Genomic DNA, 72,089 nt, shown 5'->3' on the forward strand with positions numbered 1-72,089 from the left:
AATGACAGAAAATAGCAAAAAAGAAAAAAAAACAACAAACACATGCGGGAGCTGTAGCACATGAAAATTTTCATTCTCCGCTGTGCTACCGCTCCCAATTTTTTGCTACCGCTACGCCAGAGCATAGCGCAGAATTTAATTTTTTGCTCCCGCTCCAGCTATAGTTTTTTACCTAACAAAACTCGGAGCAGAGTAGAGCACATACTTTACATTGTTATGCTAAGGCTATGCTATGGCTCCCAACAAAGTGAGAGCGGTAGCAAGAGTAAAATGAAATGCTACGAGAGTAGCGTAGTTTTTCAAACGCTGGTTTAGAATGTTGGAAATGGCCTTCGATGACAATTGTTTGTAGCTAGCAATTGTTTTTGTTTGACAGTTAGAGATTTTACTGGCATCTTTGAAATATCGGAAGGATTAGTGAAAATCATTTTCTAAGTTCATTTGTGCCCAAAAAAAGTAAAAACACGATTGGTTCCAAAATTACTAAATTTTTTCCTAAAACATCTTCGCGTTAACTTATGTGAAACAATGCTTTGCGACTAGCAGAAAGCCATGAAACGTATGTATTATTACTGGCGATGAATCTTGGATCTATGCTTACGACCCGGAGACGATCAATCGGCCGAATATCGTAACAAAGGTGAGCCGAAGACGAAAAATCCAGGTCAAAGCAGGTTTAGCAAGATTATTTTGACAGTTTTCTTCGATTATCGGATGGTACACTCCGAATTGATTTCGACAGGCCAAACTGTCAACAAGTAATACTATTTGAGTGTTATGTGTCGTTTGGGCAAAGCTATTCGTAACAAGTAAGGAAGGGCTAAGTTCGGGTGTCACCGAACATTTTATACTCTCGCATGGTAAAGTGATAATCGAGATTTCATTATCCGTCATTTACATATTTTTCAAATACCGTATTTGTGTAAAGTTTTATTCCGCTATCATCATTGGTTCCTAATGTTTATACTCGTATTATACAAAGAAGGCATCAGATGGAATTCAAAATAGCTTTATATTGGAAGAAGGCGTGGTTGTGAACCGATTTCAGCCATATTTCGTACATGTCATCAGGGTGTTAAGAAAACATTATATACCGAATTTCATTGAAATCGGTCTAGTAGCTCCTGAGATATGCTTCTTGGTCCATAAGTGGGCGGCGCCACGCCCATTTTCAATTTTTAAAAAAAGCCTGGGGCCAGCTTCCTTCTGCCACTTCTTCCGTAAAATTTAGTGTTTCTGACGTTTTTTGTTAGTCGGTTAACGCACTTTCAGTGATTTTGAACATAACCTTTGTATGGGAGGTGGGCGTGGTTATTATCCGATTTCTTCCATTTTTGAACTGTATATGGAAATACCTGAAGAAAACGACTCTGTAGAGTTTGGTTGACATAGCTATAATAGTTTCCGAGATATGTACAAAAAACTTAGTAGAGGGCGGGGCCACGCCCACTTTTCCAAAAAAATTACTTCCAAATATGTCCCTCCCTAATGCGATCCTTTGTGCCAAATTTCACTTTAATATCTTTATTTATGGCTTAGTTATGACACTTTATAGGTTTTCGGTTTCCGCCATTTTGTGGGCGTGGCAGTGGGCCGATTTTGCTCATCTTGGAACTTAACCTTCTTATGGAGCCAAGGAATACGTGTACCAAGTTTCATCATGATATCTCAATTTTTACTCAAGTTACAGCTTGCACGGACAGACGGACGGACAGACGGACGGACAGACAGACATCCGGATTTCGACTCTACTCGTCGCCCTGATCACTTTGGTATATATAACCCTATATTTGCCCCTTTATTTTTAGGACTTACAAACAACCGTTATGTGAACAAAACTATAATACTCTCGTTAGCAACATTGTTGCGAGAGTATAAAAAGAGGCCTGAATTATGGCCGACAAGTTTCAACGAATATCTGTAGTGCCGCAATCATCATATTCGCCTGATTTAACTCCGTGCAGCTGAAACGACCAACAACTGACGGAAATTAGGTTTAACAACTGTTTCGAGGATTGGAAAACGTTGGCATAAGCGTACTGAGACCAAAGGGGATTACTATGAAGGGGACGATATAAATATTGAAGAATAAAATAGAACTTTAAAAATATTATTTTTACTAAAGTTTGCCACAGAAGTAAGAGTTTTGAGTACAACATCACCAATACATATGCAAAATCATCAAAACATACAGTGTTAAATTGAGTCTCTTCAAATATAGTGGAAGGTAGGTAGGTAGGAGTGCAGCGCTATCGGGCTCAATTAGCGCTTGATGCGGCATTTTGATACACTGTTCGTAGAATCTCCTGTATTTGCTATTACGTTTCACTTCCTCTCTCAAACCATTTTGAGGTCTCGATGAAACTACTTATGTCCGATATGCTTTTAGTGGAAATCCATCCAAGGTTTGGTGTCGGATCTGTGCTAGAGCTGGGCATTCGCAGAGAAAGTGGAAAATTGTTTCCTTGTTCCCTGCTACTCCGCAGCCACGGCAGATGTCGTTGTAGGGCATAACCATTTTGGATGCGTGTTCTCTGTAATATACTGTTACTCTGTAAATACTTTTTCTTGACCTATTTAGTAAATCGTTGGTTCTTTTCCTGTCATACAAGTATGTTGGCCATAATTGTTTAGTTATGACGCATTTTGTAATGTTTTTCCATCTGTTATTTGCAACTTGTTGAAATTGTCTATTGATCTCTCCTTTGATTGATCCTAGCGGGCTTGGTATTAGCTCCGCCTCGGATTCGTTGAGGAATGCTCGTGCTTTTGCCAACTCGTCTGCTTTTTCGTTACCGAAAATGTTCCTGTGGCCGGGAACCCAGATCAAGTTTAGTTGGAGCCTGTCTTTTATTGAGCTTAGTGCTCTCTTGCAGTTGCTAACTACGCTGGAATTTGTCATGGGTGAAGACAAGGCCAGGAGCGCCGCCTGGCTATCCGTAAATATAGTTACTTTTATTTATTTTTATAGCTGTGGGGAATAGAGTGAGTGTTGTACCGTTTAGTACCGGAAGTTGAAACTGAGGTACCTTGGTTCTGCTTGTGAATAGCAACACTTCTGTTTTGTTCGGGTTAACTCCTAGTCCATTTTTATGGCTTTTAGCCCATAGGTTTAACCTTCGAAATATAGTGGACTCTTTCCAACTTTTTAGTGACGACATAATTATTTTACTAAAAATATTTTTCAATTTTAATTTTTTGTATTAATGCTTAATTATACATTTGCAACCTGATGATACAGAGTATAATAATTTTGTTCTCTTAACGGTTGTACGTATCATCTAAAACCATGCGAGATAGATTTAGAGTTATGACTTGAGGAAAACTTGAGATAACTTTATTTAACTTGGTACGCTAGTTTCTTAGTACAAAAAAATTACGAGTTCGTCGATCGCCATTAAACGAAAGCCTACGAAGTGTCATATCTGAGGACTAAATTATGCAAGAGGCACCTAGGGGCAAACATTTTTGAAAAAGTAGACGTGGCCCCACCCTCTAGTAAGTTTAATATACATGTCTTCTAAACCACTAAAACTGCAACATCCAGCTGAAATACTATAAGAACACCTACCGATGCACAGTGATCGATTTGAAATGTTTAGGCGGCCAAAAGTCAAAATCTTAAATACATAGTAGGCACAAAATATTGACGTCTACGTATAGTAAACACTTCCGCGAATTACCCCCTACCTTTTTTTTAAACAACCATACGTCACCGCTTCCGTGCAGTTAGACGCAATTTGATCGTTGACTTGATACGTATTTCTATTTGGGTGCCCAAATTATATCAAATTTCGCAATACGCATGTATGTTTATTTTAAGTTGTGTAGTGAAGTGAAAGTGAAAGTGATTCCCATAGCTCAGGTAAGCTTCTATTAAATAAAGAATAGTTTTAACTTTTATTTTTAACTTTCGTTATATTTTTCGGTAGTTGAACATACCCCCTTTTTCACATAAAAAATGTAATTTTTTTAATTTCAAAAGCAATTTTGTTATGGATCAGGGTTCGTCCGGATCATATTTTTGTGTTTATTGAATACAGTAAACATTCAGCTTTTCTATAAAAAAAACAAGAGCCGCAGAATCCCGCTTACTCTTTAAAGACAGCAGTTCAAATATTTTGTTAAAAAAATTTAAAAAACCATTTTTTTTAATTTTATGTTTTTTTTTCAGTTATGGAGATACCTAGTTCGTCGGGGGTGAAAATAGTGACCCGTAAATGTATGTTTGAGCAAATGCAACTACAAAATTTGCTAAGTATGGATGAGAAATTGGAGTTTTTAGAAAACCACTTGCTATTGTCTTGCGGAGACACTGTGGAAAGAAAAAAAGCCTTAAGCATACATTTTCCTACATCAAACACGAATTTAAACAGAAATGGCTAAAAGCTCATAAAGTTGAAGAAGTTTTTATGAAAAACAACCAGAAGTGGCTGGAAGGCACTTTTGAAATACCAGTGCATTCGCTTAATCAACCAGGTCGTCCGAGCAAATCATTTTCGGATTCCAGTGAACGAAGCAAGAGAAGAAAAACTGAGGGAATTCGATCAAATGTTGATGATGAAATGATTATACATGCCGCACAAGTCATATTGAAAACGAAGGGAAAAAGAATGCCTCAAAGATATACGAAATTCACCAACAACGGCTAGTAAATATAGAAATGCCTATTCCAAGACCAATGAAACAATTGCTCCTTTGATCCCGTTCCAAGCACTCAAAATGTTCGTAGAAGCTGACCGAACAAGACGACAATATGAATTAATAAGGGCAACTAACCCAAAGCATTACCCTTGTTACGACCTTTTGTTGAAAGCAAAATAAGAATGCTACCCACCAAAGACGGCATTGCGAGTAACGGCTACCTGCGCAGAAATTAGTTTACAATGCCTAATGGATCATACTATTCAACGATTATCAATCTACCTGGCAGAAGTGTTATCAACGCTTGACGAAATTGGAAGAAATTCATTAACGGTCATTTATAAATGGGGGTGTGACGGGTCACAACAACACGATACAAACAAAAATTCTCGGAAGACGCCGAATCCGATGCTAGTATATTTTTGAGTTCTTTTGTCCCACTTCAAATTATTTGTGGTGAAGAAAACAATAAAGTGTTTTGGCAAAACCCAACACCATCATCACCACGATTTTGCCGCCCCATCAGATTTCGGTATGTGAAAGAAACTACAGTTGTAACAAAAGAGGAAATAAGTTATGTGCAAAATGAAATTAAGAACCTCACTCCTACAAAAGTAAATATTGATGGAAAAGAATTTTCTTATAATCACATTTTAAAAATGACCATGATTGATGGCAATGTTTGCAATGCTACCAACACGACCTCAACTAGCCGATGCTATATATGTGGCGCCACTTCCAAAGATTTCAATAATTTAAGCAAAAAGAACGAGATAAGTCCCTATGCTCTTGAGTTTGGCATTTCGGTATTGCACGCAAAAATACGTATTTTTGAAAGCATTCTGCATTTGGCATATAAATTGCCAGTGAAGAAATATGGAAAGAAAAGGACTGAGAAAGAGAAAACATTAGAAGAAGAAAGGAAAAAAGAAATCCAAGAAAGATTCCGCTTAGAAACTGGGCTGTTGGTAGACATGCCTAAAGCCAATTTTGGTAATACCAATGATGGCAATACGAGTAGGAGATTTTTTGAAAACACAGAATTAGCGGCGGACATAACAGGCATTAACCACGAATTAATACACAAATTTAAAATCTTATTAGAGGCGATTTCAAGTGGACACAAAATAAATACAACAAAATTCAAAGAATACACCTTCAACACCGCGCAAAATGTATGTGGAATTATACGGATGGCATCCCATGACTCCAACAATGCATAAATTACTATTACATAGGGCGACCATCATAGATAATGCACTGTTGCCAATCGGCCAATTGTCGGAGGAGGCTGCAGAAGCGCGAAATAAACATTTTCGGTCATACAGACAGAATTTTTCAAGAAAATTTTCAAGGGAAGAATGCAACCGTGATATTTATCAAAGATTGCTTCTTACTTCAGATGCACTCGTAAGTAGTGAAAGATCGTTAAAGTGAAGTTATAGAACTATTAGAACCTGCCGAGCCCCACAGACAATCAAGTATTGAGCACGAAGAAGTCGAGATAAAAACATCTTTTAATAAGACAATTGAATGCATTTTTATTTATTTATGATTTATGAGAATAAAATGTGTTTTTATTATAAAATATATGTTTTTCTTATTTATTTTTTAAAATAAATAGACAGTTTTTTTAAAATACAGTGTTTCGAAGCCATTAACGTCCAAAAAGAGTTTTGGAAGCCTAAATATTTCAAATCGACCACTGTGCGATGTGAAAATGGATAAAATCTGATGATTACCACACTCAATCCCCATATGACGGTACGGTTGAAACATCCTCAAGTTCGATAAATCTATAGTTAAATACGCCATATACGTTGAAATCTTACTCCGATATGGTACGAGAAGGAATTATGGGAGCCGAGGTAAAAATTGGACAATAGGCGTGGTACCACCCGTACTTTGTACGTGACATTCTTCTCATACTCCAATGAGAAATAGGCGAAATCGGACTACAACCAATCCTACTTCTCATATAATATAATTTAAAATTCCATTTGATTCTTTCACTTTCCAGTATACAAATCAAGAAATAGTTATCAAATAACCGCTTTGAAGTTGGTCGCCTTGTCGTGGCGAAAGGGCTTAAGTAAGAGTAAAGTGTGCATCCCAAAGGAAACGCACTCTGATCTTACGATCTAAGAGGGACACCCCATATTTCCCACAATAGTAAAATGGATGAATAAACCCTAGGTTTTACGCTCATCCCTATTGCGGAAGTATGAGAATACCCGCACCAAAACCACCCTGAGCCAAGGTGTCGAGGTACCCGTGCCGAGGGCTGAACGGTCAGCGGGGGTAATAAATAGCTGATCGCGAACGGTCCCCTCCGATGCCCGGGCGAGGTCGGAGGTATAAAAGCCTTCTCTCCACATACCGGCACTGCGGACGAGTGACCAACCCTTTCCGGCTAACTCGTGGGACCAACAATTGAACGGAAACAACAACAACTACAACAACCAATTTGACGACAACAGCGACGACTAAGGACATGAATTACAGGATTCCCATTACGGAATCCGAGCAAGAAGAATTACTCGCCTCCAGCCAGGAGACGAGTAAAAGTACTGCCGGACATACCAACCTAAGTATACAGGCAGATACAGCAGTGATAACAGCGAACGTAAAGGAGGAAGCGTCCAACTCCAAAGCTGCCATGAGCACCAACCAAAGTGCACTGACGGCCAAAGGGGATATCAAAAAGAAGCGCAAAAAATCCCAGAATCAGCTGAGGAAAACCCGGTACCAGAGGGAAGTCCTCATTCTAGGGAAGATAGCCATAGACCAGGCAGCCGGCACCCCAGTTGGTGAGGCAGAAACAAAGCGCCTCAAAGCAATAGTGGAGGAATATGAAAGCTACCTGAAAAAGAAGCACTCAGAACCTCTAGTAGAGAACAAACAGGAGAGCACTTCGCAAAAAAGGAATCGCTCTACGACAGAAACACCAGAAACTCTGCCCAAAAAACCGAGGCGGAGTGATGGCGAACAGAGCAGCGCAACAGCGGCAAGGCATTTCTGCGATGCAGCCAGAGATAACCTGCAAGCGGCCATGATAGACGGGAATTCCTCCTCACCGAGCACGGTACAGGAAAGATGGGTGGAGATCGACTTCAGGTTGTTGAGTCTGGTGCTAAGCTTTGTACTCGACAATCCAGCGGGTCCTCAGAGTTTGACTCCTCTGAGACCCTCAGGGGCTACAGGGTCATCAAGTGCGCGGACCAGGCCTCGCTAGATTTCTTGACGGGTAGTGTTGCTAAAATCAGCAACGCCTTTGTAGGCCTCCTATTGAGGCTTATACCCGCCAGGGACATTCCGAAGAGACCTCGTGCTCGCATTTGGCTACCCCCACTAGAGGAGCCAGGCGAAAAACCCCTGAGGTGTATTAAGCTGCAGAACAAATCTATACCTGGTATAGATGAGTGGCAGTTATAAAGAAGGAAAAACCAAATAAAGCAAGCAGACCAATACTAGTGGCCATTTTCGATGAGTCCATTGAGGCTCTCAAGAAGACTGACTACAAAATCAGCTTCAGAATTCGCAAGGCCAGGTTGAAAATCTTCCAAGGTGACAAAGCGGCTGACGAAGATGACACGGAACAGATCGACGACGCCAGCCAGTTGCTAAGGAATGTGGGCATCGAAGAAACCCGAGATGCCCAATAACTTAAGATGTGTACAGATAAACCTGCAGCACTCGAAGACATACCACCAACCCCGCTCACCAGACTAGTAGAGGAGAACAGGAAAGAAGATGTCCTAATAGGGTGTGATGCAAACGCAAGGCACACCGTATGGGGTAGCTCCAGCATAAACACCAGAGGTGAGTCACTCTTGCAGTATATTCAAAATAGTAATCTAAGTACATGCAACAAGGGCGTTAAGCCAACTTTTATTTTTCCAAGCTCTGATAGGTTTCCGGGGTAGGAGGAAGTGCTTGACCTCACGCTATCAATAGACACAGACAGTCTCGTTGTGGATAACTGGAGGGTATCCGATGAGCCTTCCATGTCGGATCACTCTTGGGTACTCTTCAGCATCCGCGAGAAATACAGTGCTCCTCTCACATATCGGAATCCTAGAAGAACAGCGTGGGAAAAATTTACCAGTAAAGCAAAAAAATGCCTTGAAAAGGGAGGCAATAATAGTATTAGAAATCATCAAGAACTAGGTACAGAAGCAGAGAAGTTGGAAAAAATCTTAACCACAACTTTCAAAAAATCCAAGAGAATGTCTCTTCCTTGGTGGAACAGTGAACTCAAGAATTTGAGAACTCAACTAAGGAAAGCTTTCAATGAGAGTTTTAGAACCAAAATCTGGCAGCCATATAAAGATATTATGAAAAGATACAAAAAAGCAGTCAGGAAAGCTAAAAACGACTCATGACGATCTTTCTGTACATCGATAGAAAGTTGCAGAGAAACCGCTAGGCTGAGCAAAATGCTATCCAAAGATCATATTAATATTAGGGCACAATAGTCTCTGGAGGTACTAATCACAACGCACTTCCCCGGGAGTCAGCAAACACCTTCAACGAGGGTTCAACCAGAACCACCGTTGAACACAGCTGATTATCAAAGCCAAATAGTAGACAAAAGCAAAATCAAGTATGCCATAAATAGTTTTGCACCATTTAAAGCGGCAGGTCCTGACGGGATTATGCCCATAATGTTGCGAAAACTGGTAGAACCAATGGTTCAAAGACTTGAAAATATATACAAAGCTAGCATTCTATTATCCTACATCCCAAGAAGTTGGAAAAGAAGTAAAGTTGTGTTCCTTCCAAAACCTGGCAGAAGAACACACGAAAATGCCAAGGACTTTAGACCTATAAGCCTTACCTCCTTTATACTGAAGGTACTGGAAAGACTAATAGTACACGTAAGAACAATTATGGCGGAGAAGTTATCGAAGTCTCAACATGCGTATATAAAGGGCCGATCAACCGAAACTGCCCTTCACGAGGTGATAAGTGTAATTGAAAAATCACTACACCACAAACAATACACCATGGCTGCTTTTCTAGACATAGAGGGCGCCTTCTATAACATAGAAGTAAATGCGATAATTAACTCTCTGGCACATGGTGGCATAGATGATTACTGTGTGCAGATGGATACTATCGATGCTTGAGAATAGGAAGATTATAGCTTCAAACGGCGCTGCAATACAAACAAGCTATGTGAGTAGAGGGACGCCTCAAGGAGGGGTCCTCTCTCCGCTCCTATGGGTTGTAGCGCTGAACGAAATACTCCTCCAACTAAACGGTGGAGGAGTGAAAGCAGTGGCGTATGCAGACGATATAGTGTTGCTGGTATCAGGCATGTTTCCTTCAACAGTCAGCGAGATTATGGAAAGAGCACTTCCTTCAAAGGTTAAGCCTATGGCCTAAAAACAATGGACTAGGGGTTAACCCGAACAAAACAGAACTGATGCTATTCACAAGCAGAACCAAAATACCTCAGTTTCAACTTCCGGTACTAAACGGTACAACACTCACCCTATCCCCCACAGCTAAATACTTGGGGGTGGAGGTTGACACCAAACTGTCTTGGAAAATAAATATAGAGAAAAGAATAAATAACGCATATATGGCCTACTATACTTGTAAGAGAATCGTCAACAAGAATTGGTGCCTCAAACCAAGTATAATCATGTGGATGTATACGGCCTATACTTACGTATGGAACTCTGGTATGGTGGCCAGCACTAAATAAACAATACAACATTAAAAAATTAAATGGTATACAAAGAGCAGCATGTGAGGGTGTTACTGGTGCAATCAGGTCATGTCCGACTGATGCGCTCAACGTGATCCTGCATCAACTACCAATGGATATTTTTATTCAAAAAACAGCAGCTATTGCGGCGACAAGAATAAAAGAATTGGGAGGTTGGAACCAGCAAAACTTCAGACATAGTGTAATCCTAAACAAGCTCACCATTAATAAATCAGACTAAATTCTCCCAAAGCTGGACTTCAATAGGCACTTCCAGGTGAGGATACCATCTAGACGAGAATGGAGAAGAGGTTCAATAGAAGAGGAGGATACCATCTCAGTCTATACCGACGGGTCCAAAATGTACTGCGGAGTAGGCACGGGGATATTCTCCGCTGATCTTGGCATATCTCTCTCTATACGTCTACCGAACTCGGCTAGCATCTTCCAAGCAGAAGTACTAAGCATAGAAAAAGTCTGCGAAGCTCTATTAGAAAACCGCCGGAATATAAATAAAGTAACTATATTTACGGATAGCCAGGCGGCGCTCCTGGCCTTGTCTTCACCCATGACAAATTCCAGCGTAGTTAGCAACTGCAAGAGAGCACTAAGCTCAATAAAAGACAGGCTCCAACTAAACTTGATCTGGGTTCCCGGCCACAGGAACATTTTCGGTAACGAAAAAGCAGACGAGTTGGCAAAAGCACGAGCTTTCCTCAACGAATCCGAGGCGGAGATAATACCAAGTCCGCTAGGATCAATCAAAGGAGAGATCAATAGACAATTTCAACAAGTTGCAAATAACATGTGGAAAAGCATTACAAAATGCGTCATAACAAAACAATTATGGCCAACATACTTGTATGACAGGAAAAGAAGCAACGACTTATTAAATACGTCAAGGAAAAGTATTTACAGAGTAACATCATCCACAACAGGGCACTAGCCATTTGGGGAACACGCATCCAAAATGGGTATGCCCTACAACGACATCTGCCGTGGCTGCGGAGTGGCAGGGAACAAGTAAACAATTTTCCACTTTCTCTGCGAATGCCCAGCTCTAGCACAGATCCGACACAAAACACTTGGAATCCATCTAGCACCAAACCTTGAATGGATTTCCACTAAAAGCATATCGGACATAAGTAGTTTCATCGAAACCTCAAAATGGTTTGAAAGAGAAGGTGAAACGTAATAGCAGATACAGGAGGTTCTACGAAGCCCGATAGGGCTGCACTCCTACCTACCTACCTACCTAACTAATATAACGGGATAAAAATTTGCACTAATAATTCTTTTAAAGTATGCCAAGTTATGACTAAAAATTACCCAAATTCAATCAAAGCTGTTCAAGTCCCGAAATACCAGAAATGCTTGGAAAATATCAGTCAATTTAATGGATACAACCCAGAGAGGATCTTTTCCTGATAATAATATGTCCGTGTACCAAAATAGGCTAATAGGATCAATAATTCCCTAATATAAAGATTTTTGAAGTTCCGCTTGGATTCCGGTTGACGTTTTAAGACGTTTGTATGAAAAAATCTTTTCATATCTCTATTAATTTATTGTGCCACATCTAATGTTTCTGACACATTTAGCTCTGTTTGGGATGGATTCGCATAAGATACTTAAATATTCGGTGATTACTTTTTTAAATCACATCTCTTCTATTGTTTGCCTCAATCCAAACATGGTCACGAGAAGTTTTCTTCCTAACATTCACATCTCGCTAAGCCGATTTTGAACTGGGGAATCGGGGCAATACCCAGTACCGTTTACAATGAATTTGTAAAAAAAACGTGCTGGAGCAGTTTCTTTGAGGTAACTCACATATTTGCCGGTATATCCGGTTTAAAGTTACTCGGAAGTTCTAAAACTTTTATATTGGGTATATGAGAGAAGTTTTAAGCCGATTCAACCAATTTTCAAAACTGGTTCCACATATTGCCCAAGATCTTGAACTGTTTTGTTTCGATTTGGAAAGCTTTTGGACACTCACTGCTCCTGCAAAGTTTTATTCCGGTTGATTAATTCGTGCTCTATTTATATGATGTAATGGGAAGATGTGGGTGATATGGGATTTTAAATTGGCTTATTTGTGAAGTAGGCGTGGTTGTATTTCGATCCCATTTTCAATTCTTCATTTCTGGCTTGGTTTTAATTCTTTATACGAATTCGATTAATGGCGTTTTCTAAGCTTGGCGATGGTACGATTGAGACTATCTACGAACTTCTATTTTGCCAAGAAACAGTTATACCAGGGTTCATCAAGATATCTTAATTTTTACTCAACTGAATGCATGCAAAGACGAACAGACAGTCACCCGGATTTGAAATTGTCTCGTCATCCTAATAATTTATAAATACTGATTCAAATAACTGTTAGGTGAACAAAACTATTATTTTCAATAGCAACAAGTTGCAAAAGTGTACACATTTTGTATCATGCCAATTAAATAAAATCGTGTAAAAATTAAAGATTTTTTATTTTCATACATACTACTTTAAATTAAACTCGTGGTAAAAAATAAATTGTAACGAAAGAAGGGCTAAGTTCGGGTGTAACCGAATTCTTGCAACTTGCAAGGATTAAAGACAGGGTAATACCTATGTGTACATAAGGTTTGTTTGGATCTAGGGCAAGTTTTCACTCGATTTCATTCATTCTAATCACAAAGATGCACCGCACGATGCATTAAAAAAACACGCTCAGTTAATTTTTATTAAAATATTTAACTCACATATTGGCCGATATATGCTTTATAGTCGGTTAATAGGGGCTCAGGAAAATAATGAGATACGAATTTAGCTTTGAAAAAGTGGAGATAGAGTCTAATAGTTATCAGTTTATGACAAAAAAAGTTAAAAAAATTAACAATTTAAATAATTTTAAAAAAAATGGATGCCTTTTCCATTTCAATAAAATATTTACAGGATAGAAACAGAGCTAACGTTAGGTGTGCTAAAGGTTTTGAGTAGGTTAACAATTTGAGTATTTTAACGTTGCTCACTTCTGCTTAATATGAAACTTAATTGGCTCTACCAGCAAGAAGTAAGAATTAAATTGAGATATCTTGAACTATGTCTGTATGCTTTCCGCATGTCAAAATGTTCTTTTCGACTAAGGCAAACGTCTACATTAAATATGGGTATTGGGGCAGCTTAGATTGTCTTTTACTAAAGCCGACTTAACGGTGATGTACTGGTTTTATTGCACGTTAACACACATTACATTTAGACGATTACGTGACTTCACGTAAACGAGTCAGATGTTTAACAAACTATGGAGAAAACAACTCCCACACAAATGCATAAAGCTAAACTTACCACAACTGTGGGAAACGTACATAATACATATTTGTGAACGTTTACGACGATAGGTATGCTCATGTAACTTAAATAGAGATACATTTGTACACAAAACTTAAGTATCTTCTGCATGCCAATTTTCCATACAAATTATATATACTGTTAAACCTATGAGAAAAATAAACACAGGAAACCTTAACCCTAGTGTACAATTAAGTCACCGCATTCATAAAATATGGCATATATGTACATATATACATACATATGAATGTAGGTTCATATATATTACATATATTGGGTTATACCGAGAGAAAATTGTTGAGGAAAAGTTGTTTATCTTTGAATATTGTCAAACCAGTAAAGTGTTTTATTTATTAGTGCATTTTGTTCTTTATATGGTTTCAGATTTATTGAAAAAAATTTTTTTTCTTTTCAAGGCCCACAAATTTATTTAATGATATATCAAAAATCGACCATTTCTTTCCAAGCATCATATACATACATATGTAAATATCGCAAAACATTTTCAAAGGTTAACAAGTTCGCGACAAGTCGTGGAAATATTTACAGGGTTAGTAAAACTGATCTCAATATTCCTTATTAACAAAAATTTCGTATTGATTGCAAACGCATTTGGTATCTTACAAACTTAAATTATACCATACTCTACAATCAGCTGACTTCTATATTTCTTAATATCCGAAAAACCTAACAGAAAAACGCAATATTGCATAATACTTATTAAATTATTATTCTCTCCTTTTATTGGGTAGTCGAAAAAGTCTTTTCGTTTTTTGTCAATAGATGTCGTATATATCCAGTCCTACCAACTGCATTGTGTCATACCATATAGTGTTGGAAATGTGAGATAAGCTTCATTTAGCTAAAAAAAAATAATATCGGATTTATTTTTATAATTATAAAAAAATTAATTGAAGGTTGATTAAAAAAAACGAAAAGAATTTTTCGACTATCCAATATAGGGGATAGGAGAACAGTTTTCATCAGGAAGATGAATAAACCATTTTCGGTTTGTATAAAAAAAAAATAATATAAAGGAGCTCGGGACCAGTAATGTGTAAGTTTTATTATTCTCTCGACAAGATCTGGATCATCTAGAAATCAAGTGACCTCGTCATCCTCATTGTTTTGATTCATATATGTACGTATACATATAATGATATAAAGTCTTACACCGGTAGAATATTAAAATCTCGATAGTTATTGTAAAAGTCGGGTAATGTTATTAAAACTGATTTTTACAAATTCCATTTACATCATCATATTTTCAACTGTACAGTGTGCATTAATATAAAGAATATATTTAGTAAAGGTAGCCACAATTCAAATACCATTTTACACTTCAATTCATCGAACTTAATAGAATATACAAACAAACATTCTTTATATTCATATACTATAAGTATGCTCAAATAACCACAATATTATTGTATATTTTAAATATACTTACACAGCAATTTATACACACATCTGCAAATATAGTTATTACTATAAGCATACGAATATCTGTTCGACAGTTAAGTGTTTTCGAGAGAGGTACATTTATACATAAGTGTAAGTGACATAACTTGTGGCTCGCCGGTGTTCAGTGCTGGGTGTAAATATTTGCTTATGAAATGCCTGTGTGGCAAGTGCCGCTGATCTCCACTAAGCGCATAATTCCGCCAATGGCTTTTATGACTTCCGTCACATCCTCAGTCGGTTAACAAATATTCTCACGTGTATGCATAGACCGTCACATTACAGAAATACCTGAAGGAAAGGATCGATGAGAGCGGCTTGAAAGTACACACAAATGTTTAATTTGTTTGATAAGTGTATATTCATACAATTGAGAATCTTACTCTACGTACACACCAATGCATAAAATAAAACTTTTGCATATACCTCTAGATATCTAAATATATACATAAGTATATATAATGCTTATATGTATGTATCTGCATATAGACTAGGTATACAATATAATATATATATATTGAACCTAATTATCTAGTATATTGCTGCACATGAACCCAATTGAGGCTACCGCATTTGCATTAATACAGTTATTTAAACAAATCTTGGTAGACCAATATTCATATATACATACTACTCTCCAAAAATGTTACTATAGAATATAATAGTTTTATTCACCTAACGCTGGTTAGAAGCACCTCAAATTAATCAAGATATGTACAGAGTTGTACTTATATATGTATATACATACATATATCGGGTGATTTTTTAAGAGCTTGATAACTTTTTAAAAAAAAAACGCATAAAATTTGCAAAATCTCATCGGTTCTTTATTTGAAACGTTAGATTGGTTCATGACATTTACTTTTTGAAGATAATTTCATTTAAATGTTGACCGCGGCTGCGTCTTAGATGGTCCATTCGGAAAGTCCAATTTTGGGCAACTTTTTCGAGCATTTCGGCCGGAATAGCCCGAATTTCTTCGGAAATGTTGTCTTCCAAAGCTGGAATAGTTGCTGGCTTATTTCTGTAGACTTTAGACTTGACGTAGCCCCACAAAAAATAGTCTAAAGGCGTTAAATCGCATGATCTTGGTGGCCAACTGCCCATGCATCCCGAAAAATGCACTGTTTGGTGTGGTTTGTACGCTGGTGGAATCATTGGACCATATTTTTCAAAGATGCTGTTGGACGCAACGTTACGGTGAATGGCGATCGCTATCGTTCGATGCTAACAAACTTTTTGTTGCCAAAAATGGAAGAACTGAACTTGGTTGACATGTGGTTTCAACAAGATGGCGCTACATGCCACACAGCTCGCGATTCTATGGCCATTTTGAGGGAAAACTTCGGAGAACAATTCATCTCAAGAAATGGACCCGTAAGTTGGCCACCAAGATCATGCGATTTAACGCCTTTAGACTATTTTTTGTGGGGCTACGTCAAGTCTAAAGTCTACAGAAATAAGCCAGCAACTATTCCAGCTTTGGAAGACAACATTTCCGAAGAAATTCGGGCTATTCCGGCCGAAATGCTCGAAAAAGTTGCCCAAAATTGGACTTTCCGAATGGACCATCTAAGACGCAGCCGCGGTCAACATTTAAATGAAATTATCTTCAAAAAGTAAATGTCATGAACCAATCTAACGTTTCAAATAAAGAACCGATGAGATTTTGCAAATTTTATGCGTTTTTTTTTTAAAAAAAGTTATCAAGCTCTTAAAAAATCACCCGATATATACTATATATACATATATACATACATATACATATGTATATACTATATATACATATATACATAAATGATCAGGACGACGAGTCGAATTGAATTTCGGGCGGCTGTCTGTCAGTCCATACGTGTAAGCGATTACTTGAGTTGAGATATCGTTATGAAACTTAATACTAGTCTTTCTTGGCACCCAAATAACGTTGGTTTAGAGCACGAAACTGTAATTTGGTGGAGAGCATCGTAGACGGGAGGGACATCTGTGGGTTGAAAATTTTCATAAATTGGGCCTACGACTACTTTTTATCTCATACTTATCTCATTTGAGGATGATTTTACAGTAATCATCGCTGTTAAATATTGTAATAAAACCACATAAGTCTGTGACATTCATTTTAAAAACAATTACATTTTATACTCTTGTAACTTGCAAGAATCGAAGCTGGTTAAATACCTTAAGAAATAATCCGTCAACCACAGGATCGGAATTTAGCAATTTTATATATGTACATATATGTACATATACTCTATATAACTCATACACTGACCGACAAATTCGGCATTAGATTTGCTAGAAAAACGAAAATTATTATAAATGGTATTATAATTATGGAAGTTGGGAGAGAAAATTCCTATAATACTTGTAGATATATGGGGGCTACGTCAAGTTTCGCCCAGATATATTTATTTTAGGTACAAAGATACACCAGAGAACGTATATACGTATTTATAGAGAAGGTTCACGATGACGAGAATTTAGGGATATTTCAATTTTGGGATATTTACTGTTTTGGATGAGCGTGTTTCACCACTTAACATGAGGGGACACGAAAATAGCAGAATTGAGCATTTTCGGTGGTAAATGAGAAAATTATGCTATTCCCCATGTTAAGGAATGCACGCTTACAGATTCGCATATCCACAATGCGCAAACGACTCTACATATAATTTATATACGGACATATGTATATATATGTGTGTATATTTTCTATATACATATGTATGTATTTTATATCAAAGTACACAATCATGTACATACGTAGAAATTGAACTACTTATTTCATGATAAATTCCTTAAAATCTTTCGAAATATACATATGTATGTATAATAGAAATGCTTATGTTGTTATCTAAATTTTAATTAATGTACATAGGTTTGATAACATATATGTACATACATTTATGTACATATTTATTTGTAGGCCATTAAAAGTTTAAAGGCCAAGCGGTCGCACATATTCACGTATGTACATTAGGGTGGCCCTTAGTTGTATGGAGGAAAAAAAAAGTTTCTGGATTCTCGATCGCACCCCCTAGAAATATGCGAAAAATATCAAAAAAGGTTTAGAGGTTGCGCAAGGAGCTTGAAATCCTGAAAAATTACGAATTTTTGCCATTTTTATGTCTCAGACTTCCACATTTCAAAGCCACACTATCCCTTACTGGTTTTCCATACCGTAATAAGATCTGCATTTTATTACCTTTCTTAAATTACCACAATCTTAAAAATCGGTCGATTGAGGCAATTAACACAGAAGGTATGTATTTGAATGAAACTGTAATTTGAATGGGGTGACATTTATGTATTTGTAGCAGGAGAATTGTCTTCAGACAGTGATGATGTGCATACAAGTTTGAAAAGTGGGATGGAAGAAGATTCTCATCCATCATACTCCACTTCCATCAAAAATCGAGGAACGAAGTACGTCTTCACTGAAAGAGTCGTATCTGCCCTAGATAAATGCAAAATTAGTGATCGTTCAGCAATGCATATTGTCACTGCCGTTGCTGAAGCACTAGGACATAATACAAATGAACTCATAATAAACCGTACGTCATTGCAGCGCCAAAGGCATTTAAATCGGTTAAAAAAATCAGAAAACAACAAAGAAAACCTCAAGGTAAGTCGTGTACGGATTAGATCATTGAATCGCGGTATTCGGGTAATAAAACTCTCAAACAAATTTTCTTACACATGTATATCCCTTGAATTTTTTTATTTAAAACAAGTAAGGAAGGGCTAAGTTCGGGTGCCACCGAACATTTTATACTCTCGCATGGTAAAGTGATAATCGAGATTTCATTATACGTCATTTACATATTTTTCAAATACCGTATTTTTGTAAAGTTTTATTCCGCTATCATCATTGGTTCCTAATGTATATATTATACAGAGAAGGCATCAGATGGAATTCAAAATAGCTTTATATTGGAAGAAGGCGTGGTTGTGAACCGATTTCACCCATATTTCGTACATGTCATCAGGGTGTTAAGAAAATATTATATACTGAATTTCATTGAAATCGGTCTAGTAGCTCCTGAGATATGGTTCTTGGTCCATAAGTGGGCGGCGCCACGCCCATTTTCAATTTTTAAAAAAAGGCTGGGTGCAGCTTCCTTCTGCCACTTCTTCCGTAAAATTTAGTATTTCTGACGTTTTTTGTTAGTCGGTTAACGCACTTTTAGTGATTTTGAACATAACCTTTGTATGGGAGGTAGGCGTGGTTATTATCCGATTTCTTCCATATTATCCGATCTCATCCATAAGCCAACTGTATATAGAAATACCTGAAGAAAACGACTCTGTAGACTTTGGTTGACATAGATATAGTAGTTTCCGAGATATGTACAAAAAACTTAGTAGGGGGCGGGGCCACGCCCACTTTTCCAAAACAATTGCGTCCAAATATGCCCCTCCCTAATGCGATCCTTTGTGCCAAATTTCACTTTAATATCTTTATTTATGGCTTAGTTATGACAGTTTATATGTTTTCGGTTTCCGCCATTTTGTGGGCGTGGCAGTGAGCCGATTTTGCCCATCTTCGAACTTAACCTTCTTATGGAGCCAAGGAATACGTGTACCAAGTTTCATCATGGTATCTCAATTTTTACTCAAGTTACAGCTTGCACGGACGGACGGACAGACGGACGGACAGACGGACAGACAGACATCCGGATTTCGACTCTACTCGTCGCCCTGATCACTTTGGTATATATAACCCTATATCTGACTCTTTTAGTTTTAGGACTTACAAACAACCGTTATGTGAACAAAACTATAATACTCTCGTTAGCAACTTTGTTGCGAGAGTATAAAAATATACATTACATCTATATTGCACTTGAATGAACAAATTTTGAATGGTACATTTTTTTAAATAGATACACTGTGGCACTTTGCATTGGGATGGAAAACTCCTTCCGAAAATAACAGGTCGAGAAAAGGTGGAACGACTTCCAGTTGTTGTTACTGACAGGAATTGCGAACATTTAATAGGGGCTCCAAAACTATATGCTGCAACGGGCTCAGAAAAAGCTGATACGCTGTACGAACTGATATTTGATTGGGACTTGAAGGATCATATTGTGGCCTGTTGTTTTGATACGACATCGAATAACACGGGCGTAATAAAAGGAGCTGCAACGTTGTTAGAAAAAAAACTTGAGCGAAAGCTTTGTATCTACCTTGTCGGCATCATATATGTATGTATATGAAATATTGCTGAGAAGAGTTTTCGAGTGTTATTTTCCCGTAAATACAAGTAAAGACGTCCAATTGTTTCAACGGTTTCAAGAGAATTGGGAAAATATTGATAAAAACAATTTTAAAGACTTGCTACAAAACAATTAATTAAAATTACGTTTACGTTACGTTACGAATGATAACGTAGATACTTTTTTAAATTTTTGTAAGCAAGAGATGAAAAAGAAAATTGTTAGAGATGACTATAGGGAATCATTGGAATTGACGTCTATATGTCAAGGAGCAAATAACGGCATAAAATTTCGTGTACCAGGTCCCACTCATCATGCGCGGTGGATGTCTAAGGCATTATATTGCTTAAAGATCTATTTATTTCGGAAACAGTTCAAACTAACGGACTATGAAGAGAATTCGTTAGCAAGTATATGCGCATTTATTATAAGATTCTACGTTAAGCTTTGGTTTAACTGCACCAATCCGTCTAAAGCACCTCTTCAAGATTTATCTTTTATTAAAGAAATTCACGAGTATAGAAATGTTAATAAAAAAATCTCTGAAATTGCAATAAAAAAATTTTGTAAACACCTTTGGTACCTGTCTGAAGAATGTATTGCATTGGCATTATTCGACGATGACGTTTCTTATGGCATGAAACAAAATATTGCGGAAAAAATTATAAACCTCGACAACTGCGACAAGGAAACGGAAAATTTAAAGAGGGTACACGTAAGATCCAGTGAAATCAATGGATTTATAAGAAAAGAACTACATGATTTTGTAACAGCAAATAAAATTGATTTTTTTGGACGGTTCGGGATTTCACCTCAATTTCTGCAGGTAGATCCACTTTATTGGAGGGATACAGAAACCTATCATAAAGCTAAGGATATTGTTATAAATATAAAAGTGGTTAACGACACAGCAGAACGTGGAGTAAAACTTATGGAAGAATATAATAGAATACTAACAAATGACGATTAAGAAAAACAATATTTATTACAAGTTGTAACTGATTATAAAAAACAATTTGATTCACATAATAAATCATCTTTAATTAGATCATAAGAAATAATATTACATTTTTTTATTATTACAAGTTAAATTACCTTTCGCACATAACAAATGAAATAGGGTAGACTAAATTTAAAAAAATGTAAAAATTCGTAATTTTTCAGGATTTCAAGCTCTTTGCGCAACCTCTAAATCTTTTTTGATTGACCTAAAACTTTGTATATAGCGTAAATATGTATGTTTGTGTGTGAGCTTGCATACATATGGACGCAGTAAAAATATTTCAGAATTACAAAATATTTTTTACATTCCTTGACAAATACAGTCAATCCCGGTTATGTGCCACAATCAAAGATACAGATTGAAAATTCTCAAGCGTTTTTGAGAAATAAAATTGATTTAAAATTGTTTTGGGATGCGTGTTTGTTTAATATACTTTGTTTTTAAAGTATATTTACTTAGCACAATTTAACCAATTGCCTGTACCGAACACTTGAACTTACGGAAATTGCGTCGGCGAAAAAAGCGGAAAAAAGAGAAACGCGTGCGAATTCTATGGTAGTCTAATAACAATCACTTCTTTATTCCATTTCATCTAGTTGCTTAGCCTAAATCTTAAAACTAACGGCTTGGAGGATGGAGTCATGTGTAGAAGTTCACGCAAGTGAGGAAAGTTCTCTGATCGCCATTCACTTGGGAGTGGCCAGAAACGATTCTTTTACACATGGCTCAAGCAGCTCACTACTTCCGGTCTTTGACCAAGTATCCTCTGGGTAGCCTAAGAACATCCGTTCGAAGGCGAGCTAAAGTGAGAAGGCGAAACATTCCCTACAAGGGTTGTGCGCTGGGCTTGGGACCCGCCACGTAAAAAAACAATACCAATGAAAACGTTAAAACAGCCTCGGATGAGAGACCCCCCTTTTGATGACGACCATGGCAAACGGAATAAGGACTACGATTTAAGGGCATGCACCTGGAATGTCCGGACCCTTAATTGGGAAGGTGCCGCTGCCCAGCTGGTTGATGTCCTCGCAAAAATAAAGGCTGACATCACCGCCGTCCAAGAAATGCGATGGACGGGACAAGGACAGAGACGAGTAGGTCCTTGTGACATTTACTGCAGTGGCCATATAAAGGAGCGCAAGTTTGGTGTTGGATTCGTGGTGGGAGAGAGACTCCGTCGCCGAGTACTATCATTCACTCCGGTGAATGAACGTCTAGCCACAATCCGCATCAAAGCGAGGTTCTTCAACATATCGCTGATTTGCGCCCACGCCCCGACGGAAGAGAAGGATGATGTGACCAAAGATGCCTTCTATGAGCGCTTGGAGCGCGCTTATGAGAGCTGCCCCCGCCACGATGTCAAAATCGTGCTTGGCGACTTTAACGCCAGGGTGGGCAAAGAAGGTATATTTGGCACTACGGTCGGTAAATTCAGCCTCCACGACGAAACATCCCCAAATGGGTTGAGGCTGATTGACTTCGCCGGGGCCCGAAATATGGTTATCTGTAGTACTAGATTCCAGCACAAGAAGATTCATCAAGCTACCTGGCTGTCTCCGGGTCGAAAAACTACCAACCAGATCGATCATGTTGTGATAGATGGAAGACACGTCTCCAGTGTTTTAGATGTGCGTGCGCTCCGAGGTCCTAACATCGACTCGGACCACTATCTTGTTGCAGCTAAGATTCGCACTCGTCTCTGTGCAGCAAAAAACGCACGCCAACAAACACAAGGAAGGTTCGACGTCGAAAAGCTGCAATCACAACAGACAGCCGAACGATTCTCTACTCGGCTTGCACTCCTGCTCTCTGAGAGCACTCGTCAACAACTCGGTATAAGGGAACTGTGGGACGGCATTTCAAACTCCTTACGTACAGCTGCAACCGAAACCATTGGTTTTCGGAAAGTGCAAAAGAACAGCTGGTACGACGAAGAGTGCCGTGTCGCAGCGGAGAGAAAACAGGCTGCCTACCTCGCAACGTTACGATCGACCACTACACGTGCGGGATGGGATAGATACCGAGAGTTGAAGAGGGAAGCGAGACGCATTTGCAGACAGAAGAAGAAAGAGGCCGAAATGCGTGAGTACGAAGAGCTTGATAAGCTGGCCGACAGGGGTAATGCTCGAAAATTCTACGAAAAAATGCGGCGGCTTACAGAAGGTTTCAAGACCGGAGCATACTCTTGTAGGACCCCCAAAGGTGATCTAGTCACTGATGCCCAGAGCATAGTTAAATTATGGAGGGAACACTTCTCCAGACTGCTGAATGGCAGTGAACGCACAACACCAGGAGAAGGAGAACCCGATTCCCCAATCGATGACGATGGAGCAGACGTTCCATTACCCGACCATGAAGAAGTTCGAATAGCAATTGCCCGCCTCAAGAACAACAAAGCGGCAGGGGCCGACGGACTACCGGCCGAGCTATTCAAACACGGCGGCGAAGAACTAATAGGGAGCATGCATCAGCTTCTTTGTAAAATATGGTCGGACGAGAGCATGCCCAACGATTGGAATGTAAGTGTGCTATGCCCAATCCATAAAAAAGGAGACCCCACAATCTGCGCCAACTACCGTGGGATTAGCCTCCTCAACATCGCATATAAGGTTCTATCGAGCGTATTGTGTGAAAGATTAAAGCCCACCGTCAACAAACTGATTGGACCTTATCAGTGTGGCTTCAGACCTGGAAAATCAACCACCGACCAGATATTCACCATGCGCCAAATCTTGGAAAAGACCCGTGAAAGGAGAATCGACACACACCACCTCTTCGTCGATTTCAAAGCTGCTTTCGACAGCACGAAAAGGAGCTGCCTTTATGCCGCGATGTCTGAATTTGGTATCCCCGCAAAACTAATACGGCTGTGTAAACTGACGTTGAACAAAAAGAAAGCTCCGTCAGGATCGGGAAGGACCTCTCCGAGCCGTTCGATACCAAACGAGGTTTCAGACAAGGCGACTCCCTATCGTGCGACTTCTTCAACCTGCTCCTGGAGAAAATAGTTCGGGCTGCAGAACTAAACAGAGAAGGTACCATCTTCTATAAGAGTGTACAGCTGTTGGCGTATGCCGACGATATTGATATCATCGACCTCAACACCCGCGCCGTTAGTTCTGCTTTCTCTAGGCTGGACAAGGAAGCACAGAAAATGGGTCTGGTAGTGAACGAGGGCAAAACGAAATATCTCCTGTCATCAAACAAACAGTCGTCGCACTCGCGACTTGGCTCTCACGTCACTGTTGACAGTCATAACTTTGAAGTTGTAGATAATTTCGTCTATTTAGGAACCAGCATTAACACCACTAATAATGTCAGCCTGGAAATCCAACGCAGGATTGCTCTTGCCAACAGGTGCTACTTCGGACTGAGTACGCAATTGAAAAGTAAAGTCCTCTCTCGAAGAACAAAAGCAAAACTCTATAAGTCGCTCATAATTCCCGTCCTGCTATATGGTGCAGAGGCTTGGGCAATGACAGCAACCGATGAGTCGACGTTACGAGTTTTCGAGAGAAAAATTCTGCGAAAGATTTATGGTCCTTTGCGCATTGGCCACGGCGAATATCGCATCCGATGGAACGATGAGCTGTACGAGATATATGACGACATTGACATAGTTCAGCGAATTAAAAGACAGCGGCTGCGCTGGCTAGGTCATGTTGTCCGGATGGATGAAAACACTCCAGCTCTGAAAGTATTCGAAGCAGTACCCGCCGGGGGAAGCAGAGGAAGAGGAAGACCTCCACTCCGTTGGAAGGACCAAGTGGAGAAGGACCTGGCTTCGCTTGGAATATCCAATTGGCGCCACGCAGCGAAAAGAAGAAACGACTGGCGCGCTGTTGTTAACTCGGCTATAATCGCGTAAGCGGTGTCTACGCCAATTAAGAAGAAGAAGAACGGCTTAAACTAGTGGTAATGTTAATATGTATTACAGAAAAAGGGGTTAATATAATAATTTTTAACTTTCGTTAACTATTGTAAAAGATTACGTTGAGGTAAGTAAGGTGAGTAATATATTAGTATTACAAATGGATTATTAAGGTAAGTTTACAATAATATAATTCAATATTTTATAATTTTTCTAATTCAATTTACTTAATTTTAGTTTTAGGTTTGAATATATATTTTGTCGATTGACGCAACACAGATTTTTGTGGTTTGTTAAAAAAAAATATAATATGGCACATAAGCGAGTGCGGATACTTAATCGACTGGTACTTAAAACAATAATTCCTATGTATTTTAAAAACAAACCGTGAGATGCAGCAAGGTATAAGCAGTTAAGAGGTATGATTTTCATTTAAGCGGAGCCCTATTTAACCAGGATTCATTTAAATCAGAGGAATATTGAATATTTTCTTTGATACATTTCTTGACTTGAAAATCGACAAATAAACTATATTGCCAAATTTATTCTAATATATTTAAATACTTATATTTGCGGGGTTGTCACCTTTTCCTTCTCATACAAATATCAGAAATTATTAATTTTATGATTTTTAGCTTTTGCCATCGTCGCGAAAAGACGCTTATGGGCAAAGACTTGTTCGGGACGATGTGATGGTGTTTGTTTTTATGAATGAAGCAAGTTTGCCTGTTGAAAGTGCGCTTGCGTTCATGAATGAAAATATTGTTGTGGTGTGTTTTTCTACAAATTTGGTCATCGGCTATTTGGCTGCCATGTCTATCGGTTTGTGATGCCGCTGATGCTATTTGAAACCATTGTTGTTTTTGTGGAACAATATTTGTACGTTTTGCGGGTGACATATCTACATGTGAACGCATATACATAAGTATGTATGTTGTGTATGCATTATTTGTGTGGGGATGTTATACGCACATATTTATGTACATGTGTACTAGGGTGTGCCATTTTGAGGCAACTTTTTTTTTCAACTGAAAGACAGGCTCAAAACTTTCGAAATGTGTAAAAAAAAAGTCACTCAAAAGATGAGCTCTTAATATTAATATTAAGAGGTGCCTCTTTCAAATTTTCTGTTTTCCATATAAATGACATGGAAAAAAAATCTTTTTTTTTTGTGGTGGTTATTCTGCGGAGGTTATTATATGTGCACGCGATGGTTTTTCGGTTAAAACTCCAATAATGTAATCCAAGGTGTGAAAAAATTGTCAAAAAAAAAATCCTTTATACCCAAGACACACATGTAGTATAATATAGAACCTATATGTGTGTCATCAGTATTTCACATTTTTGTTCCAAAGCAAATAGAGTTCCGTACTACAATAGCATACTACATACCATTGAAATTCAGTGGTGTTCTGCAATGTACTATGATGGATCGCATTGAACACACCCAAAGCTTTAAAGCTCATTCTGTCAAAATCATACGTTTTCGCTGCCAGCTGACAAAATAAAAAATAAATAAATTTATCAGTTGTGGTGGTAAGACAAAAAATATGGAGAAAGTCCAAAAAAAATATATTGGGAATGCCGCAATAAGAAATATAATTCAAGTGTGGGCACAATTTAATTCCCAGCTGCGTGGAGTTCACAAAAATAGCCACATTTACTCGGCAATGAGCACGCAACTTGTAAATAACACAGTGTTTTCCTAGCGCCAGCCGAGCTGCGAAATCGAATTAATAATTTAACAAAGAAGTACAGGTTTGTAAATAATTATACAATAATAATAAGTATGTGCTAATTTAAACATATCAGACAGGAACGGAAGGCTGTGGGCCGAAGCGGAGGAGCTCCGTCTAATTGGGAATTCTACGACGACATACACAAAATAATTGGCAGCTATAAACCAAATCAAAATCAAATTTTAATATTACAATTTCAATGTACATATGTATTATACATCTTTTATTCCACAGTTTCGGATCCATTAGACACATCGATGGCGGCATCTTCATTGGCAAATGAAAGTGGACCTGAAGAAGCATCATCAACTTCATCGGCTGCAATAAAGGGAAAGAGGAATAGTGATGAAGATTATCTCGAACTGGCTAAAAAAGAGCAAAAGATGATGGAAGCTTATTTCAATAAATCTTTGGAAAATGAGGAAAAGGCCCTCAAATTGATGGAGCAAACCAACGCCGTTCTTATGGCTATGTTAAATAAACATATGTAAATAAAAAAAAGGTGCGTGGAGTCCCTACGCGCGGAAGAAGTTATACTTCTTAGTGATATTCAGAAATGCATATCATTTTGTATGAAAAAAAACTAGAACATTTAAATTCATTATGCACATTTACATTTACTCTTCGAATTGGGTTGTCATATCATAATTTGTATATCTTATATCATGGTGTTTAGTCCATTTCTTGTATTCATTGTTGGCGTTGCATTTGCATTGCGCACAAAACTGGGCCAAAGTAAAATGAATTTTCTTTTTATTTTTCTTTGCAGTTTTTCAATAAATTTAAATAAGTTTCTTATTTACATGTATTTTCATTTATATTTAATTATCAATAAATTTTTTTTTAAATTATTTGCCCTAGTTGTCCATTTTATTTTCTCATGCATTTCAGTCGAATTTTGTATAGAAATTTGACCGGCGTAGAAGTAAAATGCGAAACAATCATACATACAGAGAACGTATATCATAGAGAAGGTTCACGATGTCGAACTTTTAGGGATATTTCAATTTGGGATATTTACTGTTTTGGATGAGTGCATTTCACCACAGAAAATTATTAGCGCATTTCACCACTTAACATCAGGGGACACGAAAATAGCAGAATTGAGCATTTTCAGTGTTAAATGAGAAAAATAATCATAATTCCAATGTTAAGGAATGTACGCTTACAGATTCCCTTTTTTACTATGCGCAAACGATGCTGCATATAATTTATAGATCGGTATACATATGTATGTACATATATTTGTTATGAAAGCACATAAGTATGTACATACGTAAGTATGTATGTATATATTTTAAGATTGAGCTATTTTATGAAGAATTCCATAAAATCTTTGCAAATACATATATAATTCAATAAGATTTGTATTACTACCTAAATATGCATTTTATATAGGTTTGGTACGACATACATACATACATATGTATATTTATATACTTAATAAATATTTGCTTTGGTCATTAAACTTTTCGATATCACGTTAAAAGACCAAGCGGTCGCACATTTGTCCATATACTATTATGTGTGCATGTAGACAAATATAAAAGAACCATACGCATAATGTTTGTCAATTTGCCTACATGCAACAAATGTATGTAAATATGTACATTCAATGCTTTATGCGAAATTTCCGTTGACGCGGACAACCAATGGCGAAGCTCATATTTTCTGCTTTCATGTCAAAGAGTCAGTGTGTCGAAAGAATGACGCGACGACAAAGCTTCACAACATTGTGTTGTTGGTAGAAAATCCGAGCTGTGCCGAAAACACAAACGAACGATCGCCAATTGCCACTGCTTCCCTCGCCACTGTACCAGCTTCGCTTACAAACCAACGTAGATATGTATGTTTGTGTGTGAGCTTGCATACATGTCGACTCAGATTTTTGCAAGCCGCGTAACAATATTTTGTACATTCCTTGCCAAATACAGTTGTTGTTATTTATCCTTCACAAAATATATTTTAAACACAAGCTTTATATCTTCTTTTATAATTTTTATACTCTCGCAACAAAGTTGCTAAGGAGAGTATTATAGTTTTGTTCACCTAACGGTTGTTTGTAAGTCCTAAAACTAAAAGAGTCAGATATAGGGTTATATATACCAAAGTGATCAGGGTGACGAGTAGAGTTGAAATCCGGATGTCTGTCTGTCCGTCCGTCCGTCTGTCCGTCCGTCTGTCCGTCTGTCCGTCCGTCCGTGCAAGCTGTAACTTGAGTAAAAATTGAGATATCTTGATGAAACTTGGTACACGTATTTCTTGGCTCCATAAGAAGGTTAAGTTCGAAGATGGGCAAAATCGGCCAACTGCCACGCCCACAAAATGGCGGAAACCGAAAACCTATAAAGTGTCATAACTAAGCCATAAATAAAGATATTAAAGTAAAATTTGGCACAAAGGATCGCATTAGGGAGGGGCATATTTGGACGTAATTTTTTTTTGAAAAGTGGGCGTGGCCCCGCCCCCTACTAAGTTTTTTGTACATATCTCGGAAACTACTATAGCTATGTCAACCAAACTCTACAGAGTCGTTTTCTTCAGGCATTTCCATATACAGTTTAAAAATGGAAGAAATCGGATAATAACCACGCCCACCTCCCATACAAAGGTTATGTTCAAAATCACTAAAAGTGCGTTAACGGACTAACAAAAAACGTCAGAAACACAAAATTTTACGGAAGAAATTGCAGAAGGAAGCTGCACCCAGGCGTTTTTTAAAAATTGAAAAATGGGCGTGGCCTCGCCCACTTATGGACCAAAAACCATATCTCAGGAACTACTAAACCGATGATTTCAATGAAATTCGGTATATAATATTTTCTTAACACCCTGATGACATGTACGAAATATGGGTGAAATCGGTTCACAACCACGCCTTCTTCCAATATAACGCTATTTTGAATTCCATCTGATGCCTTTTCTGTATAATACGAGTACATACATTAGGAACCAATGATGATAGCGGAATAAAACTTTACAAAAATACGGTATTTGAAAAATATGTAAATGACGTATAATGAAATCTCGATTATCACTTTATCATGCGAGAGTATAAAATGTTCGGTGACACCCGAACTTAGCCCTTCCTTACTTGTTTTATATCTGATTACACAGCAGCACCAGCACCACAACTTCACTTATACAGCACAGGAAAGGAAAAGGGAAGAAACAAAACAGTTTTACCGCAGTACACTTATTCAAGCATTTAAGTATTGCTTGAATAAGTGTTGGTCAATGTTGTTTTGAAGACAGGAATAGGGGTATTCCAACACGCCCCCTCAAAAACAACATATTTAAACTTAATAAAACATATTCATTAATTACATACTCATTATTATAAAATTATTCTAATGTGGGTGGTGTGCATTCTGGGAGTTATTCAGTGATCCAGCATTTGCTGCAAGGATTCGGGGAAACCCAGATAAAACCCGATCAGATCACTCTTACAAATATAGTTTGACAAACAAATTGATTCAAATTATTCAAAAAACTTAACATATTAAAATTAACAAAATTCTTCAATGAATTTACTTAGTAATCTTAAAGTTTACAGTATCGGCAAACAATTCATCAGTTATCTTTCACTAGTCCCAATTCTTTCCGCAACTCTTCAAATCGTGAGGTCGGCAATGGCTTCGTAAATATGTCCGCAAGCTGGTTTTCTGTGGAAATATACTCAAGACAAATGGTATTACATTCGATCTGCTCTCGTGTAAAATGATATTTTATATCTATGTGTTTAGCCCGTTTATGACATGAGGGGTTATTTGCTATGCTTATGCAGCCGTGATTATCTTCGTAGATTTTGATTGGGGTTTTCAGATTAATATTAACACTGCTAAGAGATTTTAGCCATAGCGCTTCTCTCACGGCTTCAAATAGGGCCATATACTCTGCTTCAGTTGACGAGGCTGCTACTGAGTTCTGCCTCTTTGTGTTCCAACATATTAGGTTTGAGTCAAACATTTTAAATAAATACCCTATGGTACACGAAACCAATTATTGTTTATTGTATTTTTAAATGCTGTATTTCTTTTGAAAACAAGTTTCATATCTATGCTACCCTTTAAATACCTCAGAACTCTCTTTAAGCACTGCCATAATTCGGAATTATTTTTACTACTATATCTACTCAAGATATTAACTGCAGTAGTTAAATCTGGACGTGTACACAACATTATGTACATTAAACATCCTATGAGGTTACGACATGGGGCATTACAGTTTTCATCAGAATTAAGTTCATCATAATTTAGTTTGCTTGGTAAGGGTGTACTAACTGCGTTGCAATTATCCATGTTGAATTTATTCAAAAATCTTTTAACATAAGCAGCCTGACTTAAATGAATTTCATTTTCATACACTTCTATTCTTATTCCAATAAATTGTCCTATTTCTTTAAGGTCTGTCATTCTAAATTTTTCCATTAGATACCTTTTAAAATTATTCATTGTTTCCATATTTCCCGTAGCTATTACTACATCATCAACATACAACAGCACATAAATATTTTCTTTGATATTTCCTTTATCAAGAATATATATATAGCGATCTACTGAAGAGTTAACGAACTTACAGTCTTTCAATGCTTGCTCAAATACTTCAAACCAGCATCTAGCGGCTTGTTTGAGTCCGTAAATTGCCTTATTCAATTTACACACATTGTCATCATTGCTTGGTACACCTTGAGGAAGTTTCATATAAATTTCCTTTTTCAATGTGCCGTTTAAGAAAGCTGTTTTTACATCCATTTGATGAACTTATAAGCTGTACTGTACTGCTAAAGATAATATAAATCGAAAGCTTGAAATTCTAGCTACTGGGGCAAAAGTCTCTTCATAATCGACTTGATACTTTTGGGTAAATCCTCGTGCAACTAGTCTTGCTTTATATCTAATTGGATCTCCTAGTTCGTTATATTTAATGGAAAATACCCACTTGCTATCAACAATGTTTTTATTCTCAGGCCTTTTTGAAACTGTCCAGGTATTATTTAACTTATGGTCATTCAATTCTGTATTTATGGCTTGCTCCCAAGAGGATTTGTCCTTCCTATACTGAATTTCATCAAATGTATTTGGGACATCGTTAAAAACAGTGTGCGCATTTAAAACAAATTTATTTAAATTATTATCATCTTCATTACATGATATCTGGGGCTTAGTTTTCAATCTCTCACTTCTTCTACTCATTATTTCAGAGTTATCGGTTGCAATTGGATTCTCAGCAGTTTCAATATTTTCTACAAGTTCAGCTGTTTCACTTTCCCTACTCTCATTGGGGTTGGTTGTTCCCTTACTTTCATTCAGGGAATCAACTCGCTTTCTTTTCTTACTTTCATTCAGAAAATTTTCATTAGTTTCCTTACTATCGTTCAGGAATTGTGTGTTGTCGCATTTGGAGAACTCTGTCTCTTTAATTTCCTTACTTTCATTCGGGAAATTTTCATTTACACTTTCCTTACTGTCTTTCAGGAATGCTGTTTCAAATTTAACAGCTCTAGAATTAACCATATTGGTTTCATCTACAACAACATCTCTTGCAACAATAAATTTGTTATTAACAGCATCCCACAATCTAAAACCATTTGGTTCATAGCCCACAAAAATGGTTTTGAATGATTCAAATGTTTAAGATTAGGCTTTTTATTGTGCCACATCTCATACGGAGTCACCGTACTATCAACAATTGCTCTGCTTGAAATTCTGTTAATTAAGTTGCAGTTAATACTGCTTCACCCCAAAAACTTTTGTTTAGTTGTGCACCACTAACCATGGCACGAGCTTTTTCTGTAATCGTTCGGATCATTCTTTCCGAAACGCCATTTAACTGTGGGGTATGCGGCACTGTTAAGTGATAGGAAATTCCCTTCCTAACACAAAACTGTCGCATCTCATTTGATAGGTATTCTCTACCATTATCAATATACAAATTAACAATTTTTAAGTTAAAATGCGCTTCACTCTTCGCCACAAAATCTTGAAACATGTTAAATACATCTGATTTATTTCTCATAAGATAAATTACACAATAGTGAGTAAACTGATCAACAAAGATCACGAAATAATTTTTATCATTTAGGGTAACTGGAGATATGGGACCACAGACATCTGAGTGAACTACAAATAGGGGCCTTTTTATATGGGTCTTATCCTTAAACTGTTTAAACGGTAATATAGCCTGTTTTCCATTTAGACGTGGTTCACAAATTTCTCCTTATATCTAGTTCTAAATTCTTTAAAAGGTTAGTGTCACTAAACATATTCTTTTGCTTTATTTCCAATAATTTGCCATTACTTATATGGCCAAACCTCTCATGCCATAACCGAAAATTACTTTTAAGTTTCGCATCTATGCTATATGCTTGAAACGTAACAATAGGTATATTATTTAACATACCTGTATTTTCAACAATCGTCAATCCATTTTTAGAGATGGATACACCTTCCTTGTCAAATTGTATTGACATGCCTGCCTCCTGCAGACGCTTCACCGAAATTAAGTTTCCTACAGCCTGCTTTGAAAATAGCACGTCCTCCAGCGTGATGTCGTATTCATTGCGCAATCGCACAATGCCACGCTTTGTTGCATAGATGTATTCGCCTTGCTTGGCAACTGCAATCTTCAGTGGCGGCACCAACTCCACAGCGTCAATATAAAGTAGCTCATCATTTATTAAATGGTCACTTGCTCCCGAATCAAGGATAAAATCACACTTATCCATTGATTTGGTACTTTTCACTTTTACCATAAATGCGAAGCCCTGTGATGTTGCGGTGCTTGCTTGTGGTGTGGTGCTGGTTTGTCTATTTTCTTTGTTTTTATCATTTATTATTCTTTTATAATGAAAACAATCTTTTTTAATGTGACCTTCTTTGCCACAGTGATGACATTTAACCCTACTTTTAATATTTCCCTTAAACGGTTTCTTTTGTTTATATCCCTGCCTTTTAAATGAATTATTTTTATAAGTGTTTGTTTTGTTTTTAACTACCGCATTCATAATTTTCGTGCTTGTGTCGTTACTATCATTTTATACTCTCGCAACAATGTTGCTAACGAGAGTATTATAGTTTTGTTCACATAACGGTTGTTTGTAAGTCCTAAAACTAAAAGAGTCAGATATAGGGTTATATATACCAAAGTGATCAGGGCGACGAGTAGAGTCGAAATCCGGATGTCTGTCTGTCCGTCCGTCCGTCTGTCCGTCCGTCCGTCCGTGCAAGCTGTAACTTGAGTAAAAATTGAGATATTATGATGAAACTTGGTACACGTATTCCTTGGCTCCATAAGAAGGTCAAGTTCGAAGATGGGCAAAATCGGCCAACTGCCACGCCCACAAAATGGCGGAAACCGAAAACTTATAAAGTGTCATAACTAAGCCATAAATAAAGATATTAAAGTGAAATTTGGCACAAAGGATCGCATTAGGGAGGGGCATATTTGGACGCAATTGCTTTGGAAAAGTGGGCGTGACCCCGCCCCCTACTAAGTTTTTTGTACATATCTCGGAAACTACTATAGCTATGTCAACCAAACTCTACAGAGTCGTTTTCTTCAGGCATTTCCATATACAGTTCAAAAATGGAAGAAATCGGATAATAACCACGCCCACCTCCCATACAAAGGTTATGTTCAAAATCACTAAAAAAGCGTTAATCGACTAAGAAAAAACGTCAGAAACACTAAATTTTACGGAAGAAGTGGCAGAAGGAAGCTGCACCCAGGCTTTTTTTAAAAATTGAAAATAGGCGTGGCGCCGCCCACTTATGGACCAAGAACCATATCTCAGGAGCTACTAGACCGATTTCAATGAAATTCGGTATATAATATTTTCTTAACACCCTGACGACATGTACGAAATATGGGTAAAATCGGTTCACAACCACGCCTTCTTCCAATATAAAGCTATTTGGAATTCCATCTGATGCCTTCTCTGTATAATACGAGTATAAACATTAGGAACCAATGATGATAGCAGAATAAAATTTTACAAAAATACGGCATTTAAAAAATATGTAAATGACGTATTATGAAATCTCGATTATCACTTTACCATGCGAGAGTATAAAATGTTCGGTGACACCCGAACTTAGCCCTTCCTTACTTGTTTATTTTAATCTCCTGGTCTAGAAATCTATTTCTCACAAAAGCTAACGTTAGATTATCTTCAGATAATGTCTCTATTGCTGAGATGACGCCATCGTAAGATGAAGGCAATGTAATCAGCAAATGAGAGATCTTATCCATCTCTTCAATTTTTGCTCCTGCTGCTAGTAACTCACTAATCAATTCGTCGAAAATGTTAAAATGGGACAGTAGCGACTTCTCACTCGATAGCTTGAGAGAAAGCAAACGTTTTCTAACTGCCAATTGCGACGCCAGACTCTTTCGTTCATATATAGCATCTAAATTTCTTAGAATTTCACACGCCGTTATGTCGCTTGTGGCGAAATTAAGAAAAGCATCACTTAAATATTCTATTAGCGTACTTTTCGCACAACGCTCGGCTTTCTTCCATTCCTCGTCTGCCTCATGAAGTGCACTATTATCAATCACTTTAAGAATATCCATTTCAGCCAATAGAGCCCTAATCCTAAACTTCCATATCGCGTATTTCTCGCCATCGAACGGTTTAATGTTGCGCTTTGCCTTGTCCATTGTATTTCATACACAAACACAGCCTTTCAAACTAATGCGTAGTACACGACCCGCTTCTTTGAAAAATGAATTTCACCAGAAATTGAAATACAGTAAATCCCGCTTAAGTGCCAGACCTAACGATGTCAGGTTTTTGTGGCACTTAAGCGGGAGTGGCATTTAAAAGAAACCCGCTTAAGTGCCATATGGTACTTACGAAGACTTCTTTTATGAACTTTTCTAAAAAGCTGCATAGATATATTTTTGATTAAATCAATTGATTATAATTTACAAAAATTAATAAAAAAAAGAACGAAAAAGAAAACAATTTAACAAAGAGACCTTTCTTGAGATCAAAGCTTTTAAAATTAAATTATTAATTCAAGTTTACATATGGGTAGGTACATGCATTTTATGTACTTATCTACTTATTTATATGTAATAAAGTAGTTTCGCTTCAATTTAAAAAAAGAAATCAGTAATTTTTTTCTGACGAAGATTTTGAAATTTCTTTTTGAAAAGCTTTTCTTCCAAAGTTTCAATTTCTTCGGCGTCAATATTGTTGTAATCTACAAACTTCTTAATAAGGCTAAGAGCACTTAAAGTTTCAGCAAAGGAAGGCGGGTCAGTTACGGCATCAACTGCAGATTCTTCTGATGATTCAACATCAGCCTCATTTAATACATCTTTTACTATTTCCTCATCAGTAAGAACACCAAAGCAATCAATGTCACTGTCGCACGCAACGTATTCATCAAAGTTATGTATTTCAATAGGGACATCTACTATTTCCTCGATAGGGTCGAACGAAATATCTTCTACTTGAAATCCGGCCTACAAAACGAAATTCAAGAATTTTAAATTAAATACACACCTGCAATATTTTGCTTTTCATAGTTCAAGCATAATTATTAAGAGCTAAACTTACTTTTTGAAAGCAATTTCTTATGGTATCGCTTTTAACAAGCCACCACGCCCGTTTAATAAAATTAAGGGCATCAAGTATTGAAATCGATGTTATAAATTGTTTAATTGACAAGCCGTTCTCTTTTGCAAGTATTTGTTTTCGAAAGATTATTTGTCTGAAATAAACTTTAAAGCAGTGTATAATCCCTTGGTCGAGAGGCTGCAACAGTGATGTCGTGTTTGGTGGCAAAAATGTAATCTTTACATTCTCAACATTCAAACCATCAACTTTATGGCTGGCTGCGTTGTGAACTATTAAAAACACCTTTGGCTTTTGCTTTCCCATTTCATTGTCAAATTCCTTCATTATCATTGACCACAAAGATCCAGTCATCCAAGCTTTGTTCTGGGAATAGTATGGCAGCGGCACAACTTTTCCCTTAAAACACCTCGGGTTTTTCGACTTTCCAATTGCAAAAACTTTTTTGAAGGTTCCATCTGAATTACATAAAAATAACAGAGTCAGGCGGGCCTTTTGTGCCTTACCGCCCACCGCCTTTTCTCCTTCTTTACACAACGTTCCGCTTGGAAGAGCCTTGTAAAAAAAGACCGCTTTCATCCGCATTAAATATATCGCCTGGCTCGTAGTCCTTTATTAAGGTATTTAAAACTTCATTGCGGTAGTTTTCCGCCGCCGTAGTATCAGCATCTGCTGCCTCGTCTTGAATTTTTTTAAATTTAATATTTTCACGTCGCTGCCAACGCCACATCCAACCAGCAGTTGGCTCAAAGTCGCAGCCCATTTTAAGTGCGAATTCCTTTGCCTTTTGTGCAATTTGAGCTCCACAAATTGTCGCATTCAATGATCGCATCTCATTGAACCATTTTGATAAAGCTTCCTCTACTTTATCGCATGTACCAAAATGCAATCGTTTGCGTTTTAAATTAGTTTTCGAGGCAGCCGCCTAAATTTCTTCGCGCTTCCTCCATATTCGATGGATGGTTGAAATGTCCACCTTGAACTTTTTTGCCACATCAGCCTTCGGCTTTCCTTCGTGTTCAATCAAATTTATTGCTTCCAACTTTTGTTTTATAGTCAAAGCAGTTACTATTTTGCGCGTTTTACCAGGCATTTTTCTGTATTTTTCAAACTTACAACGATGCAAATGACAGAAGCGAAAATTTTTGACACATAGATAGCGAAGATCGATTAATACAAATGCTCGATAAGAAAAGCACTTATCCGTATTGCCATATTTTAAGATTTTACAAGAATATTTTTCGATTTTATAATTTTAAATTTAAAGTGGCACTTAAGAGGGGAAAACTTAAACCAAATTTTTTAATGAAGCACGAAATTTAGTGGCCGCTAAGCGGGATTGGCGCTTAACCGAGTGGTACTTAAACGGGGAAATTTCTACACACTTTTTCGAAAAAATGTTCGAAGCAGTAAAATACAGGTACTTAAGCGGGAATGGCAGTTAAACGTGGAGGCACTTAAGCGGGATTTACTGTATGCTATTTCACAATTAAATTTAATTTTCTTAATTATTGTTTCTTAGGCGTGGACTGGGCCCATAACCTATTGTTATATATCCTTCACAAAATATATTTTAAACACAAGCTTTATATCTTCTTTTATAATTATTTAATATTCTTATTTTATATCTGATTACACAGCAGCACCAGCACCACAACTTCACTTATACAGCACAAGAAAGGAAAAGGGAAGAAACAAAACAGTGTTACTGCAGTACACTTATTCAAGCATTTAAGTATTGCTTGAATAAGTGTTGGTCAATGTTGTTTTGAAGACAGGAATAGGGGTATTCCAACAACAGTCAATCCCGGTTATGTGCCACAATCAAAGATACAGATTTTTGTGGTTTGTTAAAAAAAAATTAATATGGCACATAAGCGAGTGCGGATACTTAATCGAGTGGTACTTAAAACAATAATTTCCTTGTATATCAAACAACAACCGTGAGATGCAGCAAGATATGGGCAGTTAAGAGGGCTGATTTTCATTTAGCGGAATACTACTTAACCGGAATCCACTGTACACATAAATCAGAGGAATATTGAATATTTTCTTTGGCAAATTTCTTGACTTGAAATCGACAAATAAACTATGTTGTCAATTTTATTCTATACTTATATTTGCGGGGTTAGCGCTTTTTCCTTCTCATACAAATATCAGAAATTGTTCAATTTATGATTTTTAGCTTTTGCCATCGTTGCGAAAAGACGCTTGTCCGCAAAGGTATGCTCGGGGAAATGTAATGGAATTTGTTTTTATGAATGAAGCAAGTTTGCCTTTTGAAAGTGCGCTTGCGTTCATGAATGAAAATATTGTTGTTGTGTGATTTTCTACAAATTTGGGCATCGATTTGGCTGCCATATTGACTTGTGACGCTGCTAATGCTATTTGAAACCTTGAAAAACTGGGTAATTGTAGACTGGCTTAAGTTTTTTTGCTTTTTTAAAAGAAAATTGTTTTGCAGATGGCTTTCCAAATTTTGCAACAATCCGATTGCAATAAGGTCGTCGGTACAAAATCTTTTTAAATTTGAAACGGCAGTCAATGCGGTTTCGTTTTAGAAAATTTCATTTCTTTCTTCGGTAGTACTCTCATTATCAGTACTACATATTATCGTCAATAGTTTCTATGGTTTCGTCAATTATAACGTCTAACTCGAAGTCTGAGCTTTCGGTCCATGCATTATTATCTATTTGGACAAAGTCATCCGGATTTGAATGAATACACTCTCCAAGGGCTTTTGATAATTCAAAAATCGAAGCCAGCGTTGATAACGGCAAGTCATCTTCGGGATCGAATTCAGGAGCCAGATTTCTATTTTTGTCAAATCCTGCCTTTTGGAAGCAATTTTTTACGGTTTGCGGTTGAATATTTGCCCAGGCTTCTTTTATGAAATGTATTGCCTCTAAAACGTTTATATTTTTTTTTCGGCGAACCAGTCTCTGTGCTTACCAAAATATTTTTAACCTGAAAGTTTCGGTAGTGAATTTTAAAATTTTTAATAATTCCTTGATCCAAAGGCTGGCAAACTGAAGTGGTGTTACTAGGCAGAAATAGTATTTTAACATTTTTCAAACTTATATCTCGAGGGAGGGATGCTGCGTTGTCTAAAAACAAAAGTACTTTTCTGTTTTCCAACTCTATTTTTTTGTCGAGTTCTTTCAACCACTATGTCATCACTTCACGCGTCATCCATGCTTTCTTATTGGACTGCCAATTTACTGGAAGCTTTTTTAAATCTATTGATGCAAACGCTCTCGGTCGTGCAGCTTTCCCTATGACAAGGGGTTTTTCTTTTTCCCCTGCCATATTTGCACAAAGCATGACAGTCAACCTTTCTTTCGATAGTTTACCTCCACGGCATACTTCATTTTTAAGAGCCAATGTTTTTTTTGGCAAAGCTATGAAAAAAAGGCCTGTCTCGTCCGCATTGTAGACATCCCTAGGGATATAACCAATCAGAAATGATGGTAGTTTATCTAAAAATTGCTGCACATCTTGCATATCAACAGCAGCACTTTCACCACAATTGTATTTGAATGTTATATTATGACGGCTCCGCCATTTTTGTAGCCAACCGTTAAAAGCCACAAAATCATTAATCCCCAGCTTTCGGGCAATTTCTCTTGCCTTTTCTTGGATTATTGGTGTAGATATTGGAATGTTTTGGCTTCGTGCCTTATTGAACCAGTCTAAACACATTTCATCAACTTTTTTTTCATCGATTTTCATGAATGACCTTTTTGATTCGACATTGCTCCCAGACATCCATATTGTTCGAATTTCCTCTTTATTTTTATTAACCAGCGCAGCCTGCGTTTTTCCAATTTTGAACCTGATAACAAAAATTGGGCACATTTTCAATAACGTATTCCAACAGGAACTCAGTATGTTTATAATTATGTTGCAAAAATATGTGAAACAGGAAAATAATACTAAACTTTGTAGTACTAAACGATTGTGTTTGATTTAAAAAAAATTGTACACACAAAAAAAAAATTTTAAATAATTTTTGCGCGATTTTAATATTAAAACTTACCTTTCGGTCAATGCGCGGACAGACAAATTGTTTTCCTCACTAACGTTGATTAATTCAATTTTTTCTTTTAAGCTCAGGTTTGACCTCGCCATCTTACGCATTATGTACATAAATGTTTACACAATCACTAAACGCAATTCACTGAACAAAAAACCTAAGCATGCGCTTCATAAACACATTTAGGCTGTTCACGGTAAGGTGGTTGTCGGGTTATGTGCTTAATAGATTAAAAATAACCTCTGTGCTCCGTGAGCACCCTATGTTGTATGGTTATTTGCTTATCCGTGCGATTCTGTAACTTGAGACAGTCTCAAGTCTCTAACTTTGAGATTTTAAGTTAGAGACAATTTTTGAGACTTGAGATGATATTGCTATTCTGTAAGTGACAGTCACAAAATCTATTACATTTCATTATTCAGAGATGTTTTTACACTTGAATGAAAATAAATATGTCGATAACAAATATTAAATTTTCTATAACATAGTCAAAAAACATAATTATCAATGAAAATAAAAATATATGTTGACTTTGTTTCATAATATTTACGAAATTTATGTAAAATTGATTTATTTTTAACCTTTTCGTGTTTGAGTTGCTTACAAAATATAAAGAAACGACAATCGATTAATATCTATGATGATCTCTATTCAGTATATTCAAAATGGCAGACAAGAGATCTTTTTAGTTTTGTGACCTGCTAACTACCAGGTCTCAATATTTTGAGACTAACGCTAGAGACTGTTTAGTGAATAGTAACTAGCCTCAAATTGAGACTTTGCCTCAAAATGTCTCAAATAGAGACTAGAGACTGGTTACAGAATCCCGCTATAAGTTTACACAAACAGCTGTTCATTGTTTACAATTTTAGTGCAATGAAATTTGATTTCGGCTTCCGTCCATTTTTTCACCTCCTTTTCTCGCCGGCGCCTTCGTGTTTCTGTAGACACTAAAATTAGAGTATAAATAAATAACAAAAAGTGTATATTTATTTTGTACTTTGTGATTCTTATTAACTTTTGATAATTATTGATGCTTTTCGTTGCTTTTTATTTCGGTTTTAATTTGCTGATTGTAAAGAAAAACCAGCTGTTAATAGCAGATTTTCCAATAAGAAAATCTAAATGGAAATGCCATTCGCTTAGTTTTATTTATTTTTTGTGCTGCCATTTAGTAAAATTTCAACTTTGGTTATTTTGTCATACCGCATTTTGTTGTTGTTCACTTAATCACATAACCACTTAACCCGATAACCTAACCTTATCGTGAACAGCCTTATTACATTGAATTCGGGGAGTCCCCTTTTTTCATTTGTTATAATCTGTTATTTAACATACGCCATACACACATTCTCATATTTTGTCCGCTTAAAGGGGATCGCGTCTGCCCAAGAGAGGTTTTTGATTGATTTGTTATGAAAACAGAAGTCAATGTCCGTCGATAAGAGCTTCGTGTCCTCTTAGTAGAGGGGTTTTGTCCAACTTTACAGCAGTGAACTGTCCGCGTCCGGCCAAGAGAGTGTCCGCCTAAGGGAAGGCGATTTGTTCTGAAAATTGTACTTAAAACTTGGTGCATGAAAAAATGTCCGCCCAAGGGAGGTATCCGTCTAATAGAGGTGTCTGTTAGGAGAGGTTTCTCTGTATTTACATGTGTACTCATATTTGTATGTTGGTTGGTATCAGAGATCGGCAACAAGTAACTGTTTCAAGCTTCAAGCCAGCACGTTGTAAAGCAATTCATAGGTTTGAGTTGCACTCCTCTAAGACAAACAAGCCAAGCCATGTATGTTTCATACCAAGCTGTTCGATAGGACAGCTTGTGTTAAATATACATACGCATCATTGATTCTGTTCGAAAGAAATGTACACATCAATGAGTTGAACATTAACCCTAGATGGTTATAACTCGTCGAATCGACTAAGCACTCGCAATCTTTTTCACATAACTTTTTTGGGGTTGCTTTGATTGCTCTCATTTTTTCCACAACGTTAGTTGCTTAAAAGAGCTTGCAGTGAGCAGACGTACGCAGCGAAAACCTGTTTCGAAGATGGAAATTTGCAGGTGTGTATTCGTCGTATCGACGAGTTATAACTTTAGTGTGACTTTTTGAATTTGTATGGCCTCTTATGTTTTTGATTAGTTTGTTTAGTTTTTTTGTAATGAGTTAGTATTGTTATTTTCAGGTTATTTATTATATTTTTTATTTTATTTGTATTATAAAACAGCAATATGAGCAATCAAAAACGTGACGATGATGATTTGGATAATTTTGGTTTTGAGGAAGTCGATTTTAGGGAGGATGAAAACAGCGGCGCAAACGCAGATCAGTCTGATTTTATGCTGGAGAAGACGAATTTTCTGATGAAATAAATATTCCATCAGAAACAAATGAAGACTTTTCAGATGAAGATGACATCCCATTAAACAAATATCATTGCTACGTCGAAAACTAGCCTTCGCGGCAAGAACTTTCATTAGTGGACAACTAAAAAGGGCAAATCACACCGCCGGGCAATACATTATGTCCACAAGGCAAGAGGATCATGCCGAGAGTGCAAAGGCATCGACGATCCTCTTCAATGTTTTAAGTTATTCATAACTCCAGAAATTATTGCAGAGATTGTACAGTGGACAAATGTTGAGATCGGGAATCGTTGTAAAAAAATAGCACTATAGAAATGCAAATGCGTGAGACTGACGCATCAGAGATCTATGCAGTAATTGGACTTCTTGTCTTTACGGCTGTCAAAAAAGACAACCATTTGACAACAGAAGAGCTTTTTGATTCTACACTTTCCGGTACGCGCTATGTATCTACAATGACCAAAATGAGATTCAAATTTTGGATGTCCGGCCTTCGTTTTGACGACAAAACTGTAAGATTGACAATGAACCAAGATAAGTTTGCTCCCATAAGAAAAATTTGGGAGCTTTTTATCGAAAAATGCCGCCAGAACTACGTGCCCGGCTTATTTTTAACCATCGATGAACAGCTTTTAGATTTCCAAACAAGAGGCGGCGTTGACACTTTAGACCAAATGTGCAGCGTGGTGTCCTGTTCGCGCAAGACCAACAGATGGCCGATGTGTTTATTTTATGGAATTCTAAACATAACATTCGTAAACTGCTACGTAATATATACCCACAACATATTTTCAAAAGGACAAAAGCCAAAAATTCGTCGAGACTTCTTAAAAGAGCTTCATGAATCGCTGGTGACTCCAATTTTGGAAAAAAGGCTGGAAACACGAAACTTGCGGTTCTCCCTGAATGAGAATATTCATAAAATTATTCCTACTGCGCAAGCAGAAGCGGAGCCAAATAAACGCAAAATATGCCACTTCTGTCCATCAAGAAAGCGCAGGATGACAAAGTCTGTCTGTAAGAAATGCTCAAAAAGCGTATGCGGTGAGCACAAAGTTGAGCTTTGTGCCTCATGTATGAAATGAGGCTTTTTCCACTTCTTGTTTTTACTTTTATTTGCTTCAATGTATTATGTTCAAAGTCTGTGCATGAAATAAGTCACTTTAGTTTAAGTTTTTTTTACTTATTGTTTTTTAAAATGTTAGTTCCTTAAAAAAAAACCAAAAAAGAGGCTGAAAAATAATACAAAGTTTTCTTAGAAAAGAAAATTATTTTTAAATATTAATTTTTTTTATTACTTTTAAATAAAAAACCTTACTAATAATGATTTTTGTGTATTTTTACTTTAATAGTTCTCTTGTAGGAATTTTTTAAAAACAAAGTTCGTCGATTCGACGAGTTATAACCGTAGTGTAGGGTAAAAATATTATAACCATGTAGGGTTAAGCAGAGAAGTACGTATGACTTGCTCGATGTACGTACTTTCAATTCATATCAATCTGTATACATACATAGTTAGAAGGTATGTGATACAATTTATGGATGAAAATAATAATAATAAAATAAAACTTTTGTAAAGTTTTCGGTTTCTCATGTTCATTCAACCTTTTTGTTTATTTAATTTTGGAAATTATTCATTTATATAAATATATTGATAAGTGTTAAATAAGAAATGCGTATATAAATGCAGAATATTACCATATAAATACATACTTATGTGCGTATTATTTGGACAAGAACATTTTCTTCCCATATTATTTGCTTAGTTATTTTCATTTTTTAAAACAGAATTTAAAAATAAGATATTATACACAATCTTAGGAGCTAGGCGATTGCGTTTCTCTACTATTATATTACCTGCAAGTGAAAAAGTGCGCTCACTGGCTGCACTGCTAGCTGGAATTGATAATATTTTAAATGCGAAGCTAGAAAGAGTTGAAAACTCAATTTTATTGCTTTCCCACCATTCCATGGCATCAAAATTACTTGCAAATTGTGTTCTTTTTTGTATATATTTTGGATTTATCCTTACATATGTACATAGATGCGTATGAAAATTAAATGACATATTATTGTAATATGTATATCAAGTTTTTATGATAACATGATAGTATCTCATATACATATACATACATATGTATATTACATTTACAAACATATTCATATACATATGAAATTATAGTACATACATACATACATATATTCTCAAACATAAGAAATATTTTAATAAATGACTCTTAATTGCACATTAACTACAAATATTGTTTTGAAAATAGCATAATTTAATTAGAATGATATAAATTATGCATATATTCATAGAAATACGCAAAATGATAATCACATCAATTAACATGATGGCATGTGAGCATATAAGAATATAAGCAAAAGGCCAACATACGTCAACGTCTGTAATAGCAATGCATGTTTCTGAGCATAATTTTCATTAAATGCTCAGATCTGTTCACGCACCACTGTTAAGATTTCTCCTTCTTAGCTAGGTGTGGTGAAATGCACTCATCGCATTTTGTTAGCTTTTGGCAGTTTACACGCCTGTCCGTTGTTGGACCTTCTCTATAAATATACGTTCTCTGATACATATGTATATTAAGTCGTTTGCACATTTGTCTGCATGTTTGCGAAAGCAAATGTTCTACAAAAGCATATTTCTATAATTAAACAAAATGATTTGAACCATCGTATATTTCTTACATGCATAACCAAACCATACTTAAGACAAGGCCACGGAAGTGTCAATGGTGGTGTTGGTGGTAAGCACACGAAAAGTCACAATGTGAACGCAGGTTCGAATCTCGACGGACTTAGTCTTTAATTTTTGAATTTTAACATCGTATACTGTACTAATAAATATTTTTCTTACTAATAGAAATTAAATTTATCACAGCAATATACCTAATATACATATACATAATATTGCTGTGATAAATTTAATTTCAATTAGTAAGAAAAATATTTATTAGTATAGTATACGATGTTTAAAAGCATATATCTTCTATCCTATCTTGTGTATCTGCACATGCTCATATGAATGTATGTATACTGGGGTGGTTTTAGTGAATAGAGGTGAATTTTTTTTTCTGAAATTTGTGTGTGCTCACTTCTAGGAATGCGCCATTTAGTGTAAAAATGCAATTGTAAAAGTTTCAGCTTAATCGAACTTTGCCTTCCCGTGCCGAAAGAGCCTTGAAGTTTGATAAAATGGCCATTTTTCGCGGAAAAGCGTTATTTTTCGACTTTAACTTACGACTGATTCCACCTATTACAATAAATTTATTATCAAATGAAAGGTAATTTTGTTGAAATTAAAGTCTATTATAATAAATTTTCTTTAGAAATGTATGGTTTGGAAGATATTTAACATTTAATGGACCAAGTGCGTGTTATGTGCCATTTTGGTGACACTCATACATAATATTTTTCGGATTTAAGGCTCGCTTAAATATTTTTATACCTTTCATGAAAATGAAATGGTATATTAACTTTGGTCCGATGTTTATAAGTATGAGAAGAAGAAGAGATAGACCCATAAATAAATGATCAGGAGCAGTAGGAGATTCGATTTAGCCATGTCCGTCTGTCGGTCTGTCTGTTTGAACGCAAACTAGTCCCTCAGTTTTTGAGATATCCGAATGAAACTTGGTAGGCAGATGTATTTCTATATTCTATTAGACATTTGTCGGAACCGGCCAGATCGGACCATATATAGCTGATATAACCTTGATTGTTCAGATATGAGATTTTGCTCTATATCTTTGGTACTAAAGCAGCTAGGAACGTGCAACTTGACACTCCTATGAGAAAATAAGTAGTGTTTTAAAATGTAATACTTGCAATGCAGTATTTTAAATTAGAATTTTATATATTCATGAAAGGTATGAAGGCTTCGGCATGGCCGAACAGCCCTTCCTTACTTGTTTTTAAGTATTTTTTGACATTTTGGTCAGTTTGGCCTTGACCTAAGACAGTGACATAATTGGGCCGTCAAATTTCTTAACGTTTCATTCTATGCAACTTTACTTTAGTATATCCTATACTTTTACCAAAATAAAGCGACAACAACAAAAGATCAGAATAACTTTTATTAACCTTTACTTTACTACTTTTTCACATTTCAACCTCACTAAACATGTTTTTTTTTCAATAAGCTGGCATCTCTAGTATTATTTGGTATTGCATATTTCTGGCGTCTCGTGGCTGACTTGTTGCTCATATTTACCGCTATGTATTCTGGTAGTAAGTAAAAAGTGGGGAATCCCCTGTTTGATTTTGACGCTTTAACAGAAATGTTATTTTAAAGTTTGTTGTGCTAAGTGAACAGTTCGATATTAGAAAGTGCAAGATATGACATACATAGTTATATAATTAAATTCAAATGGCTACTACCTCATCTAATGTTCGTGTTCGATCTAAAACCCTAATTTATTTAATTGGGTATTCATCTCAACAAATAATCGGGAGTAAACTGCCATCTAATCATCAAGTGTTAAAGTCATTGTTTTACAACATTCGTGAAGTTGGATTACCTTTTAGTCATGCTGCAAAACTCACTCTGACGGAAGTTCTTGTGTTCTGGGAGAAAGCTAGAATACCTTATCAATTACAAAAAAATGCTGTTCGCAAAGTCGAAAAATTATATAACGAATGGAGGGCAGTTCAGAAGTGTTCAAGATTGAAGACAAAACGTCAAGAGGAAAAAAATCTTGCATTCACATCCCAACTGTCCGATTTTTTTGATGTAGCAGTGGAAGATGCCATTTCAGAAATGTCTAATCAGGAACATATTAAATTTTTGACATATCAGAGAATTAAAGGACGTCCAGGCCATATGGAAAGTATCGATGTGAATACAGCTCTAGCTGAACAAAGAAGAGAAGCAAGAAAAGCAAAAGCAGAAGAGCGGCGATGGCAACAGATTTCACCACTAAGCACTGGTAAGTTTATAGTATAGTTGCCCAATTTTACTTAAAAATTAGATACTCAAACCCATACTTAAATAGGTAATAAAATGATGGCTCTTAGAAGCTATAGCCTTTATTCGTTCCTTTCCTTTTTTCATTGCAACAGAAAATGTACGAGACATCTCATTGTCTTTTGAATCAGAAGTGGAAGAAATCACCTCGGACAAAGTATTTACCTATGATGAAAAAGCCAGCAAAGCGGAGACAGCGAGTAAAAAAGGAAATACAGTCGTGGTTATAAAGAAGTAATGACGGAAAAATTATCAATTTTGCTAGATAGGTGCAAAATTTCTGATAGAAATGCTGTGCGAATAATTTTCGCAACAGCTGAAAGTCTGGGCTGTAATGTCGAGGAATTTGCACTTAGTAGAAGTGCTTTAAGAATACGCAGAATATCCTTTCGTAGTCAACGGGCCCAGAAAATCAAGGCGAGGTTTAAAAACTTAGACTTAGAGGGTATTGTTGTTCATTGGGATGGAAAACTTTTACCAAACCTTCTTCAGAAAGAATGTGCTGAACGGTTGGCAATCTTGGTAAGCAAAGGAGACTATGAACAACTACTGAGGGTCCCGGAATTAGAAAATTCCACAGGCGCCAGTCAGGCAGAAGCTGTTAGCGGTAGTCTAGAAGAATGGGATATTGGCGATAAAATTGTTGGTATGTGTTTTGATACGACGGCTTCCAACACAGGACGAATGAAAGGCGCATGCACCTTGTTAGAAAAACAGCTAGGTAAAAGTTTGTTGTACTTAGCCTGCCGCCATCACATTTTAGAAGTCGTTTTACGGTCAGTATTTGAGTACAAAATGGGATCAACGACTGCTCCCCAACCTGACATTTTTATAAGATTTCAAATAAATTGGCCTAACAAAGATCAGTCTAAATACATTGAAGGGGTACATGACGATTCGGTAAAGAAGTCAGTGAAAGAGTTCGGAAAAGAGGTTTCGGAATTTCTTCTCTTTCAGTTAACTGAAAAACAGCCGAGTGATGATTACTTAGAACTTATTAAGTTATGTTTAATATTTTTATGAAAAGTCCCTTCTCACGATGGCAAAAGCCATTTACTCTCTGAAAATGTTCATTCTTAGAGAACAGTTTTCTATGTCCGAAGAGGAGTTCAGTTCACTAAAAGCTATTTGTTTATTTATTGTTAATTTGTATGTGAAGATGTGGTGTCAAGCTTCAAACGCAATAAGTGCACCTAGTAATGATTTAAAATTTGTTCAGAATGTAATTAAGTACAGACGTATTGATCAAGGTGTATCAGAAAAGGTATTGGGAAAATATTTACTTCACCTGTGGTATCTGAACCCGGAACTGATTTGCCTTAGCTTATTTGACAAAAATGTTTCAAATGAAATAAAAAGAAAAATGGCAAAAAAGATTTTTTCGTACAGGAATTTAACAGAAGAAGAACGGTCTTCAAGGATAATGAGGGTGCAAGTTTCTGAAAATGAAGCTTTAAACCTATTTAAAAATATTTCGCTTCAGAACTTTGTTTCGGATCAAAGCCTGGCCTTTTTCGAATATTTCAAAGTCAAAACTGATTTTTTGACAGAGGATCCCAAGAAATGGTCCGAAAATAAAGACTTTTTAAAACTTCAAAGTTTTGTTAGGAATGTGAAGATAGTAAACGACACGGCAGAGAGAGGGGTTAAGTTAATTCAAGACTTCAATAGTATTCTTGCAAAAGATGAGGAGCAAAAACAATTCCTGCTTCAGGTGGTAACGGATTGTCGTCGGCTTTACCCTGATACTTCCAAAAGTACCTTTTCTCTACCCTTATCTGATGAATGATATTGGAAATAATAATATATAAATAAATTTTTTATTATTTTTGTTTTTAGTATGAATTTTCTTTTCTATATGTTTATTTTTTAAATAGATTTGTTCCCATGTCTTATCTTTTTGTTAAATATTGTACCAATTAATGTACGAAAACTGAAAATACAATATATAACTAAAAGATTTTACTAATTTCTAGCTTTTTCTATTATAATAAAATATAGGACTTCAGTGTACGCATTGTTTATGGTTAAGGTAAGGATAGTTTCAAAAATCGTGGAGAACCTCGAGTGGTACTGCGAAGAACTATACTAAGGCATTTGACACGAACTTGGTCCATTAAATGTTAAATATCTTCCAAACCATGCATTTCTAAAGAAAATGTATTATAATAGACTTTAATTTCAACAAAATTACCTTTCATTTGATAATAAATTTATTGTAATAAGTGGAATCAGTCATAAGTTAAAGTCGAAAAATAACGCTTTTTCGCGAAAAATGGCAATTTTATCAAACTTCAAGGCCTTTTCGGCACGGGAAGGCAAAATCCGATTGAGCTGAAACTGTCACAATTGTATTTTTACACTAAATGGCACATTTCTAGAAGGGAGCACTTCCAAAAATTGAAAATTTATTTTGAAAACCACCCTAATGTATACGCATGCGCGCGTTGAGAAATTCAAAGAATTCGCAGAAATGAAACAGAAACGAAAGAAATAAAGTCACACAAAATAGTTGAGAATTCGCAAAAATGAAAGACAAACGAAAGACAAATAATGCGCAAGCATACATAAGCGTACTGTACATATTGACTGCATTATTTTTGTGTAAAACCTTGGAATTTATTCATTAAAATCACCACTCAGAAGTCGTTTTATCCGTTGTAAGTAAGCGATTTTCGAAGAAATATCATTTCTAATATGCCACAAAGCAAAATTAGAAATGAAGTTCATAAACCTCACGCTGTCAGATAAAACGATATACCTCGTCATCGCGGGTCGATTTCGAAACAATTTAAATGAAGACTAACTACAGAAATGATGCTGTGAAGTCTTAATTTTTCAAAGGCCAACACAGAGTATTTCCAGCAAAAGTCATGCAAAGTAGTTGAGAATTCGCAGACATGAAAGACAAACGAAAGAAAAAGAAGTATAACTTCAATAATACACAAGCATACAAACATACATATGCGCAGCAGCAAGGAAAGAGGTAACAATCGGCGATCCATTGTATATTTCTTTCATGCATAACCATAATTACGACAACGCAATACAAGTGTCAATGGTGGTGTTGGTGGTAAGCGCTTGAAAAGTTACGACGAGCACGTAGGTTCGAATCCCAACAAAATTTATTTTTAATTGAATATGTCATCAACCAAAAATTGAAACATTGTTCTACAAAAACAACAATAGCATAAGCATGATTTTAACGCAACCTTTTCCGAACTCGTATAAGAAGTATAACTGCAAAAATATCAATTCTTTGTGAAAATTACAAATAATATTTACCGTGGATAAAATGTGTTATAATTGCCTGTCGAATTTCAATTCCGCAAATGATTTCTTGTCTGTCTATGTGTGCTCTATGAGGTTGCCTTCCGCTATTTCCAGCGTTTGCTTGTTGAATCCATTGCAACTTGACAGTGTCATTTCTATTGTTGCATATGTTATGAATAATGCAACAAGATTTTATAACAAGGTTAACATTTTTTAAATTAACTTCCAGACCTCTACCAATTTGTCTGAAGCGAGCCTTTAAATGTCCGAAAGCATTTTCCACAACTCTTCGGCACGATGAAATGCGTCTGTTAAATATTTTTTCACTTTCTGGTTGATTAACAGAAAATGGAAATGGTTTCATAACGTATTTAGACAGTTTGAATGCTGAATCTCCTATAAGGAGTATCAGCACCTCAATGCCTTCGATTGTTTTTGCATATTTTTTAAAAATTTCGTTATCGGAATGACACTTTTTCAAAGCCGACTGCTCAAATAATGTAGAGTCATCGCTTCGTCCTGGTGTACCAACATTGATATAAGTAAATCTGCATCTATGCTCTACTGATGCAAATAAAACCGTCGAGTATCACCCTTTAAAGTTATAATAATCGCTGGCTTCGTTTTTTGGAGGCTTTATTTCAATGTGGCACCCATCTATTGCGCCATAACATTGCGGGAATCCTAAATGTTCAAAACCATAGACTATTTCATTCACTTTCACATCATTCGGCGGATATGCATTGAATACTTCATTCTTAAACACTCTGCATATTTCTTCGCTAACTTGTACCACTATTGCTCCTACTGTTGTGCGACCGATTCCAAAAAGACTACCAACTGTTCTACTATATTCTGCGGAAGAAGCTATTCGTTTTTTAAGTGGTATGGCGTTACGCCATAGGTATCCTTTTTGCGCACATTTTTAAATGCGTCCACTAAATAAAAAAAACGTCTCCCTGCTCACTCGGAATGCATTTTTAAATTTTTCCTCGGTGAATAGGTGAACATCCCTTTCCCAGAATTGAGAATTTTCCACCTATTAGCTAAAAAATGCTTTATATGTTAATAACTACCTGTTTAATATTTACCATTGACCAGCAAGTTCGATATCTTTTTAAAATTCTTTTTTCTAACGCAAGCCTGATATATTTTTTGCTTGATTTGAAAGCCCTAAGAGCTAATGTAAAATATTTTTTTTTTTCTCCGATAATACAATATTTTTTGGTAGTTTGCGGTTATCACTTTGGTAACGTCCATTTTCATTTTATGTACATATTTAAAAAAATTTACGTCAGCTGTTGAATGTACTAGGTAGGCATACTAGATGTGTGTCACTATGCTGCTGTATGGTTTCATGAGCTTTCATTGTAGTACAAATAGTAGTACGGAAAGCACATGTCTGTCTAGGATATTAATCGCGTGCGCTGCGAAATCTATTGATTATAAAACAAAATAATGTACTACACATTTGCAGCCCATATACATACTCTGTCACAATAAGTCTTTATATCATTTTAAAAAATATATATAAGTCCACCGGTGCAAAAGCATTCTTTGTTTATTCTTTGAAATGAATCCTTATCAAAACAAATGACTTCATATTTAAGTGTGTTTCAATACCATTATATAATATAACTTTTTTAATTATTCAATTTGGACATTCCATTCGAAAGATATCACAAGTTTAAAATTGTAAGTTATTTGAAAAATGTCGCATATTCGCCGCTCAAGCTTCTAGGTTAGCCGCACCAAAACGGGGCAACTCGACAGGCACACGTTTATAGCATACTAACTGTCAAATCGATTGCTATAGCAGAGAACGTATACATATGTACAGTGAGTTATTGACTACCGAACAGTAAACACGTTCTTAGTGATTGTTTTTCTCATATTTCGTTCGCTCTCAACAATTTTGTTGTTGTCAAGTGTCAATTTTAAAAGATAGTGACCTTCTCTTAATAATTAAACTTATAATTAATCAGTGTAAACAAAAATATAGTGATCTTGTTGTAATTAAAAAAAAATACTTTGCATTGTAAATCAATCATGGCCTCCGATCCTGGAGGTGGTGACCAAAACTACTTTGCAGTCTTGGGAGCCGAGCCATCACCCAAACGGAAAACTCCTAACCTCAATAATCCACATGACTTCCCACATTTAAAGAAAAACAACAAAACCCTGAACCTCTCCCCTTCCTCTTGTCCCAAATTCTTAATAATTAAAAACAAAGACTGTCAAAAACCCTTAAAATCCATTAACATATTCCTTCTTCAAAAAGCCTTAGAATCAATCACATATGAACCACCCAGTTCTGTCTCATTTACCAGAGACGGAGATCTCCTCATTCTCACCAAAAACAACCAACAAATTCCTTAAAGCAACAAAACTATCAAACATTTGTGAAATTTCTGTTAACTTACACCCAACACTAAACACGGTGAAAGGCGTTATATATGCAAGCTGCCTTGCTAGTCTTACTGAAAATGAAATAGTGGACGGCCTACGTCAACAGGGTGCAACAGAGTGCAAAAAAATTACAAAAATCATAGATGGTAAAACTGTAAACACCCCTCTTCACATAATTTCCTTTAACGCATATGAATTACCCAAAGAAGTTAATGTCGCTTGGCTTAAAGTTAAAGTTGAACCTTATATCCCATCCCCAATGCAGTGTAAAACTGCTTTGTTTTGGGCCATACAGCCAAACATTGCAAATCCGATCCGAAGTGTAATGTTTGCTCCTCTTCAACCCATAACCCCACTCCATGTAGTAAAGTAGAATGCATTAACTGTAGACAACAACATAGATCGGACCACAAACTATGTCCCACCATACTTAAAAGGAAAGACATTCTAACATACAAAACACTAAATAAATGTAGTTATAAAGAAGCAACTGAAAAAATAAACAACAAACCCAAAGAATACGTCTCACCAACAGAAAATTTAGAAGAAGCAATAAATAAAAAAATCAGAAAACCAATAGAACAAAAAACAAACAACAACAACAAACAATTACCATCCTCTGATACTTCTCTTACTATTAACAATAGCAACAATAACAGCAATACTCCTTACCAACAATACACTCAACAATCCAACTACACAACTGATTCAAATAACCACTCACAAAACATATTCTCTTCCAATCCTTCTTTACCAAACAACAACAATAACCCAATCTCCCTTTTAAACGCACGCACTCTTCTCACACAATACTTAAACAATAATACAGTACTACAAAACACCGAAGACCGAACTGCTATCCAAAATACTCTTCTAGCTCTCTCAACAGATTCCCTTAGCTCAGAAACCTTTGACGATATCTATATATATGTATAAAAATCAATGCCACTTTCTTTGTAATTTCATCACTCATAAACGGCTGAACCGATTTGGCTGATTTTTTTTGTTGTATTTGTTATTATTAGGAGAAGGTTCTTATGTAAGAAAAAATTATGAAAGTTGCCGGAAAACCCCAAAAAACAGCCCTTTCCTTTTTCCCATACAAACGTTTTATTTTGTATGTATATACAAATATATACATACATACATATATGATTGTTTGTTTGTTAGTAACGCTAACGCTCGGAACCAGTCTTCATGAAATCAGAAGTTGTTCGCTGTGGATCTGGAAAGGGTTAGATATAAAAAAAAAAAAACATATAATTTTCATAAGGAAAAGTCGAAAAATTGGATATTTCCAAAAAGTGACTTTTCATACAATAATTTTTTGTTTTGTTTTTCAATATTTTGATTTGTAAATTATTTGAATCGTTCAATTTCGGTCGCTTGCTTTTTCATTCCGGCTATTTAAAAGAATAATTATTGAAAATTATTCAGTGAAAACTTTATGTGTGTTTCAAACGAAGTGATCATATAAGAAATTATTTTAAAGAAAATGCCGGCACGTCCAAAATCAAACATAGGTCGATGTACTCGAAATGCTCGGGGCATGTTGTCACAAAGAGTATCACAAAGTGCAGTGCGACGTCCACGAAATAGATTTGCAGAAGCTCATCATGCAAGAAATCCAGCAAGACCTACGCGAATACGACGTCGTGTTTTGGAAGATATGTTCCGTGCTGCATTTGATTACGACCCTTCAATCGACTATAATGTACATGGATATATTGGAATGATGGGTGTTATATGCCCACATTGTGAAGCGGCTAAATTCTCGGGTGAAACGGCTGGAATGTGTTGCGCTAACGCTAAAGTAAAATTGCCGCAATTTAAACCGCCTCCTGAACCATTACAATCATTAATTTTTGAGACATCATCAGAATCGAAACATTTTTTAAATCATATACAAGAGTACAATTCGTCTTTTCAAATGACTTCTTTCGACGCCACAAAAATTATAAGAGATCAATTTATGCCGACATTTAAGGTGATTGCATGGAATATTTGGTGGTTTTTTCAATGAATAGGGAAAAATTTATTCCTATAACATTGCATACATATTACAGATCCAAGGTAGAATTTATCACCTAGCGGGTTCATTGTTACCGCTCCCCGACGCTAACAATCAATTTTTACAAATATACATATTTCATCTTATATATAAAAATTAATCGCAAAATGTGTTGGTAAGCGCATAACTCAAAAACGCCAGGACCAATTTTGCCAATTCTTTTTTTAAAATGTTCGTTGAGGCTCTAGGATGGTTTTTACGGAAATTTCGAATAATTGCCGGAAAATCCCTAAAAAGAACCCTTTTATTTTTCCCATACAAGAATGCTGTTAGCAACGCTAATGCTCGAGAACGGCTGAACCAATCTTGATGAAATTTTCAGAGGTTGTTCGCTGTGGATCGAGGAAAGTTTAGAAATAAAAAACCGTATGCCTTTCGTGAGGAAAAATCGGAAGATTGAACAATTCAAAAAAAAGAACTTTTTTTCATACAAAATTTTTTTTTCAACTTTTTTCCCTTTGTTTTTCTATTATTTTAATTGTTCAAATTTGCCATTTGCTTTCTTTATTTCGGCTATTCAAAAAAAAATTTTGGAAATTATTCAGTGAAAGCATTATGTGTGTTTCACACAAAGTGACCAATTACAGATTGAACTTTGTTACGATGCCACGAAGAAGTCGCGCTAATAGTGGTCGGCGTTCTTTTTGGCATCAACATCTATTGGCAGCCAAAGGCACATTACCGAGTACTTCCATGATGCGATGACATACGTGCGATCACTCAGCAAGCAATCGTCACGATCGTCAAACAACAGCTGTGATGTCTGATGGACTTTATCTTAAAGCAACGTATGGTATAAATGGTGCTGTTAGATGTACTCTGTTGAGATGCAAAAAAAAAGGTTTGTCGCACGCACACATTCTTCTTTGGATGGTGGATTGGTGGCGGTGGTTACACCAGATCAAATTGATGAAATCATTTCTGCGGAAATTCCTGATCCAGAGAAAGACCCAGATCTTGCGGACACTAGAATCCTTTTTCGGTTTGTATGTCAGCATTTAATTTAGAAGAGTGAATATCGAAGTTGACGACACATGGATCTTACTATATTCCCCACTATTTTTTAATTCACATTCAAAACTCATATCAATGTTGAGTATTGTAGTTTGGTGAAGCAACATGGCGGTTATTGGTCTTGAACGATACGGTCGATACGTGAACTGCACTAAAGCGCTTTGTAGGATATTTACTACTGAAATTAATGAACGTTTTCAACCCAGAGAATACGGTACAGCCAGAGGAAACACCATGATTCATTTGTGAGAACATTGCTCTGTTCGGAAATATCTTGATATTTTACATGGAATGCATCGTCGAGGAAATAGCAGAAAGCAAGGCTAACCAGTAGATGGACATCCAGGTGTTTTTTCAACTAATGCATTAGGACGAATTTACACAATCCACCTGCAAAACGACGATTGCTTCTTTCTTCGGTTGATATTGATTACTGTACGCTATTCAACTTCATTTGAGTCATTGCGTAGTATGAATGGTACGGTGTGTGCAACTTTTTGAGAATGTTTGCAATTAGAATTGCTTGAACATGTTAATCACTGGAATCAAACGATGGACGATGCGATAGCTACTTCGAATACAAATGAAGATCGCACACTTTTCGCGATAATAATTTCGACATATCAGCCTTCACAGCCGCGTCAATTATGGGATACGTGCAATAATGATATTGCCGAAGACATTTTATAGTACATCGCTTTCGCTAAGAATTGGAAATGGGTCAATTCCGGTTAATACTTCCGATGGTTTGATATAAATTCCATCTGCCGTTTATCAGTTCACGAAAGATGAACTCAGCGCGAATGTTCGGACATTGGACAAATTATCGTAACTATGATTCCTTAAGTGCACGCACAATGTTAGCTGACAAAAATACTGATGTTGTTGACTTAAACTGAAAGATTCAAAGTCAAATTCTGGGAGACTTCCGCTCATACAAATCGATCGATCGTCTTGACAATGAAGAATTATCCAGTGGAGTTTCTAAATTTATTGGAAAGGCTTGGTATGCCACCGGATCATTTCCGTCTCAAAGTAGGATCTGTCGTTATTATATTTCGCAAATTCGTGCCGAAACTGTGTAATAGAACCCGACTGATTGTGGCGCAGCTATCGAATATAAGGAGGAAGAATGTTTGATTCCGTTTCCAGTGAAAATTGAATTTGAGATGACAATCAACAGGACACAAGGATATTCGCATAAAACGCTATGTTTTACACACGGCCAGATATACGAGGCGCGCTCACGAGTTGGAAAACCATCTTTTCTGTACACAGGAACCGAAACCAAAAAATGTTTTTATCAAGCTGCGTTACAATGAAAAAAAAAATTAAATGATAAATTCAACTTTAGTTCCATTTCAAAATATATAATTTCACGCAGAACAACGGCTGCGGGGCCAGCTAGTAGTATTATAAAACACTCTTACTATTAAATATTTCTTTAATAGTGAAGTTTCTTCTCACCTAACACTCATTGATTCTTTATGGTACTTAAGATTCTGCAGTGGAATCTTAATGGTTATTACAACAATTACAATGAGCTCACTTTACTTCTAAAAGAAAATCTGTTTCATATAGTTGCTCTCCAAGAAACTCATTTATTTCCACCAAATAGTATGATACCGCCATTCTATTTACACAAATAACGACATAGAGCGCGATACAATTGCTAAAAGGGGAGTAGCTCTATTAATCCATAACTCACTTGAACATTCCAATGTTAACATAAATACTAATATCCTTTCAGTGGCTGCTAATATTAAATCCAACATTACTTTCACAATAATTAACGCTTATATATCGCCAACCGACAATTTAACAGAAGCCAACTTATCAAATCTTATTAATACTTCATCACATCCTAATTTACTTCTTGGCGACTTTAACGGGTGGAGTCCTCTAGGGTTCTCCTAATTATAACAAAAGAGGTAAAATCATTTCCAACTTCATACAAAACAATAATCTAATGCTACTTAACGACAAATCCCCTACCCATTTTTCAACACGATCAACACGTAACACACATTGATCTTAGCATATGTAATTCGCCTGTCAATATTGCTGCCACTTGGAAGACCTCTGACCAACCATGTGGTTGCGATCATCTACCCATTTTCATATCCTTATTTGGGCGTAATCGGTGTCAGAATATGAACGTCAATAGGGGGTACAATCTAAAATTTGCTTGGATATTATATCAAAAAACTATGGAGAGACTTTTAGCCGACTTAACCTTCAACATTAACAATAGTAACCAGGCAGCGGCAGCTATGCTAAGAAAAATAAAACAAGCTGCTTACTTGTCCATACCAGTTAACAAGCCCAGGTTTTGCAAACGATCAACTTACTGGTGGTGAGTGGAGTAAGGATTCAAAAAGTGGATTTATGGAAAATTACCAAGCGTAGTCCCACGAATGAAAATGTTTTAAATTATAAAAAAGCCAATGCAAAGTTTAAAAGAGAAGTTAAAATCTCAAAACGAACCGCATTTATAGAATTTACGAGGGATATTAATAACCAAACCAGCTCCCAAGTTCTCTGGAGCAAAATAAATATCATCCATGGAAATTTCCCTTCAAAAAATATCCACGTAATTCAAAACTCTGAAAATTTAAGCACTTCCACTCCAGTAGAAATAGTACAGATTTTTGCCAAAACCTGGTCAAACTATTCAAAAAATAGCAATTTTAGCGATGAATACGTAATTAGGAAAAGTCGATATATTAATTCTGTCCATGTTAATTATCAATTAAGTCAAAAAGCAATGCAAATAGATCTTCCTTTCTCTACACTTGAACTTAATTCTTGCCTCTCTACACTGAAAGGTAAAACTCCAGGCTTGGACAAAATCCCCTATCCGCTTATTAAAAACCTTCCCCCCATTGGTAAAACTAAACTATGCCAATTATACAACATAATATTTACAAATAAATAATAATCTACTTTCTAACCGACAAACAGCATTTAAGCCTGGTCGCGGTACAATTGATGCTCTTCTTACCTTAGATGAGGAAATATCAAACTCTCTCTCTAGTAAAAACCATTTTTCAATTATTTCGATTGACATGGAAAAAGCTTTCGACCGAGTTGGTCTCCATACTATCATAGCACAACTAACCACTTGGAAACTCGGTCCAAAAATAATTAAATATATACGGCACTACCTTCTCAATCGAAAAATTCGCGTAAAAGTTAATGGTGTTATAAGTGAGCAATGTCCAATTGAAAACGGTATTCCACAAGGCTCTCCTTTGTTTGTAACACTTTTCCTTATAGCCTTCGATCATTTAAGCCGTATAATAAATGAACACAAATATTTTAAACATCTACTGTATGCCGATGATCTTTATATTTTCAACATCGTGCGAAATTCAAATACTTTTACTAACCAAATTAACACTCTTTTTAACAATATCTTAAGCTGGTGTCATATCAGTGGTACTAAAATCTCTACTAGTAAATCTAAACACCTACACATATATAACAAACGAAATTGTAATAATATCTCATTAAGCATCAACAACTGTAATATTATAAATGTAAATAAACTTACAATTTTAGGCTTAATATTTAATCATAAGTATACATGGAATGATCACATAACAGTATTATGTTCATCACTTCATAATAGATTAAACGTAATCAAGTGCCTCAGCAATATAAAATTAGAAAGTAATTCCAACACACTCACTCACATAGTTAAATCAATAATTCTGTCAAAAATTGATTATGGGTTCCCTATATTCAGCAAAACATCAAAAAGAAACTGGTCGAAGATGGCGTCAGCATACCACACTGCAGCCCGACTTGCCATTGGGGCTTTCCGTACTACCCCTATAGAAAACATTCTAGCTGAAGCCGGGTTACCTACCTTAGAAAACAGATTGCTTTACATCACCAGAATCATCTCTCCTGTTAAAGCCGCACTAAGAAACAGGCTACACCGGAAAAGAAAAACCAGGAAAACCTCAGCCTTACAAACGCTGATCCATTCTGCAAAGGAAATGAAAATTCATTTAAATAACCCAGTGATCCCAAGCCTTCGCGCTCCTCCTTAGAGTCTTACAAAAACGTGCGTTATTCTGGATTTGGCTAAATTTAAAAAAGAAATTACACCACCAGACATTTATTTAATATACTTCGCAGAAATAATAAGTTCTCACAAAAATTGGGATACACTCTACACAGACGGATCAAAAGATTACAATAATGTGGCCTTCAGTGTCGTTAAGGATAGCTCAGTAATCATGTCAGCTATACTACCTCCTTTTGCCTCAATTTTCACGGCAGAAGCAACAGTCATCCTGCACGCTTGCCTAATAGCAAAAAAGAGTAGACGTATCTAGATATATCTTCACTGATTCATTATCGTCGCTCAAAGTCATACTAAACATCAATTATGCTGATTCAACCGTTTCTCAAATTAGAGATATCCTCATCGACAATATTAGTAAAATCAAGTTATCATGGATACCCAGCCACATTGGTATACAAGGCAATACTCTAGCCGAAAAAACATGCGACAAGAGCACCCTTAAAACTTATAAATACCAACAATAACAAGTAAGGAAGGGCTAAGTTCGGGTGTCACCGAACATTTTATACTCTCGCATGGTAAAGTGATAATCGAGATTTCATTATTCGTCATTTAAATATTTTTCAAATACCGTATTTTTGTAAAGTTTTATTCCGCTATCATCATTGGTTCCTAATGTTTATACTCGTATTATACAGAGAAGGCATCAGATGGAATTCAAAATAGCTTTATATTAGAAGAAGGCGTGGTTGTGAACCGATTTCACCCATATTTCGTACATGTCATCAGGGTGTTAAGAAAACATTATATACCGAATTTCATTGAAATCGGTCTAGTAGTTCCTGAGATATGGTTCTTGGTCCATAAGTGGGCGGCGCCACGCCCATTTTCAATTTTTAAAAAAAGCCTGGATGCAGCTTCCTTCTGCCACTTCTTCCGTAAAATTTAGTGTTTCTGACGTTTTTTATGAGTCGGTTAACGCACTTTTAGTGATTTTCAACATAACCTTTGTATGGGAGGTGGGCGTGGTTATTATCCGATTTCTTCCATTTTTAAACTGTATATGGAAATGCCTGAAGAAAACGGCTCTGTAGAGTTTGGTTGACATAGCTATTGTAGTTTCCGAGATATGTACAAAAAACTTAGTAGGGGGCGGGGCCACGCCCACTTTTCCAAAACAATTGGGTCCAAATATGCCCCTTCCTAATGCGATCCTTTGTGCCAAATTTCACTTTAATATCTTTATTTATGGCTTAGTTATGACACTTTATAGGTTTTCGGTTTCCGCCATTTTGTGGGCGTGGCAGTGGGTCGATTTGGCCCATCTTCGAACTTAACCTTCTTATGGAGCCAAGGAATACGTGTACCAAGTTTCATCATGATATCTCAATTTTTACTCAAGTTACAGCTTGCACGGACGGACGGACAGACGGACGGACGGACAGACAGACATCCGGATTTCGACTCTACTCGTCGCCCTGATCACTTTGGTATATATAACCCTATATCTGACTCTTTTAGTTTTAGGACTTACAAACAACCGTTATGTGAACAAAACTATAATACTCTCGTTAGCAACATTGTTGCGAGAGTATAAAAACGACATTAAAAATTTTGCTAAAAAATACTATCGTGAGGCAGAAAATGAACACTGGAGCCAATACTCCCACTATTACAAAATAATAAACCCTCAACGAAGATCGCCTCTCTTCCCTACAACCATATCCAGAAGACATTGCATTGTATACACTCGCTTTCGGTTGGGTCACACCAAACTAACACACAAACATATATTGGAAAACTCACAAACACCAGTTTGCCGATATTGTAATACCGAGAATCTCACAACTCAACATCTAATACAAAACTGCACATCATTGGAACACAACCGTCTCAACTTAAACTTAACAGAATTACTAACAAACGTAACACATACTAATATAAAAGAGTTTATTAAATTTATATGTACACTAGATATCTATTTTGAAGTTTGATACTCTTAAATAACGAAACCATTGTATATTCGTTTACCAATATTTAAGAAGCTGATGGCCTTAGTCGCTAATGCTGTAAAATTTTTGGAATGTTAAGGTGTAATTGTATTATCCTTTTCAATAAATAATAATAATAATAATAATTCACGATGTCGAGAATTTAGGGATATTTCAATTTTGGGATACTTACTGTTTTGGATGAGCGTTTTTCACCACAGAAAATTATTAGCGTGGTGAAACACTTAACATAAGGGGACACGAAAATAGCTGATCTGAGCATTTTCGGTGTTAAATGAGAAATATAATGCTAATTTCAATCTAAAGAGATGTACGCCTACAGATTCGTTTATTTTCTATGCGCAACCGACTCGGCATATAATTTATAGATGATAGGTATATATTTGGTATCAAAACATATACTTAGTATATAAGTATGTATGTATGTATGTACATATATTAAAATTTTCCTACATACTATGTATGTATTTCATGATGATTCATAATTCCCTTCTAATACATAAAATCATTAAATATATATAATAGAGTAAATTTTCTATTATTACCTAAATAATTAATATAAGTTTAAGGTAATTAGTTTTAAATTTAATTTACATTAAAAGTTTTCATATCATCCTAAAAGATCTAGCGGTCGCATATGTGCTCATATAATTATGTCAGCGTCTCGCTGATAAAATTTTATTTGCTACTGAAATCTGTGAATAATCTACTATTGGTGGAATAAAAAACGAATTCCTATTTTTTGGTTTTAGTATGATATACAAAGCTAATGATAGTGTTATTGCAACAAGAATTGCTACGAAGCTTGAGCTAACTGAAAGAATGTTTTTTGTTGTAATGCGTTCTAGCTTATTTACATTATTTAAATGAAGTTGATGTAAATAGTTTAGATCTAATTTAATTTCATTTTCTGTTAGGTATGAAGGTATGGGAGTTGCTTGTAACTTGGGTTTTTGTGGATGTCGGTCGTATTTATTACATCCACAAATTTCACATGACTTAGTATATTTTTTAATAAGTTTAGTCATCTGCGGGAAGTAATATCTTTCCAATATCTGGTCTTTATTTTCCTTACCGTTTCGATGAGCTCTTTTGTGTTCCTGTTCTATTATTTTAAATTTAACTTCCTCATCAGGGATATCAGTAACCACTTTCTGTGTTATCCTGATACGAAATTGTGAGAAATATTCTTGGTATACCTGCTGTGATAATGAAATATATTTTTCGTGGATTTTAATACCATTGATTATATTTGGGTTGAGAACGCTTTTTAAGATTTCAATTAGTTTTTCCTTATTGTAAGCGGTGCCTGTGGTACCTTGGATGAGGTTCTTCGTGAATTATCTCCTCCTTTCCTTTTAAGAATACAATTTGATTTTTGAAAACATTTAATGGCCTTCACAGTGAGGAATGAGTTTTGAGCTATCCTCTTCTGCGCTATGTTGTGAATTTTCATCTGTGGATGTGAGCGTATGTATTTCTATTGGTAACCGTGATAACGCATCAGCGACTTCGTTAGTTTTTCCCGGTTTATAAATGAGTTTATAATTATACTCTTCTATCCTTGCTTTCCACCTTTTGAGCTTGGCGTTGTTGTTACTGTTACTTAGTGCAAACGTCAGCGGCTGGTGGTCGGTAAGGATTTTTATTTCCTTAGCTCCATATAAGTAGGTCCTTAACTTGTCGAGAGACCATACTATGGCGAGCATTTCTTTTTCAATTGTGGAGTAATTCTCCTCGGTTTTATTGAGTGATCTAGATATGTAAGTTATGGGTCTATCTTTACCGATTTCCCCTTTTGAAAGGACTGCCCCAATTGCTGTATTGGAAGCATCTGTCGTCAAAATAAATGGTTTATTGAAGTCTGGGAATACCAGGATTTCGGAAGACATAAGCAGATATTTTATATCATGAAATGATTTTAAGCATTCCTCTGTTAGCGAAATTTGTATTCTTTTAGATTGACTTGCTTTCACTTGCGCATTTTCGCCTCTAGTTAAATTTGTAAGTGGCTTGACAATTTTCGCAAAGTCTTTTATAAATCTCCTGTAATATGACGCTAAACCTAGGAAACCTTTTAATTCCTTAAGGTTAGCAGGTGCAGGAATCTTTTTAATAGCGGATATCTGTTCAGGATCTGGCAAAATACCTTCTCCTGTAACGATATGCCCTAAAAATTCCACTTTCGTCTTGAAAAATTTGGATTTTTCTAGATTGACCTTTAGATTTGCTTTACACAAGAGCGCGAATACATCTTTAATATTGTTTAGATGTTCTTCTTTAGTTTTTCCTGTTATTATAATATCATCAATATAGACGTAGCAGGACTTCCCTATAAGAGGTTTGAGAACGTCATTGATCATTCTCTGAAAAATGGAAGGGGCATTTTTTAAGCCGAACGGCAACCTAGTAAATTCGTATTTACCATTGGCTGTTGAAAAGGCTGTCTTTTCTATGTCCTTTTCCTTCATCCTGATTTGGTGGAATCCGGATGTAAGGTCGAGTGTGGTAAAATAACTGCTCTCGCCTAAGCTAGCAAGAGTGTTGTTTATATCAGGTATTGGGTAGGAGTCAGGTATCGTTACTGCATTTAGTCGTTTAAAATCGACGACAACTCTGTACTTCTTTTCTCCTGTCGGTCCTGATTTTTTTGGTACAATCCACAATGGTGAGTTATATGGGCTCTTTGAAGGCCTTATTACACCATTGTCCAGAAGTTCTGCTATCTGTTTTTCTACCTCACTCCGGAGGTTGGTTGGGTAAGAGTATGATTTTGTATAGATCGGCTCTTCACTTGTTGTTCTTATTTCTGCTAACACGGTTGTATTGATTGTCCCACTGTCAGAGACTGGTCCGAAAAGTTCCAAGTACTTATTTATTATTTCCCTAACCTCCTGTTCATGGGTCGCTTCTTGAATATTATTTATTTGTTTTGATACTTTTTGTTTTAGTGGCAGTACCACATCCCCGAGGGTTAGCGTGTCATTTTTCTGTTTATAATCGCTCCCAATTCTTTGAGGGTATCATCACCTATGATGCCATCAAAGGACTTTAAATTAGGTAATATAAAGAAATCAATCTTATTTGTTATACCTATACTTTTAAAAAATGATCCACGCAGTTTATGGGTTATTTTTACTGGATCCGCGGCTGATTGGACTTCAAAAGGACATCTAAGTTTAGTGGAATTCCTTGAAAGTTTTTCACACACAAAATTTTTATTAGCTCCTGTATCTATAAGGAACTTTAAGGTACCCCCATTTTTTAAGGTGAGTTCTAGATGGGGTAAACTAGAGAGGCGTCTGTCATAAAATTTATTTCTTCGCACTCTCCACCTTCAGTAAATTCTTGGTCCTCTGTTTGAATATTAAATAATTTTGGGTGTTTCCTAGGAATATTTGAAGAACTGTTGGATGGCTTTACTAAAGGTATATTTACCGGTCGGTCCATATAATTTATTTTTTGTGAATGTATTGAAAGGTCTACCTCCATCGGGACCGCAGGCTTGGGTTGGATTGGCCTAGGTGGAGGTAGCGCTTGAGTTTGAATATTTTTATTATAGATTTGATTTTTTTCGAACGAGTTTAATTCCCTTGGTACAAATACCTGTTTTTGGTTCATTTGGTTTCTTTGCGTTTGGCTACCTATATTCCTTGGGTAGATTGAATAGTTTCTTAGGTTAATGTTTTGTATTTCAAGACAGGAAGCGTATGCTTCGAGTAAGTTCTTGGGTCGTTGGATGACTAGCATCCTGGATAGTTCACCGTTAAGGCCTCTGATGAATACGTCAAGGGCTCGGTTCCTATAAGTTTCTAGTAGCACGCTACTTGTTTCTCTGGAATAGTCCTGTCCCTTTATTTTATAGATTATCAAAGATAATTGGTGATTAATTCGAGCATAGAACTGCTCTACGCTAAAGTGCTTTTGAGATAAGGATCCTAGTTCGTGTTCTAGGGTCCTTAGGTCGCGTTTGTCTGCGTAGTGCAGTGACAAACAACTCTTGATTGTCCCCCAGTCGTCATCAAATATATTATATGATATTAAGGCCGTATCCGCAGGACCTTTCACTTTTTGCCTAATGTGCCGTAAGATGGCTCTATAGAGTGGCTTCGTCCTTATCACCCAACAGTATCGGGAGTATCAGCTTCTGCATCCTGATTTCGGGCGGTCCACTTGTTCCTTTTTGAGGTGTTTTACTCCGCTACTTGGGAGTGGATGACGTCAAAGTTCAGGCTTTGATTGTTGTCTTGGTGGTTTTGCACTTTTGTCTACACAGTTGAATATGCTGCGAGAATAATTTTCTCAGTTGCACAGTTATTATTGTCGTATTAGAGTCACTTTGAGCACTTGGTGTTATGGCAGCTTTTCTACGTTGATTCCTTCTTGTTTAGGGGCAACAATAGTTTTTATTAATGCACAGTTTTGAGTCTCTTTGAGCATGTTTTTAGATAACAGCAGTTTTGTTAAGCTGCTTAGTTACTTACACGCGGATAACAGAAGTTTTATTAATGTGCGATTAGAGTTACTTTAAACACTTTGTTTAGATAACAGCAGTTTCCTAACGCTGTTTTTTTTTCTGATCGCGGGCAACAACAATTTTATCAATGCGCGATTCAGAGTTTTCTAACGCTGCTTTTTTCAACCGATATAGACAATTTAAATTTGAAGTCTCGGGCGCCAGTTAATGCACGCACCTTTGCTGCTGGCAAAAATTGAACTCTCTTTATTCAACAAATTTACTTAGTTTTTATAATCAAATTTTGCTTACTTACTAAAAACTTACATATGTACGAGTTCTTACTAGCTAGAACTTATTTCTATACATCAACTAATCATAACGTAAGTTAAAACCAGTGCGAACCTCAGTTTGGTTGTGAAACGGCTCACATTGCGGCGGCACGGTTTCCGCTTGTTATAGTGCCGACGAAATGTGTTTTTGTTATTGCAATTTTTGGAAATTAATTTTATTTGATTTAATTTTACTTGAGCAATGCAAAATATTGCTGAATTAGATTTTACTTACAAAATTGTCTGTATATTTTGTATATGTGCTAACTGGTTTCCGCTTGTTATAGTGCCGACGAAATGTGTTTTTGTTATTGCAATTTTTGGAAATTAATTTTATTTGATTTAATTTTACTTGAGCAATGCAAAATATTGCTGAATTAGATTTTACTTACAAAATTGTCTGTATATTTTGTATATGTGCTAACTGGTTTCCGCTTGTTATAGTGCCGACGAAATGTGTTTTTGTTATTGCAATTTTTGGAAATTAATTTTATTTGATTTAATTTTACTTGAGCAATGCAAAATATTGCTGAATTAGATTTTACTTACAAAATTGTCTGTATATTTTGTATATGTGTTAACTTGTATGTACATTTGTAAATATGTACAATCAATGCTTCATGCGAAATTTCCGTTGTCCCGGACAACCAATAGCGAAGCTCACGTTTTGTCAAAGAGTCAATGTGTCGACGGACCGTCGCGGCGGCAAAGTGGCACAACATTGCGTTGTTGGTAGAAAATCCAGGCTGTGCCGAAAGAATAAGCGAACGATCGTCGATTCTCACCGCTTTCCTTGCCGTTCTAACAGCTTCCCAACAAACCAGCGTAAATATGTATGTTTGTGTGTGAGCTTGCATACATTTTTTAAAAAAACGCATAAAATTTGCAAAATCTCATCGGTTCTTTATTTGAAACGTTAGATTGGTTCATGACATTTACTTTTTGAAGATAATTTCATTTAAATGTTGACCGCGGCTGCGTCTTAGGTGGTCCATTCGGAAAGTCCAATTTTGGGCAACTTTTTCGAGCATTTCGGCCGGAATAGCCCGAATTTCTTCGGAAATGTTGTCTTCCAAAGCTGGAATAGTTGCTGGCTTATTTCTGTAGACTTTAGACTTGACGTAGCCCCACAAAAAATAGTCTAAAGGCGTTAAATCGCATGATCTTGGTGGCCAACTGCCCATGCATCCCGAAAAATGCACTGTTTGGTGTGGTTTGTACGCTGGTGGAATCATTGGANCGTATTTTTTCAAAGATGCTGTTGGACGCAACGTTACGGTGAATGGCGATCGCTATCGTTCGATGCTAACAAACTTTTTGTTGCCAAAAATGGAAGAACTGAACTTGGTTGACATGTGGTTTCAACAAGATGGCGCTACATGCCACACAGCTCGCGATTCTATGGCCATTTTGATGGAAAACTTCGGAGAACAATTCATCTCAAGAAATGGACCCGTAAGTTGGCCACCAAGATCATGCGATTTAACGCCTTTAGACTATTTTTGTGGGGCTACGTCAAGTCTAAAGTCTACAGAAATAAGCCAGCAACTATTCCAGCTTTGGAAGACAACATTTCCGAAGAAATTCGGGCTATTCCGGCCGAAATGCTCGAAAAAGTTGCCCAAAATTGGACTTTCCGAATGGACCACCTAAGACGCAGCCGCGGTCAACATTTAAATGAAATTATCTTCAAAAAGTAAATGTCATGAACCAATCTAACGTTTCAAATAAAGAACCGATGAGATTTTGCAAATTTTATGCGTTTTTTTAAAAAAAGTTATCAAGCTCTTTAAAAAATCACCCGATACAAATTTGAGCATCGACTATTTGGCTGCCATATTGACTTGTGACGCTGCTGATGCTATCTGCAGAGAACGTTGTTGTTTTTATAGAACAATATTTGTAGTCTATGCGGGACACATATTAACATGTGTACGCAGATAAGTATGTATATAGATACATACATATGTTTTGGCTTGTGTGGCTAGATATGACGTTGTAACGCAAAATTCTTTGAGGTACCTTGGCGTTATGATCGATACGAAGCTCAATTTCAATGCGCAAATTGAAAAGGCCTGTGGTAAGGCGGCTAAAGTGACTGCGGCCCTGTCGAGGATCATGACAAACATTGGTGGCCCAAGTCAAATAGAAGAGCTCTGTTGGTCAAAGTTAGCCAGGCAATGCTTTTGTACGCAGCTCCCATATGGGGGACAGCCCTGCGTCAAAAAACCTGTGTAAATAGGGCAAAGGCTGCGTCCAGACTATGTGCACTGAGAGTTGCCTGTGCGTTTAGAACGGTGTCGCACAAGACGAGTGCTATCATATCTGGTCTTATGCCACCGGATATAATGGCCTCTGAGTTAAGTAGAGTCTACCGTAAAACAAAAGCAGTGAATAGGCGCCTAACGGTCGACGAGCGCAAAAAGGAGAGGAAGACAAGTCTCGATGAGTCGCAAAAGCAATGGGATGTGGCAGATAAAGGAAGATGGACCCAATATTAATTAAGAATGTATCAGGCTGGATTGACAGACAACACGGGGAGAGATATTTCGACTTAACGCAGTTCTTATCGGGCCATGGCTGTTTCAGGGAATACCTACACAAATTTGGACACGATGACGAAACACAATGTTCCTTCTGCGGAAATGCCGCAGAAAATGCAGAGCACGTCTTTTTCACCTGCTCGAGGTATGTAGTTGAGAGAGAGACCATAGAAAAGCTGACAAATGAAAGCATAACGCCCGACGACATAGTGAGTCACATGCTGCGATCACAGCTGGTGTGGGCTAAAATGAAAGAGTGGGCCGCAATAGCGCTCCTAGAACTCAGAACGAAAGAAAGGCAGCGAAGAAGTATAAGACCACATGAACAACCCGAGCGGTAGATCGTGAAGAGGCAGTTATCGCCCAGCTTGGTCCTGCGAAGTAGTGCTTAACGGCAGTCCCGCAGGTCCGAATACAAGCTACAGCAGCCGGAGTTAAGGGTTTAGTACTTTAGTACCTACTGTCAGGGCGTGGTCCCGAAAAAGGTGTACTCTAGCGGACAATATGAATCGTGCATGCTACCTGTCCCACCCTGGTAGTATCTTTAGAAGATTCCCTCTTCGGAAACAAAAAAAAAATGTTGGCTTGTGTATGCATTATTTGTGTGGGAATGTCATACGCACATATGCATGGATGAATGTATGTACATATGTACATATAGAGCAGTGCGCGCACATTATATTACTATCATGATTTGTATTTGAATTGTACTTACATTCATACATACATATGTATGGAAATTATGAAAGTAAACCACGCACAGGCCGTTCTCGGATGTTAGACGAAAGAACAGATAGAACAGTTGTACGATTAATAAAAGAAAGCCCCAAACAAAGTTCTGTCGAAATAAATCGTAAAATAAAAGCAGATCTAGGAGTTCTGATCAAACTGTTCGTAGAAGTATTAAAAACAAGTGGTTACAACAGCAGAGTTGCAGAGTTTACTGATGAATGTAAGTTTATGGTCTTTGGAGGTGACGGTCGGGAAAAAGTTTGGCGAAAACCAAATACAGCATTACTGCCCCAGAATATAACCCCTACAATCAAACATGGAGGCGGTTCGCTCATGGTATGGGGGTGTATGGCCGCAAATGATGTTGGCAAATTAAGGATTGTAGAAGGCAATATGGATAAGGCTATGTACATTGACATTTTAAAAGATAGTTACCTTCCTACTGTGGAAATCCTAGATTTGGAAGGAAATTCTATATTTCTATAGGACAACGATCCGAAACATTCTTCTAAAGTGGTAAAGGAATGGATTCTCTATAACGTCAGACATAAGCTGGAACATCCCCCACAATCTCCCGATCTTAATGTTATCGAACGTTTGTGGGATATTTTGAAGCGGAATCTGAAAACCGGCAAATATCATCCATTGCAGATCTAAAGGTAGCACTAATGGAGGAATGGAGTAAAGTTACTCCCGATATTACAAAAAAATTGGCATTATTCATGCCCTCTCATCTGGCAGCCGTAATAAAAGCCAAATGAGGTCATACCGAGTACGAATTTATTTATTTTTTAAATTTACTAGGCGTATGTGCACTTATGTAAAAGTTCTCAAAATGAAAAAGTGAAATGTTGTGTGTTATTAATTATAAATTTATTAAATTGAACTATTTTTAAAATTCCTCTTTAATACTTTATACTTTAAAATAAAATAAAACAAAAACAATTATTATATGCGCTGTTTTCTTTATCAAATTGGAAATTTTAGTACCGTATGTAAACTTTTGTAGGACTGTGTATTCACATATGAAATTATATTATAGTATTAAACAAAAGAAATAATTAAAAAATAGCTCTTTTTCGCACATTAACTAGAATTATTGTTTTGGAAATAGCATAATTTAAGGGGATATGTATTCTGGTCTAGAAGCATGAATTTCAGGTAATTTTTAAAGTGTCGTAAAAAAAAAGCAATTAATATTTTTACCTTTTTTTTTTATTAGTTATTTGTTAATTTTAGAAGAGT

General features: G+C 36.4%; 1 protein-coding gene and 1 pseudogene across 1 annotated transcript; both read right to left on the reverse strand.

The window, feature by feature from the left end:
- Window positions 1–35,982: 35,982 nt before the first annotated feature.
- Window positions 35,983–36,929, reverse strand: LOC126765578 (tigger transposable element-derived protein 6-like). Its single transcript, XM_050483187.1, has 3 exons — window positions 36,558–36,929; window positions 36,263–36,463; window positions 35,983–35,988 (listed from the first exon to the last, which is right to left on the reverse strand). The coding sequence occupies exons 1-3, from the start codon at window positions 36,927–36,929 to the stop codon at window positions 35,983–35,985; spliced, it is 579 nt and encodes a 192-aa protein (XP_050339144.1).
- A 13,668-nt stretch (window positions 36,930–50,597) lies between these two features.
- Window positions 50,598–50,800, reverse strand: LOC126765628 (small nucleolar RNA U3; annotated as a pseudogene).
- Window positions 50,801–72,089: the final 21,289 nt, after the last annotated feature.

This window comes from Bactrocera neohumeralis, unplaced genomic scaffold, assembly GCF_024586455.1.
Source record: "Bactrocera neohumeralis isolate Rockhampton unplaced genomic scaffold, APGP_CSIRO_Bneo_wtdbg2-racon-allhic-juicebox.fasta_v2 cluster10, whole genome shotgun sequence".
NCBI lineage: Eukaryota > Metazoa > Arthropoda > Insecta > Diptera > Tephritidae > Bactrocera > Bactrocera neohumeralis.

What these genes read in the sequence shown, in the direction of transcription:
- LOC126765578 (XM_050483187.1), bottom strand. Translation starts at nt 36,929, where the DNA reads ATGACTGGATCTTTGTGGTCAATGATAATGAAGGAATTTGACAATGAA. An exon ending in TAAGAAATTGCTTTCAAAAA is followed by an intron (nt 36,464 to 36,557) that starts GTAAGTTTAGCT and finishes TTCGTTTTGTAG; the next exon opens with GCCGGATTTCAAGTAGAAGA.